Below are 72,089 nucleotides of genomic sequence, written 5' to 3'. Positions count from 1 at the left end.
ACAGCTAGCCGTGAAATTGAAAGCAAATATTTGCTTGGCTTAAAAAACGCTCAGACTGTAATAACTGCATAGTGCTGTAAGCTTCAAGAGCTTCTTGATCATTCACGGACACTGCCTCTCTGCTCGCAGAATATTTACTGAGCACAGGGTGAGGTGCTCGCCAATTGGCAATCAGTCACTCCCCTGGTTAAACCCAAAACATTTTCAAACACAATTATGCACGTGAATCAAGTTCTGATATACTGTATTTTTTGGGTTCCTGGTTCCCTGTAATACAGGCACTGCTTTTGTTTGTGGCAGTGGGCATGCCTCAAAGTCCAATCCCTCTTTCATTTAAGGTCCTGATTTGGGTTTCTTAAAACCATAATCAAAATCTTGACACTTCCTATGCCAGGAATACTCCAAGCATTAGATGGCTTGGGGGGGGAGTTGTGGGACTGGATTTTCCTGTCTCAACCAGGAAGAGAGGAGATGAGTCTGTGACTGATCTTGGCTACTTTTTTCTGTCACAAATCTGCCACTTGGCATCCAGATTTTCCCAACTCTCAACTTTGCACTAAGCACAGATCTAAGTGCAAAAAACAGTAAGTTCAAAACCCAAGGAAAATTGCAGAACAGTGCTATTTACCTGGAATGCAGGAATAAACACAGTTTTATAACCCAGAGAGCTGTGTAGCTCCTGCAGGGCTGTGATCGCTGCTGCAGGGAGCTGGAATGAGCTACCATGCTCCCTCCAGGTCAGCATATCGAGCATCCTGCCTGAGTCTTACCCAAGGTTAGCATCACCAGCCCAGTCCCCGGTGTTACGAGGCAGCCCCCACCAGGTCTGACCGTACTGACAGCACTGACCCTGTGCCCCTGCTCTGTTCCCAAGCACCCCAGTGCTGCTCGTGCAGCGTGCCCCCACTGAGACTGCCAGGGGCCAAGGGACGGTCCCTCTCTGGGGAAGGGAAACAGCGGTGACATGGGACTCTTGAGTGCTCAGTCTGGGAGGGGGACATGAAGAAGTGGGATTAAAAATCTCTTGTCCAAACTCTTGCAGTGGGAAGTCAGGTCCCAGACAAGTTGTTGTAGACAACTCTCATGAGTTAAAAATTCTAGCTCAAGCTTCAGGGAAGCAAAGCATCCTGTGCACCACCTGCCCATTTCTGCCTTTGCAATGGCCCTTCTGTGAACAGATCTGAGCTCAAGGCTTGGGGTGATGTTGTTCCTAGCCAAAATGTATGCTCCAGTCAGGCTGGGAGGAAATGAGATGGCTCTGCAACCACAGCCTAGTAGAGAGGCATGCTCCTGCACAGACTGCTCCTTGTCCCTGGTCCCTTGTAACTTCTGAGAAGTTATTTACAGCATTACATCCTGGACTCCCCATAATGGACCAAATTTTAGAAAGTGCTTCAGCACAGCATTTGCTTTATGTATCTCCCTGCCTTCGTTGTCTTCAGGAAGCTTCTGGGCAGCCCTAACACTGACTGAGATTGCCTAAGAGGCCACTTCTCACAGCTCCCCTGCACATGCATAGAGGGGTGATGGACTCTGCAAAACTGGCACCACAACTCTTTCTGAAAACAGCAATTTTGGACTACAGTCTTCTAGAGGAGCATCCACAACCTGAACCAAGTAGCATTTGTGATGAACATGAATATTTCAGAACACATTTGCAAAATGCAGTTATGCCTTCCTTTTACATCTGCATTAAGCCATGATGGTAATACTAAAAACACATTGGGCTTTGTACACTAGTCCATAACAATATTTCCAATGTGATTTCAGAATCTGAATGCACAAAATTTGCAGGATCAGGCTATGGCTTTCTTCCAAGGCAAGGCATTAAGAAGACAGCAATTTCAAATGAACATTTTGGACTAGGTATACTCAGCAAACTACAGTCAAGCTCCTGTATGAAATACAGGTTCTAAACCCATTCTCAGAATTTTTAAAAAAATGTATTTATTATAAGAGCTATAGTAGCATCAGCTAATACAGATTATACATCACATATCTCTACATTTTAGCTATAAAACAGTAATGTAAATTTTTATATCCTCCATATTGTAATATATCTTTTGTCTTCTGGTTACTCAGAGCTTTATACATCAGATCTACTAGCAAAGCATTTGTTGCACTCTGATCTTCTAAGAGCTTCTGCTACTATCAGTTTCCTCAGGATATAATTTTTAAATGAGTCTGAAATTTAATTACACTGTACCTCTGACACCGTCTTGTTAAAATGTTACTGTTACCTGTTTTCTTCAACTTCTGACTAAGCAACATGAAACAGATGGTGAAACAGGAGGGACCTGTGGATGAGTGAAAGCAGTGGGAATCAAAACTACAGAATCCCTTTTCCAGTGTGAAGAGTACACTGCCAATGCTTGAGTTGTGTATGTTCCACTGATAATGATCATCTTGTTTCTGTAAGAGGGTAAATATTTAGTTGTATGCATTGCTAAGTGAACAGCATCTTCTGCTAGCACACATTTGTCAGGAAAGGCTGCAGGACAAGGCAGGTAGCCTTCACTCAGATGTTCAACTTCTGGTCACACCAACTGTCCCAGGAAGGACACTAAGGGATGTAAGCCCAGACAGGAGAGGGATTTGAGCCCACAGTGTTGAAATACATTTTAGGTGGGCAAATATACATCTGCTGGAAGACAATAAAACAGATACTGGTAAGGAGCAGGTTTGGTTTTCCATCTCCAAAGATGTCAGGAGCTGGTATGAAGGCAGTCCTACCTCAGGAGAGGTAGATATCAGTAATTAAGGCAGACACGTGAAGTCTTCTCTCTTGCAACACTGTGCTTCTATCATTACTATGACTATGTAGAATGGTACAAAGAGTGGAGAACTGTTCTGGGAAAAAAAAAGTTGCAGGTGCTGTATCCAGATGGAGACTAACCAGTCTCATTTTGTACCCAAAACCTACAGGACTTGCATGGAAGATCCTTTAATCCAAAAGAAATTAGACAAAAGGTCTCTTGCTTGTAGCATCCTCTCGAGCTCATTAAAGAAAAGGGTATCTAGTCTTGAACCAGCTGGTCTTGCTGTAACACTTGATGGGAATCCAAATAAATAATGTATTTGCCTTTTTTCCCCCAAGTTTTCAATTTGCAATGGGACTAATAATACTTGCTCCTTGTAGCAAAATACTAAGAGATTCTGAGATGAAAAAAAACCTGTAAGTTCAAAGTACTTAATGTAATCAATAATTCTGCAATATGATAGACCCCTCACTTCAATCAAGTGCATTTAAAAAAAACCCTATGTGCTCTAAAGATAATTTCCCAAACACTATCCTTGAAATCAGAGGATGCAGATATAGAGTACTTAACTAGATTGCAGGAACGCATGCCATTTCTAGTCCTGTAATTAGGCAACAGAGCAGATCTAATCACTTCATTACTGTAATGACAGCTGCTACATGAAGCCCAAAACCAGAGAGAGAAATAGGTTACTACACAGCTACCTCAGAATGTGTTTAAGCATGACTGCTAATAGAGCTGCATACTTTGACATTTTTTCCTGCTATTTACCTTTTCTCCTCATCTGCAGCTTGAGATCAACAGCCTGTCTGTGAGGTGCAACTGGTGTTGACCCTGCCACACGGGAGGCTCAGGGGAAGCAGCCACACACCAGCAGGGCTTGAAACTTCCTTGTCTTGAGCAGATCAGGAGGTCTAGCTATATTTATAACGTGAAATTCCACTGTGTTTAATCTATTAGTTAAATCTATCTATCTATCTATCTATCTATCTATCTATCTATCTAATATTTTTAATCTATCTTCTTGAACAGAGGTTAATTCCATTATTGGGCTCTGCACTAGCAGGCCAGTCATAGATTAAATTAATTGTATTTAGTATAATTTAATACAATACATAAATAAGCATTTTTAGGATAATTTAATTTGCAACAGTTATCAATTATCTCATGTTTCTAGACACATGCCATTCTCAGTAGCTGTGCTGTATATGCTGAGACTAAGAGTTAAAATTTGCCAGGACAATTTCTGACAACATGACATCACAGGTATTATGCCTCAAATTGCTAAGCAAGCCCTTGAGTTACTCTATACAAATGGAATGCAAACCCCATTCTTTTCTGGGGAAAAGAAAAGAGGATCTCATCTTTATGTTGTAACAGAACTCAACACCCTGGTCACCACAAAGTCTGAATTTACTCCTTTCAAAAAGATCAAAGTTTTATGGTCTACTCAGACTATATAAAATGGTTTATAGTGCTGTCATCTGACGTCAAGAAGCAGCACCTTAAAGGCAAGTAAATAAAAGAGCATGTTGTTACACCTACTTTTAAAATGTGTTTCAATGAAACTTTTACTATCACTGCAGGCATCCATCATATTTGTAAATCTCTTTTATATTAGCCACTGCTATTTCCTTAGCCTCATGCAAGAAGTTTGAAAACTTTGCATCCTAGTAAAACACTTGTTCTGACCAAAGAAAAAGAGTTAGAGCAGATGATCAGGAGTTAAGGAGAAAAAGCACAACTACCTGGTTCGTTGCATGAATTCCTGAATCTAAAGAGGAAGTGTAGAGGACAACTCCTATTAAGCCAGGATTACTCAACACCAGTGGTATACCATACTTTGGCCAGGAAACTAACAAGTGATAACATCTCATGGTCACAGCATTACAGACATGCATGCAAGATTTCGCAGCCTGGGAAAACTGATTGTCTCAACATGCAGAGTTGGAGGCAGCGGAACACATGTTTAAACACAGTTGATGCTATCAGTGTTCATGAAATCTGTGACAAGTGTGGGCAGTTCTTTTCAGCGTATCATGCAAGACCAGTCATGTACAGATCATACATTATGCATTGTAGTCAGTGATGTTCTCCCTTGCTCACTCAGCTGCTAGGCAAAATATCCTCCTCTGCTAATGTCACAGACTCAGTGTCAGGACTCTGCTAGCCAGAAGACCAGAAGACTTTTAACATGGTGATAGATATCCCCGAAACCTTTGCTTTTGTTTGCTAGCAAATCCTGGCATGGCAGGCTAGAGAACCCATAGATATTTGTTGAAACACTTACTTTATTTCCAAGAATAAATTTGCACTGTGCAGTCAATAGCTTGCTGTTCCACCCTGGAAGACTTCACCCACTTCATCAAGCCCCATGGTGTGTTTGGGCTTGAACTACACCCAGCCCAAGTGGGTACCAGTATTTTGTTTGTCCTTGCAGCACATCTCCAAGACTTTTTGAGCCCACAGTCTCTGTGAAGCCTTGGTGGGAAAGGGATCTCCCTGTCTAATTATTTCATTTAAGAGGACCAGTACTGCCCCCTCCTGTGAGCAGGATCATGGCTAAGACACTGTGTTATCAAACCTAAGCTTGTTTGCTGACTCTCTGCAGCAAATGAACACAATTTCCTCTTTCAAAAAAAAAAAAACTAAAAAAACCACAGTGAACAAAAGAAAAAAAGTCACAAAATTCAACGTGAATTTTAGTTCAATTTGATTTAGATCCAGTACTCGTGCAAAAATAGCCATTCCTTACACCCTTTGCTTCATCACTATTCTTGAACAGCAGGCAGAGACTTCAAAGATGTTCGAGGTCACTTTCCGGCAGCAAGCACCTTCTCTGAAAAACATTGGATTTTCTCCTTCTTCTGGCTGTACACTTCTGATCTGTCCTCTTTTATTCTCCTCTGTTTCACACAAGCACTAACACATAAGTTCAAGCACGCCAGTGACGGATGTACTAAAATAAAGGTGAAGAGAACTCTGTAAGCACCTCCAGCTCCGCCTGTCAGGCCCATCACATCAGCCATGAATTTCTCTGCCCCAGGCACCTCCAACTCCAGCAAGTCCATTCCCCTGGGCTGTAGCCATATATTTGCCCCAGGGAAAAATAGTTGAACGGATAATCATACAAAAGCAATGATGCTCTGACGTCAGCTTTCTTTCAGGTGCAAGAATTTTGTCTGGAATGTCTAGTAGGCTCTGCTGCAATTTGGAAGCAGAAGACAACAAAGAAGACAAACAAGCCCCACTTTCAACAACATGCATGCCAAATCAAAAGCATTCTGAAACTTCATGAAGAAAATTGTTCACACGTGCAATAATTTAGTCAACCAAAGAAGTATTTGGTGTCTTTTGATTTAAGTTCACTTTTATTAAGTAGATACATTTTTGTTGCATACCAGAAGTTTCCATTAGTAAGTATAAGTTAGTCAATAAGCATACATTTTTGAAGGACAGTACTGAAGGGAATTTTCCAGACTCTGAAAGAACATTGCACTTCAGAGGGTAGTTCTGAAAATGAACATGGCTGTTGATTCATATTAGGAAGGCAAAATATAATCTAAAGGATATTTGGAAGCTGCAAGTCTGAACAAAAGCAGGATGATAATGGTGATACCACAAACAGAGAAAGGCTCAGGGTTATTTCAGAGGAAAGAAAAGAGGATCCATTTTGACTAGATAAAAGCACATTGAATGGCATCCAAGTAGAGATTTGAGATGGATGCCCATTTCATACCAGTTTAAGATGGGCAACAGAAAGAACAACATTACAGTAAATTCCTGAATCTTTGTGGTATATCTCTAAACCAGAAATAGGAATGAGATAATGAGTGAAAAGAATAAAGAGAAACACACAGGAGAAGTGAATAGGGTCAATAAGGAGTCACTGTCATGAAAACCTGTTGAAAAAAAGCTTACAAGAAACCATAAAACTAGAACGAGAAGATGCTGGCCACAAGCAGCAAAGTTTCACAGAATATCAAAGAAAACAGAATCAAGAGCAATAAAAAAATCAGAGAGATATTGAGAGGGAGAGTGGATAAATTTGAAATACTAAAGATGCAAAGTAAAACAGCTTCCATTTTTGAGAAGTGCTATCATTTTGTGGAGCTGTGTTAAGACATATTAAAAAAGATCTTTTTCAAAATTCCATGAAAAATAATTACTTCCATTCTAAGGATGCACATGACAAGGTAAGAATCAAATAGCTTGCCTTTACAACTATAAAAGGAAAGGAGGTAGCAGAACACATCAAATCAATGATCATTCACCTGATAGCCTGATACATGTTTTGTTTTAAAGAAACAGTTTCCTCTTATTCCCTACAGCAACACCACCTGATCTCATACACTATATAATACACATTTTTATTTGATAATCTGGGAAGTGTTTGATTTCCAGTTTACAATATGTAAGTCTAATTGAGTCAGAGTGAATTGCAACTATCTGCTTCTTTGCTTTCAGGCATGGTACCTTGCACTGAGGGCTGGGTGGTGAGTGAAGCCTCTGACTTGGAATCCCAGTCCCAAATATTTTGTCAATTTTAAATTTCTCTGTCACTGCATATGATTCTGATGTGAGAGGTTTAACCATATGAGTAAGGTTTAAAGATCTGCCCTTGCCTTAATGCCCTTGTTCATCTAGTTCTTCTTCAGGCTTCACTCTCAATACTGGGATGATATGGCAGGGTACAATAGGTGTTAATTTAATTATTGTTTTCACAGTGTTTCACATTCAGAGAACTCTGGGGTCCCCAGCACAGGAGACACATGGGGCTGTTAGAGCAGTAGGGCCATGATGATGATCGTAGGTATGAAGCACCTCTCCTATGAGAAAAGGCTGAAAGACTTGGTGTCGTTCAGCCTGGGGTAAAGAAGTCTCCAAGGAGGCCTTATTGTGGTCTTGCAGTACCTAAAGGGGCCGATAAGAAAGAGAGTGACAAACTTTTTAGCAGGGCCTGTTGCAATAGGACAAGGGGTGATGCTTCTAAACTGAAGGAGGGTCAATTTAAATTAGATATAAGGAAAACAAGGGTGGTGAAACACTGGAAGAGGTTGCCCAGAGAGGTGGTGGATGCTCCGTCCCTGAACACATTCGAAGTCAGGCTGGGTGGGGCTCTGAACAACTTGATGTAGTTGAGGATTTCCCTGTTCATTGCCGGGGTTGGACTAGATGACCTTTAAAGGTCCTTCCAACCCAAACTGTTCTTTGATTCTGTGAACTGCCCTACTGAAAAAAAAGAAAGAAAGAAAGAAAAAAAAAAAAAACGCGGTGAAAGCACCAAAACAGGAATCCAATTTGTATATGCAAAGTCAGTAATTTGAAAACCACAGTTCTTCATGTGTGTCATCTCCCTTTTTGGCCTGACATTTAGCAGACCCGGTAGTGGAAATTCCAGAGCAAGCACCTCAAGAAGCTTCTGAAAGAGTTGCCATAAAAGCTTCCCAGAAGCCATTACCCTCCATGGGTGGCCAGGCAAACTGTGCCCAAACCCACAGGCTCCATCACCCTTTCATTCTCTGCCTTGTGATGTCCCATGCAAGTCATGTGTTCTGCGGGGGGGAGGGGGAGCCAAGGACAGATGCAATACCATCTTGATTCACGTTAGCTCTTGAAAAGTTTTTTCCAAGCCAAAAAGCTCATACAATGGTTTCTAGATATTAGTATGGAAATAACAAGCTATAGCAAATCATACATCTGTTGAATTCCCCATTCATTTTGAGGAAGATGTCTTGCCCATGCAGGAAATGCTCTGACCTCTTGCACAGGTGGCAGCATTTTCAGCATAAACATTTTGCACGACAAAACAGGAAATAATAATGCCAAGACAATAATTCCAGATCTTTCATAGGCATTTCAAGCCACAAAAATCCAGCCTGACTGCCAGAAGGGGCTCTGCTGCGGCCAACCATGGCATGAAAAAAGAGAGAAAAATTACTGTCCGTTGTAAAAAGAGTAAAAAAATTAGTTGGGCTTTAAAAAAAAAAAAATAAAAAAAAAAGAAGAAGAAAGGAAGGTGCAGAACATCCATGCGGCCGGGGAGCTGGGCGTGTCGGGGGGCCCGCGGGTCCCCTGCCCGGACACGTGTGAGCACCTGGCGGCGCGGCCCCGCTCCAGCCCAGCGCGGCAGCGCGCCCGGCGCGCTCCCGCCAGCCCGCCTACAACCATATGCACACACCCGCGGCGGGAGGAGGAAGGGAGGTAGGGGAACGATCTCGGTGCTTTTGCTTCTCCAGTTTAATCCCCCCCACCCCTCGCCCACTTTTCTTCTTATTTTTATTTTTTTAAATTAAATTTTATTTTATTTTTACCCCTGTAATTATTCGTCGGGGTTCTCCAGGCGGATCCCGGCGGAAAAGGTGGATCGTTTCTCAGAGGGTCCCCGCGGCTCCTGGGGAAGGTAGGCAGCAGCAGCTGATGCAGCCGGAGGCTCCCCGCGCCCCCTTTGTCTCCGCGCAGCGCGGGCCGGAGCCCGAGCCCCGAGCCCGCCCGCGCTTTGTCCCCGCCGTCTGCGCAACCTTCCCCCATCCCCCGCAAAACGTGTCTGCTCGTCCCCGGTGCTGCCCAGTGCAAACCCTAAAAATGCAGGCAGCGAGCCGGGCGGGGCTGGGGGAGCCCGGCGGGGCGGAGGGGACGTGGGGACGGACGGGGCGGCCATGCGGCATCAGCCGCGCCGGAGGCGGGGGGCGATGATGCCCTCGCCGACTGCTGAGGCGGGCGTGGAAAAAACCCACAAACAAACAAACAAACAAAACCCGCAGAAATAAAAACCTGGCAGTCTGCGGCTACGGGTTTTCGCTGGCAGCGAAAGAAATAAATAGTAATAACAAATGAGCTTGCCCCTTAAGACGGCCGGGTCGCGGGTGCCGCAGCCCCCGCAGCGTGCGCGGCCGCCGCGTAGCCGTGCCCGGGTAACATTCCTGCCTTTCCCTTAAACCCAGCAGTGCCATGGGGTCGGCCCAAGTTTTACGGTATTCGGAAAATGCAGGCTGGGCCCACGGCGCGCAGGCGTGTGCGTGGTGCCCGTAAATACATAGTAACAGCTGGGGTGGTCGCTTTTAGCGAGAACAAAAAGAGGCCCGAGTGAATGCCCGGGGGTGCGCTGGCTCACGTGTGTGTACGCCCGGCTCGCTTTCGTGGCAGGGGGCTCGGTCCATTGTTTTGCGGAGTTCGTAATGCAACCTGTGGCTAGGATGTATCTGTTTCCTTGTGAGAGAGAGGAGATGTGTATTGTAAAACGTGCTTTGTTTATGTGACATTGGAAGGACTGAAATAAACCCTGGACCTGGCAGCTGGTTTTATGGAAGGCAAAGCTACTGTTTCCTTGTGCCACCAGCTGAACTCACCTCCTGTCCGTAGGCTGTTCAGAGTCCCAGACTGATGTGGAGCATTTCTACCAATCTCTTGTCCAAATTATAAATAGGCACCTATACTGTGCTTCATTCACCTTCAGGTTTGTTTGGCTTTTACTTGTGCTTGAAAGGCAAAATAACATAGAACGGACATTGTTCTGAAAGTAAAGTGTAAGAAAAAGATACATGTTAGTTGATAAAATGTATTGCAGGAATAAAAAGCAAAACAAAGCAAAGCAAAAATTCCCTGCATTCTGAATTTAACCTTCATAGATCGGAAGCAAAAACAGCTACAGGGGGAGAAAGAAACAACATCCTCATCTAAATTTTACTTCATTTGCTACCAAAACACCAACTTTGTTTAAAAAGCCTCTAAAAGGAAATTCCATCTGTTGCTGAAGCATATAGGTACCAATAGGTGCCCTTTCCAGGCTAGGAGCCCCTGCCGAAAGGGCACTGATATCTGCTTTGCAAAACCTGCGTGAGATCTCCGAACTGCCATATTGCTGGTAAGCAGAGGCCTGCTGAGGCTCGGTGGAAATTCACTGACTAAAATGGGATCTGCTTCACTGTCATACTGAATGACTCCTATTTGACTTTGCCTTTTCGGAAGGTTGGGTTTTTTTTCTTTTTAAGAGGCACCATAGAGAGAGCACTTCACTGAAGCACACTGCAGCATCCTCTGTCTTGTCACTTGAGACTATTTATGCTGTAGCTGGACTAACTGGGCTCTCCAGGCTGGGAGAGGATGGGAGACAGTTGTTGGCAGTGAGCACCGAGCTGCACATACCCGTGTGAAGAGGATTATCCCCTGAGTTTGAGGCTTTCTGCAGACTGCTGTAAAATGTGGAGGAACAATTGTCCTTCGTGCCCAAATCCTGCTTTTTACAAGGGTTTTAAAGGATGGAAGGGGAAGCAGTGCTCTCTCAGCCTTCCTGCTTGCAGGCTGCTCATTCTGGGTCTCTGTCCTACATTTTGTCTGTGTTTGCTGTTTTGGGAGCTTGTTCTCAGCAGTGTAAGAGTGGTGACCAAGGAGAAATGGGACTCTCGCCTGTGCTCTTCTCTCTCTTTTTAGCATCTTGCTCGTTTCTGTTGGGATCTGCCTAGCAAGTAACATGATAATAACCATCACTTAAAAGTTTGTATTGTGAAGGCAAGTGGGTGTTGTGGAAATATTTAAATATTTTAAGCCTGAATTCAGTTTTCTTTCTGATGGATAGTTACTGCTGTGACCTTAATCCAATCCAAGAAGTTTGAGCAGCTGCTCTTGGGAAAAATGGCAGCTTTTTCATGTTTTGCAGATAACTTTTACAATATTTGCCCAAGCTTATCCAGTAAATATTGCTTTGAGTCTCTTACAATCAAGAAAACTGGGGCAGAAGAAAAGTGAGTGGCACATGAACCTATACAAAAGATTCTTCCTTCTGTAGTACAAAAGTTTATTTAAATGGGAATTTCAGAGCTGCTGTTTAACCCTTAGAAATACATCTGGATAGCATATTTCATTCCAGTGATCTGTAAAGCCCGACTCATACAGCATTTCCACTTTCTGTGGAAGTCAAGACTGCATTATTTGTGGCGGTGTGTTGTGGGATCTCTTCTGAAAACCAAGACTGTTGAGAGGATTTCACAAAGAAATATAATTAGGAAAAAATGTGACTATATTCCTCTGCCAAATGCCTTTCCTAAATTGACTGGGAAGGGCTCAAAACAAAAATGTACTTAAAACCATTTTCCTTTATGGCTCGTCCTTAAGTGTTTTTGCCTAAAGTAATGAATCACTTGGTGAATCAGACTGGGATTTTTATGGTTTCTTATTTGCCTGCCTTTGATCAGCTGGGTAGCCTGTCGAGACTTAATTTGGGACTGTCTTCCCTTTCTTTGTGGCAGCATGGAAGGGCAGTGTGGAGAGTGATGGGGCAGAGCAGGAACACTTTCCTGTTGCAGCGCAAGGTCGTGCACTACCAAGAGAAATGTTGACAATCCCCATTTGTTCTCATCACTTGTGTTTTATAGTACCCTTTTCTGAGCTTCCTTCCCAAGACTTCTGGCACTTATTTTCCCACCCCCGATCTTATCCTTTAACTGTTGACATCCTGCATGCTCTGGGGGCTGTGAGCAAGAGGAGTCTGGGGATGAGAGGTGGTGTCCTGCAGGCACCAAGCAAATGACTGCAGCAGCTCCAAGGCCTTCTGGCCGCCACGCTGCCCCATCCTGGCACCCTTGGCAATGGGCAGGACAGGCGTGGGCCAGCACCTTGTTGGTTCTCTGTGGTGCCTGGGGCCAGCTGGGACACCACTGAGGCCAGGATGAACCTGCTTCCTTCCACTGCTCCTGTGGCTGCAGCCTGCTGCAGAGGGGCAGAGCTCAGGAGCTGGAGGCAATGACATTTCAAGCACTGCAGATGTTTGCTCAGTGGATGTGAGTCAGTCTAATTTCCAAGCTCTTTGTTATCTCAGTGCCTCTTTTCTAATCTCTCCATTTTGTCCTTTCTGTAAATCAGGAGTAAGTCTGGAGCTTTATGTCCCTCGTGTCAGGTGTCACCAATGCAGAACCAAAAGGAGATAGTTGCTTCCCTGCCTCCCAGTGTGATACTGTTACGTATAAAGCCTATTCTTGCTTTTTGTCATTTAAGTGAATAGTCCATATGCAGAGTTTCTGTCTCCATGTTTCATTATTTATAATCAAAGGTGTCTTACTGGTCATATTACTCTTCTCTTGAAGAACTTTCAAAAGTATGAGCAAAGAACATATCACATCTCAGGCTTTGCAGGAATAAAAACAGCTTGTGCGAAACTCAAGTGCAGGGTTCTGATGACTTGTAACCAACCAAGAGGAGTTCTTGGCAAAAGTCCCTTTGAGAAGAAAGTTGAGTCACATTTTGTCTTTTGAGCAAATTACCTTGAATTCCATAGTTAAAAGTGCTTACTTAGTGTGTCTTAGGTATTTACCAGCTCCAACACCGTTTGACCCTGGGAAGCGCTCGGTGAATGAAGTGCTCAGTGAAAGGGCACATTGCAAAAACCGTACCCAGAGATGGACTAGATGTTGTCCAGCTTGACAACTTACCCAAATGTCTCTCACATATGCTGGGTCAGCTTTTGAGCAGCCATGTTTCTTAAGATGACACTTTTGGAACTGCATCATTTACAGGGTAGGAGAAAAAAATGGCATGTGAATTAAGGCATTATAATCACTACCAAGAATGATGATGTTCTTTCTAGAAACACAACTTCCAGTGAAGTGTTTTCTGAGATTTTACCTCTTCTGTGTGTGGCCTAGAAGAAATAGATTGTCTGTACTCTTTTTTTTTTTTTCAAACATAAAGTTCTTGATCTCATTTCTGCTCTTGTGGAATTTTAACAGGAAGCTCCACAAAACTGGAGTTGCAGGGATTTTTTTTTAATGTTTCACAAGTCAACCGAGAAAATGACCACAGTTCTTGGAATGTGTTTTAATGGCTTGTGAAGGTCTCGGTGTCCTTGAAAATAATCAACTCATTTTATCTTCTTGTGTCATCTCATAGTCTTCCTGAAGTTGTGACCAGCTGTAATCTTTACCATACGCTGCAAGGTGCACCTAACAAATAAATTATCTGTAATGGCTTTTACAAGACCTATCATGGATGTTTGAAGAGAAAGATAAGCTGCTAGGCCAAAGCAGTGCTTTTTCCACTAAACAGAGGAGCTGGATCAGCTAGGAAACACAGATCCTTAGGGTTCATTTTGAAGAGTTATTAGCTCTTTGCTGGTTTTCTCTTGGGGTGATGTCTTCTTCAAGAAGGAGTGCTTGCCCATCTGAGTTGAGCAAAAGAGCAAGTAGAGCCAAGTAAGAGCAGATTTCCAATTTGTCCTTTATGATTTACTAGGTGTGTGTCTGAAAAGAGAACTTTGATGGCAGGTCTCTGGAAATTTTCGAGAGGTTTAAGGCTGGACAGAGTAGTAGGCACAGTGACTGAGGTGACTGGGATTTCTGCAGTCACTATTCACGTGAATATTTACTCTTTCAATGTGAATTAGGAATAAAGCTCAGCCTAAGAATTCTTGCCAACATAACATTTTTATTTGCATTTCTTTTAAGACATTTCTTGAATGAAAAAGCTGTAAAAGTAAAAAAAAAAACTACCCTGCTGCTTCCAGTATAGCTCAGTATCAACATATGGTGAATTTTTATTAGTTGAAGCACTTTTGTTGTTTTTTTTTTTTCTCACAGCACTAGTGGCACGTACACCTGAGGTGGCAACTTGCATAGCTCAGCTGTCCCAGCATTGAATCTCGTTTTGGGAGCAAAGATGTTGGAATTGCAGGGAACAACTCAGTGTGACTGCAGACCCCTCCCATGGTTCATGGGGGTTGTCCTCCAGCAGCACCAGCCTCCCCTGTAGAGGTCAAGTGACAGGCCTGCAGTGGACACTTGACTTGTAGGGAATTAAGCTGGGATTTTAGATTTTATTTACACTGTGATTTGTCACATAGGTGAACTTGAAGTTTAGAGTAGGTGCTTTGGGGATGAAATTCATGTGGCCACCTATACTCTGTTGACTGTGCAGAGTACCCAGAGTAATTAACAGTGACAAAGGTTTTTCTCTGTTTATCTCTAAAGTTATCATTGCAAAAATTTTGTGATTTGCATAATGTTTTATTCCAGGTATCACACTTGCAATCACCCTTTGTCTCTGAATCTTCTAGCACTTCACAAACTGAGTGTTAGTGTCGCCATTATCATCTTAATTTTATAGGCGGAGATGCAGAGGACATGTTGGTTTTGCTTTGCCAAAGATCTGTGATGAGTTCATGCCATGACAACAAAAACTTCAGTTCCCAGCCCCACCACTCTCCCTTCACCCACCTCATGTTTTGACACTGAGATCAGGTTTTCTCATACTTGGAAGTGCTGTGCATGATTTAATTCAAGATTTTTTGTTTGTTTGTTTCAGTGTTTTGTTTTAGTGGTTTTTTTTAGTAAATTACTTACCCTAGCAAGAGCCTCATGCATATTCAGAGATGTGACCACTGTCATGATGCTTCAGGAGCAGCTGGTCTGACTGAAACACAGAATCTGCTGATTGTAGTGCTTCAGCTTGCTCTAAGATTTTGCTCTCTCTTATAGAATCATGGAAGGGTTTAGGTTGGAAAACACCTTCAAGATCATCTCGTTCCAACCCTTCTGCCATAGGCAAGGACACCTTCCCCTACGCCAGGTTGTACAGAGCCCTATCCAACCTGATCTTGAACAGTTCCAGAGATGGGGCAGCCACAACTTCTCTGGGCAACTGGTTTCAGTGCCTCACCACCCTCACAGTAAAGAATTTCTTCCTAATATCTAGCTTAAGCCTGTCCTCTTTCAGCTTAAAGCCATTCCCCCTTGTCTTATCACTGCACGCTCTTGTGAAAAGTCTTCATTCAATTAGTTTTCTGTAGAAGCAGGGTTTTGGTTGAAATAGACGAAGCTTGTCACTTTTGTGCTGCAAAGATTCCTTGGGAATAAAGCAGGGAGCTGTGTTCCTGCCAGTCAGGTCCTGTAGTGCTTCAGTGGCGGAGGGGCAGAGGGTGATGCTGGAGCCACACGTCAGTGAGCTGTGCAGCCGGCTCTCCTGTACGCTGCTTACCTCACACCACTGCTAACTTCAGCCCCTGCTTTTGAAACACTTAAGGGGGAATTTCTTTAGCACAGGCAGTTCTGAAAATCCTCCTGGGCATCATGATGCAAAATGGTGCCCAAAGGAAAAGCTTCTCTGCTTGAATCTCAGATGAACCTTTACACGGGTTTTAAAATGCCAGGAGACACAGATCCTGGTACAGAGGTTGTCAGGTCTCTTAAGAAATTGTTTATTTTAGGAACTCATAGTCACAAGAAGCATCACAATTCAGTGCCATCTCAGCAGTCACCATCTCCTGTGTCTTTCTCCTTTTATAAAAAGATTGTACTTCTTTTCCAAAATAGGTAGACTATTTTATCCCTGCGGCCTCCAGGAAGACTGTTCCAGAATGCTAAAACCACCCTCTGCATGCCAGTCTGCATTTATTTATCAGCAACCTAAATCAATTTTTTTTAATATTGTATTGTGCCAACATTTTAATACCTGAGCAGTTTTCTCCTGGTATCTGTAGCGGAAATCTCTTTTGCAGAGGAGTTGAAAAGTACCCAGCTCGCACGCCCCAAACTCTACCCTTGCACCAGGCAGTGTTTGCCACCATAATTGCATGTGTAGCTGCTCCTTCAGTTGAAGAGAAGGGATCCTGCCCTGCTCTGCTGTTAGCCTCGAGGCTAGCCTTTAACCTTGGCACCTGAGGGTTGCACAGGGTGGGCTCTTGAGGAATTGTTAAGAGCACGTGTAAACTTAAATATGGCATTTCTGAGAAAGTATTTACAGGGAAAATAGTGCTCGTTTGCAAAACCGTCTTCTGCATGGTGGGGATGTGGTATAAAACAGAAGTATTGGCTTCTGTAAACTTAATTTGAAACAGGCAGATGTCATAACTGAACAAGTGAACTACATCTTCCTGTCTCGCCCTGCAAAAGCTTGGGGATGCTCATGCCTCTTTGGTTGCATGCAAGCAGTTTGATGGCTTTGAGGTAGCCCTGGGAATTTAAAAATATTCCCAAATTAATCTGATATCTGAGGGCTCACCATGTACTCCAGGCTGAATTGTTGTTTGGCAACACTGCAGGAAATTCATTCACAAAATGGAAATGGAGAGAGTTGTGGTGCAGGAGCTTGTTTGTGACTAACATACTGTTGCCTCACTACCACGCTGGAGTTGTAGCTCAGCCGAGAGTGGTAGGACTCCAGAAAATATTGGTCTTTCGGTTGATCTGCATTGCTGATGAGAAAGTATGTCACTGTAGCAGACTTCTCTGATCTGCCTTTGGTGTTACTCTCTGTGCTTTTATGGAAGACATCTATCAGAGGAGAGATCGCCTGATCTCTAGATAATAAATGCTTGACAAAAGGTATACATTCCTCTTTCTTTCTGTGATACATGAGCTTAGGGATTTAGGTTTTTTCTGTTCCTCTCCTTGTTCATAACAAGTTTGAGCATCCAAACACTTAAACAAAGCATCCACTGCATCTCTGCTTTCCCAAAAATCTTTAACAGGTTGGAATGCATGTGTTAGTAGAACAAAGTACTGGGATAAGTCTGTCCCTCTTTCTATCCCACTTAGCATCAGCATGGATATGTATTTTATATTTTTAAGTAAGACTCGAGAACACACAGAAGACAAACACCAGATATTGAATTAGGACTTAGGCAAGCAAATAAGTTTTATTCCTTAATTTGTAGGAGGTTAATCTTTTTCCTGATACAAACAGGCTTGGCTTGCCCGCAAGTTAAAAAAAAAAACAAAACACGAAACTGTCTTCAGCAAGTGATTGCAGGACAGGGTAAATTTATAAGGTTAGTGAGGTTGATCTCATTAAGACATACAAGGTTACTACTGTTCTGCAGTGTATTTAGGTCATAACCTGAGGTCCATCTGACAGTACAAAATTGGTTGGTATGGATGTCTGTCCTGTGCTGGTTTCACTGATTTCTCCTGGTGATATTTCCTGCTGTTGGTGGTATACATCTTGGAATTTTTTTGTTTTATTTAGGTTCCCGACACTGTGGCTGCAGTTTATCCACGAGATACCAACCAAACACTAGTATTTGAAGAACCACTTGGATAGGCACAGTTCCTCACCCAGCATGCATTTCAAAGCTGGATTAGAACTGACTGAATTGCAGAATATGACTGTCCCTGAAGATGATAACATCAGCAATGATTCAAATGATTTCACAGAGGTGGAAAATGGCCAGATAAATAGGTGAGTACTTTTCCACTGACGTTGCCTCTGCTAAGAAACACGTTGTTTAAAAACAGAATTCTAATTTTCAGTATATGTCTTGAATTATTCATTACCAAGTCATGCTCCATTTGAAGATGTAATTTGAATTTCATACGTAACATCTGTTGGGCATAGGCTGCAATAGCAGATAAAGCAAATAGAGTACCAATTTATTCATAATTTTGAATATTTCAAATTAGTCTAATAAAATTCACAAACATATAATGCAGCAATAAGAGAAAATTTTTAGATGTCTGCTTGCACACAGTGAAGAAGTGATAACAATATGGCATAATTTTGGGGAAGTCTGTTACTTGACTTTTGATCTCTCATATAACAGTTTTAACTTGTCTGGTCACCTCCATGTATCCAAGCTTCTGGGGAGTTACAGCTGGTGTGGTTGGCAGCAAATGTAGTTCCTGTCTGTATTTGCAATTTGGCAAGATAAACTGGGCAGCGGTTTGCTCTCTTGGGGCAGAGGTGGCAAGAAGATGGTAAAAGAATCTTACACCTAACTCAGATCAAGTTTATAAAATGCATCAATATTGGTGAAAATTATTAGTTACAATTATTATCGATACAATTATTAGGCTGTTGGCTTTTCCTATAAGCTTACAGACATTTCTGAAGAGCTGCCTTTTCCACCAGAGAGCAGTTCTCCAGCCCTTCCTGCCAGCCTCCAACAGGTGCTGAGCCGTCCAGTTTACAGCAAAGACCTGCTGACAGACCCTGTTTGTATTTTGTGAGCTGTTTTGATCAAACTTCCTGTTCAAATATTGCAAACCAAGGTGGAGCACAGGGCTAGTCAGTGCCTGCATAGGGATCCAGCCCTGCCGGGAAGCCTGTGCCAGCACATCATTCTGCTCCCTTCTGCGGGGCTGCCTCCACCTATTTTATGATCTTTAAAATGTTTTTCTGTTGCCTTGTCTTCCTGTTGGCAGCATCCTCTCCAGCTACATGAGAATCTCACTGTCTAGTGTTAAAACAAAATTCAGAGCTGTTTTTTTCCCAGGTGAGGTTAGAGTGAGTTTTGGGACTCGCGACTGCGGGGGTGGACAAGGATCTTGGTGACATTTGTGGGAATAAGCACCCAGCGTTGCCCACACCATTCAGTTAGCAAAACAAGCCAGCCATACCGTGGGACAGAGCAGGGCACCCGAGCTGGTGGCGGGGGGGCAGCAGAGTGGCAGCCTGTCCCCGCCACCAGCCCCTAGGGAAGTCCTGGGGCCGTCACCAGCAGGGCGGGTTGTGCTGGGGTTGTGCTGTGACCGCAGCGCAGCTGCGCTGATGAAGATTAGAGCTGGTCAGGAATTTTCTGATGCAACTGCTTTGATGGAAAGTGCCAAAACTAAACACAAACCACTTCTGTTAAAAAAAAAAAAAAGGCTAGAGAAAGGCAAAAATCCCTCCAACTTTGCCAAAACAAAAGAGTTCCAGTATGAACCTGCTTGCTTTCCTGCTGGTTCATGTTCTAAGGAGAGGAGCTTAGGGGCTGACAGTTGTAAATGCACTCCCTGGAGCCTGTTGAGGATTTATATCCTTGAGACAAGGAGTGGCTACACCGGGCTGGCTGTGCCTCCCCAGCACTTTGGCTGATGCCATCAGTAACTGTTATGGGGAAAAACCCTGCTGGCGCTTCATTGTCAGTGAATGTTTATGGAGGGTGGGGAAGGAGCGTGCTGTATGTGCCTGGTCCTCTGTGGTCACAATGTGCTTTGTGGAGTTAGGGCATAGTAAGCATGGCAAGATCTGGGTTGGACCCAGACTGCCTGCAAAAGGAAGAAGAAAAGTGGAGTGAAGAAAGAGGGTCAGAAACTCAGAGGCAGAATTTCTGATTGCTCTTCTGACTTTTAGGGCAGATTAACATATTCCACAATTTTCTGTTCCTGTCTGGAGAGTTTGCTTCCTCTGCAGGAGGAGCTATCATTTGGCTATAGGATATAGCCTACTATGGTTCTCTTAGCCCCATGCCCGGGCACTCATGGGACAGTTATTGTGTCACATGCATTACTATTTTGCCTTGTATATCCCAGTTTGTTCATGTTCCCCTCCATGTCCAAACCAAGAGTTTCAAGGCAGTTCACGCTGACCACAGCTCCCAGCACAGCAGCACATGTGCACCAGTGCAGCCCTGCCAGCATGTCCTGGGGCTGAGCTGTCACTGAGTCACCCACAACCACTGCCCTGGGCAAGCGCCTCCCCGCCATCACGTGTGACGAGCAGGCGGGCATATCCTGCTCTGCACCCGTGCTGAACGCATCCTGAAAGGATGTGTTTAGTCCCTTTCTACAACTATTTTGGCAAACAACTTTTTTCCATGGAGTAAGAGGTTAACAGGCATAGGGAAAAACACACTTTGTGCTGCCTGGCACATGATGTGAGGCCTTGTAAAATGCCCAGGTCCATCAAAATCAGTGGGACTTTTTCAGTTGATTTCACTTGAGCTTTAGATTAGATCTGTAATTTTCAACTAACTTAACCTTTCTGTTGTTTCAACTTGTTTGATTTTGCTCTCTGTATTTAATTTTAATTTTTTTCCTCTCAGGACGTAGCTTTTCGATGTAGAGCAACTTTTTAAGGGTCTTTTGGAGATAGTACACCAGGCACAAGCTGATTCCAAATCTGTCTGTAAAGTCCAAATATTTCTTGATCTTGGGAAAGAATCCTGTATGTTCCTTTCACTTTCCAGCCTTTTCTGGGCCTAATATATAGTTATATGTAGGGAGGGGTGCTGATTTGAAGATGCTGTGCTAAGAGGGGTTTTTCTTTGTATGCAGATATTGAATGAGAATGTCTTCTGAAAATGTCAATTCAGAGATTTGCATGAAACCCAGACATGCATTTTGTGACTTTTAACTATGTCTCCTGGCTATAAAACTTTGTCATCTCTGCACATAATTGTAAATTGGTATTTAGATAACTTGATCCTTAACTATAACTGTGACAATCCTCTCAGGAACCTGATGTCTGAATGCCTGTCCTGGTTTATAGCTGCTAGTAAGTTATCAGAATCCCTTGTTCAGTTAACAAAGTTGTTAGGAGGTGTGCTAAGATCTGGTCCAAGTTTCATAGCTTAAGTCAGATCCAGGTTTCCTCTGCATTTCTTGTTCATGCCTGCCCTGGAAATCTTTGCCACTGCTCAAGTTGGCATGCAGTTTAGGAAGCTGCCTAAGGATAAAGTTCTGCCATCTTGGCAAAACTAGCTTCCCTAACAAATGATTAAGGCATTGTAAAATACCATTTTAATTTTATTATGTTTAAATGCATTTGAGATGGCTAAATGGTTTTTGGCTAACTGCTTAGCCAAAGCAGTTAGCTTAGGGATATCACCTTAATCAAACATTTCTCATTGAAGTCCTTAAATAAATTAAATTTGGAAACCGTAGTTAAACATCATCTTTTTAAACCACTTTATCAATAAGGCTAAGTTTCTACTTTGCACTAAATCAAACCAGGAAAATAATTAGATTAAGATATTCTTTCCAGGCCAGCTGTGAGGCTTCATGCATCACAAGGATGAGCTCATTATATCTTGGCCAGGATATTTCATTAATGTATCTGAAAAGTTTTGTATAGTTTGTTCATATTCAGCTGTGATACCAGGAACAAAAAAGGAAAGCAGAAATATATAAAAACAGGTTATGTCTTTCATAAGTTGGGTAGAGCATTTGAAATGAAGACAACAAACAGTGCAAATGGATTTCATGCTTGTCAGGGAGTCTCAAGGCTTTGATGGCACAGACAGTTCTACAGTGCATTGCCACAGCACCTCTCACAGTGGCCTCTGATCCTTGGGAGGGCTGGGAGAGGCCAGCATAAACAGGCGTTTCACTCAAATTGTGTCATATTCATAAAGGTCAAAAATACAACATTCTGTGACAATGAATGGCTTGTTTTCTAAGCACATCTAATGAGCAGAGCAGATGCATGGCACAGTTTAACTAGAAATTCCAGTATTCCAACATACGTTTCCTTTCATATGCTTTAGGAGAAAAAAACCCACCCAAAATAATAATAATAATAAAATGTTTATAAAAAGCAATATCTTGATAAAATTTGTTTTTGCTGAATTCATTGGATTACCTTTCATGCTACTTCTTTAAAATTTTATTTCATTTAAGATCAGTAATATTTTTTCCATGTATGGAAAACTTGTCTGTCGTATGGTATGGCTGCACCAAGCATTGTCCCAAGGCAGACCTCTCCTCTGGATTTGCAGGTTAACTTGCCTGCAACAGCAAATGTAGCACAGGCAGAACCCACATCCCCCTGTACTGCATCGCTGCTAAGCTGTCTGGGCAAGCTGTCCTGGGGCTGGGAGGCAGGGACTGGGAAGTCCCCCATAAGATATCTGCCCTCAGTGCTAGGTACCTGATGGTTTGGGATCCAGTACCCGCATTCCCGTGTCTGGCTTTGCCCTCCTGTACACATCACACTGCATAAATGGAGAAAAGTGCAGTGTGGCATGGGAAACGCAGGGTGGATGAGGAGCCTAGCTGGGCAGCAAACCCACTGCATTTGTATTCTGGAACTAACTCAGAAGAAAGGACTTTGGATCAATTTATCAAATCAGACTAGTTCTCTCAAAGTCCCATCCAGAAGGAAATAACATGTTTGTTTGCCATGCTATGCAGAAGCTGTTTATTCTGTCAGAAGTATTCTGATAGAGAGTCCTGTGGTCACTTTTATATTCACGTAATGTTACTCAGGTATTGTCTTTATCGTCTATTCATTTTTAACAATCATTTTCATGGAATTTTAATACCAGAAGGCAGTAATAATAGCATCTACAAATTTGTTATTTTTTTTAATTATTAAGGGGGAACTGGCTGCAGGGGGATGAGCAGAACTGGGGGGAGCAGACTAGTGACTTCTATCATAACTCTTGACAAAATCTAAAATGACACATGATCTCCATAAATGACAGAAGAAGGCAAAGTCCACAGATGTTCCCAGCAGCAGTTACAAATCCAAAAGAGACAAAACTTTTCTCTGTGCTCCTGCCTGTACAAATTGCCTGCAGGGTGTTTCGAGAGAGAGCTGGAATGTCTTTTTCAAATCATTCACACTCTGCTGCCTGTGTTCAAGAGATGGGCTTTAAACAGACATGAAAGAGAAAAAGCACATGCTCTGAATCAGGTTGAGATTTTATTCCATGAGGATGAAATACCTACAAGGTGAGCTTTGGAAAGCTAATTTCGAATCAGTCTGTCTTAGAAGTGGTTGCTTTTCACTTCATAAAACGGTGGGGGAGGTTCAGCCACCTATTCCAACTGTGTTAGGACTGGTAAATCTGATATCATGTCTATATTTTGCAGCAAATTAATTGCTGAAGTTAGTATTTAAAATATACAGGACAAGCCTATAGTTCTTTTTTCTTGATATAAAAGAAATCAAAGCAGACCAATGGGCAGGAGTCAAAATTGCAAAAGAAAACGCAGCTAAAATTCTACTTACATTTTGCCATCTATGCCTGCATAAAAACAAAATGCTGAAGACACAAGGCCGGGTGTATCAGCTGTGGAAGCCAAGTCACAGCTGCATTGTAGCTGCATGATTTTGGTATAGTCTTAGAAGCTATGCTGGCATATATATCACTAGTAATTAGAACACAGCTGGGGCAATAGGGAAATTTGCTCTAGTTCTGTCTTTACAAGTTCATGGATTTATTAACAACACGAATACTGCTGGATGTACTGGGATGATGCAAAGTCTTGAGTCACAGTTTGAACTATACATCCCTGGCCAGTAGATGTTTCCTACTGTGGGAGAGGACCAGTAGTGCTGATCTTTGTGTTTGGTGTTGTTTGTCTGTTTCAATTTAAGAAGAGCCAGCTTAATGTAGCTACAGCTAAAATGGGCTCTGACACTTGGTGACAGCCCCTGGTTAGGTATGTGACGTGTACAATGGCTGAGGCATTAGTCAGTGCAGACTAAGAACCATCTGTGGATTAGCAAAGAGGCCAGGGACTTAATTGTGCATAAACCTTCAAAAGATGAAGAGCTGAAAGAATGCTTTATACAAACTAAAATGTTTGCTGAAGAGAAGATCTGTGAGAAAATAACAGCTCATCCAAATCCAAAGTGTTGTAAATCTCAAGGATGCCAACACTGCCACAGGGGGACAGCAAGTTCCTAAATGTGGATACATCAAGGACAAAGAACAAATAAAGGGTAAAGAGAAATAAAAGCTGTTTATTCTGTGTTTCCCTGCACAAAAGTGTTAATTTTGCAGTATGATGCATTCAGCATTGAATTTTGAAAGACACTTACATGAAGACCCAGTAGCCCAGCACAGTGTACCAGTGGAGCAAGTTGCCTGGTTCAAGATTGTCCAGCCAGCACTGGCGTGTGTGTCACATCTTTCTCCTCTTAACTCCAGCCATACTAACCCTGTGTGGCAACTTAAGGTTTTAGTGGCAATGTAGGGTTTTGCAATGCCACCTCACAGTGAGGGGACAGGTGAAATCTTTTAGGGATCCTTGGCAGAATGTTGATGGCAGTAATTCATAGTTACAATTAAAGATTTATTTTTTATCAGGGTGTTATGATTAGCATAGCACAGAATTTATGATCAAAATGGCACAGGATTTAAACAATCAGAATCAAAGCAGTATAATCTGTAAGTAGCATAATACAGAATTTATAGTACAATTTGACTTACAATTTCTAGTCACCTGGATCCTCAGCAGATGGGGTCAGATCTTAATCTATGGTTTGTTTTATCAGTATTCAGTCATAATCTCAACTCAAAAGTCATGTAAAAGATTATAAAATGCTCCCATAATCCTTGGAGGATGCGGAGGACAGGAGGTTTCCTCTGGCCAGTGGCAGCTGCAGTCCCAAGTTCTCCACTTAGGACTTGAAACTGCTTGATTTTATAGTTGGTGCCTAGGATGCTGTTATGCTTTCCTCTTCTCTGGAGGGGTGGTCACCACTGCCTCATGGGCTGTGTGCCTGGGGCCTTCCAGCCTGGCAAGGCAGGAAGTAATTGAGCTGGTGCCCAGGAGTCTTGAGGTCGATAGGGAGGGGAAGAAGAAGAAATCTGTTTGGTTTTTTGTTGTACTTGCTTCACAGGACCTTCAGAGCCTGATAACGAGGGAAAGTGCAACCCCCTCAGCTACAGAGAATGGCTGCTTGGCTTGTACAGTGGTGTTAGTTATGCTCACCCTACATACAGGGGCTGGGAGCAGGGGCATCACATATGCCTCTGCAGCGCCCTGGAGAAGTATCTCCTCTTAGCTTCTGTGCAAACAAATTATTTTTCCATCCACAAAATTTATTCTGCTTCATTCCTAAATAGCCTAAAAGACCATTTTGTATATACATATATTTTGTATATATGTGCATTTATTCTGATCTTGTGCTGATGTTACCTTTGTTGATGCCCAGTGTACGCTTCCTCAGTGAGGCGTAATCTGGCTCATTGAACAGTTATGAGTTTGACCACTTTTCACATACAGTTTTTATACATTGTGTATTTTTTAGTCACATGCAGCTTGTGGAATGAATGTGTTCATATTTTCTAAGAACTTGCTGGAAATAAATCCTCTGACTTCTTTCAGCAAGTTTATTTCGGATCGAGAAAGCAGAAGAAGTCTCACAAACAGCCACCTTGAGAAGAAGAAATGTGATGAATATGTAAGTCTCTCTCACTGTTCTGTTCCCTGTCAAGATGAACTGCATGTTGTGTATATGAAAGGCCTTTTTAGACATTGTCTTCAAAAGTGCTGGGCACACACAGCTACAACTGAATTCAGTTTCCAGCAGGAACTGCCTGGGATCAGCGCTTAAATGAAACCCCAAAACAAAACCCCCAAGAATATTGGGAGGCAAGGGAATCCCTCTGGCATATGTTGGGCAGGAAGTTGTGGTGGTTTATTTTGGCTTTACCATATATAAATTACACATCCAGGATGTTTCTCAGGTGTAGTGGAAGATGGGGTTTCAAACTGAAAGTGCAATATGAGCTGTGTGTTGGCTGTACCATTTCGGTCAGTTTACAAAATCTATCGGGCAGCGTAGCTGTGACAGAGTTCAGCGACGCTTTCTCTTCTTTCAAACACTTTTTATTAAGTCGTTTCCATAGCAGTAGTTATTTATGTCTGATACAACACAAAACTTCTGCTTCTGTTTGAAGCAGAGGTGCATTTCCCTGCTCTGTTCCAAGCTGTTGCTGACACGTCTGTCTATTTCTCCAGATCCCAGGAACTACTTCACTGGGAATGTCCGTCTTCAACCTTAGCAATGCCATTATGGGCAGTGGGATTTTGGGTCTTGCTTTTGCTTTGGCCAACACAGGAATTCTCCTTTTTCTGTAAGTATTCATGTGGTGAGTAGCTGATCTCCATGGAATGTCACTGTGTTTAAAGAATGCATACACTGCCAGCAAGTGGAGGGATATGTAGTCCATGTATAATCAAGTACAGCGTTCAAGCCTGAAAATATTAGCTACAAGTTTCAGACATCTTTTTCAGTCAGTTTTTTTTTTTTTTTTGTGGAAAAAGCCACTACTTGTAGTGCTAGAGAAAATTAAGTCCATGTTATTTGCCACAGATGTAGACAGGGAGTTTTCCTGTGCTCTGCAACTACATAGACATCAGAAATATTCAGTAGTAATAGTTACAGTGGGTTAGTACCTAGTTTTCACTTGTGTCACAGGATCTCCAGAGCTTTCTTCAAAGCATGCTGTAATAAACACTCTTTTTAAAACAAGAATATTTATATTCCTTTATATGTTACATATAATGTTTTCATCTCACTCCTACAGTTTCTTCAGTGAGAGTCCTTGAAAGCGAACATAAACACAGCCAAGATTTTAGTGTAGAAAAGAATTGAGGTAGACTACCTAACTCTAGGGAAAAAAAAAAGAGGCTTTTTATAAAGGAGAATTTAAAATTTAGAAATGAAACAGTGCCATTGAATGACTAAGTGTTATTCTGGATCTCAGTATGAGATGTTTCATTTTGAAAAGTGATCGTTAAGAAATCAGTTGGGAATTGTGTGCAGATTTCAATGATAAATGTTCATTGAGGGAAGAAATACAATAATTTACAATATTTGAGAACTATTCAACATAGTTGTTGAGTTTACAGATTGCTTTAAAGACATGTCATCTCTCGAATGTCAAATCTAAAATATAGAACTTTTGTCATTTCTTGGAATTTTGGGAAATACACAATTTGAACCCTGTATAAAGCAGAGTAGATGGCCAAAGTGGTACATATAGCCATCTGCTCTGGAGTTTTGTGCCAGGATAGCTAGATTCATGCTGCTAGCTTACAGTTTGCTGTGGTTGGTAAAATCTAGGAGCAATCAAAGGAGTTAGTGCATTTACTTTAAGAGAGTAAAACATCTCATTGTTGTGTTGTCACTAAGCTAGGCTGGGCTGTAATTTACATCTTTTGTTATCAGAGTGACAAGGTATTTTATTTTTGCTGCTTTTTTTTACCTAGTACTTTAACCTGTATGTAATATTCCACCCATGCTCCATCTCTGAGAGTACAAATTGATGGTTGCAATAACTGCTGTTGATGCCTTAGGCCTGTTTTTAGGTAGTCCTGAAAAGGCATCACTGTAAGGAGAGAAAAAGAAGTTACCTCTTCTATGATAATAGGCTCTCAGCAAAGGAGCATCCTCAATTTCTCCTTACTGCTTTAGGTTTTTATAATCCCATCTTCTCATTCTTTCAGCAATTTTTATGAGAGTTAAGTGGCATATGTTTGTTCCAAAGGATGTAAAAATGCAGTTTCTTTTAGGTGATGTAGATCAGACAGGTGATGTGAACACCAGAGGAACTTCTAGCAAGGTGTGTTGGTGGCTGAGTTCAACCTGAGTAGCGAGTGTGTAGATCTGTACCAATGCATTGTACAAAAACCTGCTAAACATGAATGTGGATGTCTCATTCTGTAAATTACAGCATTGCTCTCTATAAAATTAACTGCATATTTAAAAGTGGATAATAGTTTTTGTTAGCTTCATGATACCTTTAGATCTGTTGGCGTTGAGATAAAGCAGCCAGATGAATTCAAAGGAAGTAGGTTAGGAGGACCTAACTGAGCAGGGTAGTAGAGCTTCCCTCTTGGAAGCTTGGAGATGCAGGATCCTAATGTGGTGTCTGTAGTTAGTCTTGAAAGTTGAACTGCTTTAAATGTTCTGCTCTCATGCCATAATCTCAGCATTAAACCTCAACCCTTAGTGATAGATTTTTTTCTTACACTGTAATTCTGTTAATTTTCCCCATAAATGTATAGTTCTGCAGTCATGGTCACAGGTAGATAATCTCTGTGTTGCAGGTGATTCGAGTCCTGACAATACTTTCACTACTTTTTGCACATGAGAAAGATCTTAAATGCACTGCTTTTGAGTAGCACAGTTCTGGAAATGTTCTAGGTTTCTTTATCCAGTATTGACATGCACCATCCCTGAAAATTCTGCAGATGCAGAAAAATTAAGGGAGCGTTTTCAGCACTAACAAAGCAGACTCAGCCTGATTTCCAATCTCACAACTTTTGGGCTCCTGCATTGTGAAGTGTGCACTGCCATGAACCTCTGAATCAATTCAGATCAAATATCCTAAGTGTAAGATGTGCAAAATAAACATGAGATTGACACATCTTGCTTGCTTGACAGTGCCATAAAAAAGCATTATACATTCTACGCAAAATTACTGAGGGTAGGAACTCAGAGGAACTTATTATAGTTATTGATACCAGTCAATATTGATATCAATCAATCAGTAACCCACTGTTATTCATAACTACAGCCCAGACCAAAAGAAAGCATCATTTCCAGTATGCAGAAGGAGAGCAAACCTTGCTTTAGAAAGATATCACATTAAGTTTGGGAAGTTAGAGATTAACTGGACTGCCTGGGGATGGCACGAGCAGTTGTTGCAGGTTTCATCCTGGAGAGCCAAGACCAAAGTGATGGATCATGTTGCAGAGAAATGTGGGCTGGCCAAGCACAAGGTGTTTTCTATCTGCATTTAACCCAGCACTGCACATGATCTGAAAAAACCTTGTTGAGACAGAAGGGCTTGTTAGATGGGGAATAGTATGAGACCACAGGTGAAGTTTCCCACTGCAGCCCTGTCTGCTGGGTGTGTCTGGAAGGGGTCAGGAAGCAGCAGTGTAACTCCTGCAGTGTTTTAGGGCAGGCTGGTAGACCAGCCCGCAGGAAGGCTATACGAGAGCAAACCCTGTGCTCTTCTATCCTCTCGACCTTTTGAGGGTTCAGAACTACTCAGTGAAATAATTCTTGTGACTGCATAAGCCTCACAGATCTGGCCCCAAAGCCTGGGACTTCACAGAGGGGAGGGACAGCACAGGTTTCAGTTTACCTGGTGAATGTGGCATCTGGGAGAAGACAGCAGTGGCATCACAGAAGCACTTTGTTCTTCCCAACATTGTATCAGTCCCCTGGCCTAAACTGTTTATTCTTTTGGGGGAAGGTAACTTTTGCATCTGCTGTTGGCTTCTGTAGCTACCAGCACTTCTTTGAAAGCAGACAAAATAAGAAGTAGAGGAGTGCTTTTGGGAGAGTAGCCCAAGCTCCCCTGCTTCTGTTTTGAATTTGTGCAGAGCAAGTGGCATGGATGTTTTCATTCCTTTCCAAAGGGTGATTCTGGCACGAATATTCCTGTCCATACCACAGTCCTAAGACAAACAAGTTTTTCATACAGTGCTAATGAAAATGCCAAGTGTCTGTAGGAACCCTCTGGGGAGCTAAGGACAGGAGATCAGATAAATACCTGGCTGCTTGGGAGTGTTATTTTTACCAGTGCAAAGGCTCCATGAGCTCAGTGCCTGAAAAACAGAAGCTTTTAATATTAAGACAGTCTGGATGCTGGCGTGCAAAGTTGTAGCCATTTGGGGCTGGGAGTGAGTCAGCCCCAGCAGCTGAGCACTGGGGCTGAGCACTGTGTCTGTAGGCAGACGGGGAGGAACGGCTCGGCAGGGAACACAGGCAGCAGCACGGCTTAGCAAATCCATAAAAGATGGACCAGAGTGACCTCAGCCAGTACAGTTTTCCTTCCCTTCTCCACCATCTCAAGGAGAAACACCCTTAGGGCTGTACAAAGAGTGTGTTGTTATTGTCAACCATCATTCTTTGCTGGCAAAAGGACAGTTCCTCCTATTACCTCTTTATGTTTCTCCCTGCTCCTCTGGTCCCAAGAAACTAGTCGGTCATTATTTGGCACTAAAGTATTTCCAGTCTAATAAAAAAGTGGGGGGAAGGAGGCTTCTCATTCTGTTCTTTCTATGTATTCCTATGAAAAAGATGTGTCACTGCCTATCTATGGCAGCAGTTTGTTTTCTCTTGAATTTTAGCCTTGTTTTTCTTGGTGTCCGGAGGGTAGTTGTCATAATAAAGGGAGGAATTGCCAACAGATTGTCTGAATGCTCTTTGCACACATCATGAAAACATCATCAGGTCTTTGTGTGTCAGAGTGTTGGAGAGGAAGGCACACATGGTGCTTGAATTAAAGACATTGAGCAATGAGAAAATGTGCTTTTATGCACTTGGCCCCCAGCACTGACTAATTATCATTTGTGCCTCCAAGTTTGCTACACAAACAGTTTGGTCATTACTTCCTGCGATTCTTCTGTGTGAAGTTAAATTATGGATCGTGTCAGACCAGCACTGACATCAGTGAGGGAACATGAATCCCTACCTGGACAAAATACAAACCTTTGGTTACAGCCTTTATTCCCAAGAGAAGCCAATCAAGCCTTAATTCCCCACATCTTCCTCCTCCTTGGCACTGTGACACACATAAAAAGCTATTTGGGCACCCCTTTGATAGCATATGAAACATGTCCTGTGAAGAGATGCTTTCATTTGGTATGGAAGTCCTTAAATACAGGACTCTCCTTTTTTTGGCTCTGCTTCCAGAAAAAAAATAGCTGTAAAATGGAATTTGAGTGACATATCTGGCTTGTAGTTGCTCTGATAAATCTTCATTCCTGTCTGATATAATGTTATTCTTGTTTTTTTCAATATGGAGAGGTGTGACTCACTAAGAGGCTGTGCTCTGCAGCTCTGCTAAGTTTTATTTGGTTGTATCCCTCTACTTGCAGAATTTCCTACCGCCATTGTGGAACTTCAAGCAGGATGTGAATCACGTGTGTTTTAGGGCTTTTTGCATTGTCAGAAGAATAAAACATTATCTCATAATCAATAGGAACATGACCTGACATGAAATACTGCAATGTCAGACCTCATCTCATATGGTAACTTTATCTTCCATTCTTTTTAGGCTGCTTTTGGTTTCAGTCACGCTGCTGTCTATTTATTCAATACATCTCCTGTTGGTGTGTTCAAAGGAAACAGGTAATTTAAGATGTTATACCATTCAGTAGAATGTAAAAATTAAGAGGTGACAAGTGTTTAAATGAGGCCAGGTGCTTTGTGTAAGATGTGTAAAATGGAGTTTCTATCACTTTGCTGATGTGATAGGAAGGCCTGACACACTTTGGGTCAGAAGCCTAAAATTAACAAGAATTTGAAGAATTTATGGCATGGCAATGGAGAACAGCATCACTGTAAAGAGAAAAACTTATGACAAAGAATGAATTCTGCTGCCCAGAAATGTTATCTTTAATGAGCTAGAAGGAACAGCTCATATAGTTTCTTTGCATTACAAATCAAATTGGAAATGAAATATAATGAATCTTTGCCTATAGTGAAGCTTACCTGGAAATAGTTTGTCCTCAGTGGTTAGTGTGAAACTCCTGATAATCTTTGTGGTGAGTTTTCTTAGAATAAAATAGAGGTTCCTTCACAGAGAGAAGAATAACTGTAACACAGATATACTATCTAAATATAGAAATTAGAAGTTGCCTGCATTATTATGTCAAATGACAATGTGTTCTGAAGTCCAAGAGCCACTTTCCTTGTTAACAATGTCTAAAGCCATATTTTAAAAAATAATCTGTGCACAAGAATGCTGTAATATTTAAATATGCAATTTGGATACACATGACTACTGTTACAGCACAAATGATGTCAGCAACTGCCTATTTAAACTAGGTACAGGTTCCTCAATGCCGATACATTTGTGCCTCATTACTTCCCAAAATCTAAGTCCTGTTTTCTATGTTGCTGGTACATTTAAACTCAAACTTACTTTTTACATGAACTTCAAAGCAGAAATGTCAGCAGTAAAGTGATATAGAGAAAACCAGATAATGAGATACATTTTAAAAATCATCTGCCCAGCATAACATCTGAAATGTTTTTCTTTCTGTTCCTGTGTATCTCACCATCTTCACAATGCCCAGTCTTTTTATCAGCCTACATCACAGCCGAGTAAAAAAAGCCATTTACTATAAATACACACCAATTAATGGAGGAATTTCACAAGCTTGACAGATATTTGAAAATAAATTTTAGTTATATTTTACACCTTTGCCTGCTTTACCAAAAACATACAACACTGAGAATTCACAAGTTAAGGCTTTGTCATTAGAAGCCATAAATGATCCTCTAAACCAGTGGCTGTCCTCATTTGATCATTCAGTCAAGGCAAGCAGAACTGCAGATTGGCAGTAGTGTGTGTCCAGGCTGCCAGGGTTGACTTGTGGGTCCTCCTATGCCGGGCTTTTTCTAGAGAGGAGCTTTCCTACATTACTCTCATTGCAGGTGCAAAACTTAATATGGTGGGATGAGGATAAACTTTACATGTCACTTGGGCTATAGACAGACTCATTAAATGGGTGTAATACTCTCATTAAGAGCTTCCATTTCAGAAGTGACTGGTAGTCAACAATAACATTTATAGAAGTCAAGAAAACATTCCTATATAATTTTCAGCCCTAGAAATTACAAGAGAGTTCCCTATTTACTTGCAAAGGGCAGGTTTGGCTGCATAGATTGGTGCTTGGCTGGAAAGGAATCATAAGTGCTTCGACTCAACAGCTTTCAGTAGGGTGTTTGTTACCTTTCTCTTCCTCTCATGCAGGCTGCATGGTGTATGAAAAGCTTGGTGAGCAGGTCTTTGGTACCCCAGGAAAAATGATTGTCTTTGGATCTACATCTCTTCAGAATGTTGGAGGTAAAGGAAATAAGGAGTATTGAAAAACAAAGCCCAGGAATTTCACAATAATTTTACAGCTACAAACAAATCAGGTTCCTTCTCTCCATGACATCCAGGGATCTTCATGTTCCTCAGCATTGTTGTGGTTATCATTTTGCATGCAGCTCTTTAAACTTACTGCATTGCTGAGTGATAAGTAATTTACAGTCAGTCATAGTTTAGGGGGTCTTCTATCATCAGACACTGATGTGGGAAAAGGTTAAGGATGCTTCTTGGTACTTATTCCACAAATTGTTTTACCCATTTTCTAAAATTATCTTCTTCTTCTTCTTCTTCCAGCAATGTTGAGCTATCTCTTCATAGTCAAAAATGAGCTACCTTCTGCCATAAAGTTTCTAATGGGAAAAGAAGAAACTTTTTTGTAAGTTGAATTAGTTCTGGTACTTAGACTGTAGAATTTAACATCGTATAGTAAAGTTTGAGCATATGTTTACAAAAGCTATGCAGTATTGATACCCTTTAGGTTTATCAAAGTAGATTTTCACAGGAATGTCTCAGGGGGTTAATAAAAGACAAGACAAATTTGGGAAGGAGAAGATGGATAGGAAATGAAGGCTTTAGTTGCCCTATTTGCACACCAGCTTTTCATGAAGAAATATATACTCTTATCATAGAATCTGGTATTTTACAGTGTTAGGCAGCACTTGAAATATATGAAACAATGCAAGTTAAAGATACTATGTGTTTCCCTGGATTTTCAGCCTCTTACATGAGTTTGCCCCTGAAACAATGTTCACAGAGTGAAATTCTTTGATACTAGCATATGACAACTGCAGAATACAATACTAAAAGTTTTGCCCTTTATCACTCTTTGGCATTTACCAGCTACTTTAGCAGAGGGGTGTCATTTTTTTATAGTAGTAAATACCCCTTGCACTGGATCATATGGTGCGCTCTAGTGTAGGAGAAGACGGTAGAGATTCCATTCTTCAGGCTTTCCTACTATACTGGACCAAGCAATGGAAATAGGTCATACAGATCACCACTAACACTGCCCCTTCTCCTCTTTCTTTCTTTCTTTACAGTAGGATGCACAGCACTTGGGTAGAGGAGATGCAGACTTGGGCTAGCTGGTATATGCCAGCCTCCTGGAGCCTGGTTTGCTGCTCCAGTCACATGCCTGGGTGGTTTGGTCCCCAGCCCCACTGTGTGCTCTGGCCCTCTGCACAATCTTTTGTCATCCTGGCAGGGTGGCTTGTGTCAGGTTACAGAGATGGTGGTTCTGCCTCCATGGTAGGCTAATGGTAGTGACTGTGGAAATCTGCCCTACCTGAGCCAGAGCAGTGCCACAGATACTTGATGAGTCTACAAAGCCAAGATGTGGTCCCTTCTCTCCTTTTGGAGGAGCTTGTAGGGTAAGAAGACCAAAGATAGTTCCCTAAGTATAGCAGTGAAAGAGGGTGACTGAGTAAGGAAAACCAGAAAATGTTTGAGATGTGTTCATGCTATGTATTTTTTAATGTTTTATACAGGGAATGGTACGTGGATGGGCGGATTCTTGTTGTCGCAGTGACATTCTGTATAATCCTCCCTTTATGTCTCCTGAAGAACTTAGGTAAGATGAAAATGCCATCATGAGTACCAAAAAAGGAACCCAGACATCATGCCACTCATGGCTAAACTGACAATTCAACTATAATAAGGAAAGTATGCTCTCATTGTTATCTAAGGAGCCTCCCTGATCCAGAAATAATCTGTGTCCTGAGCATTTTGAAACAAGTAGGCCTAAATTATCACAGTGATTGAGCTCAGTATAAACCAGCTTTATCCATACAATTGTGGAAATCGATTTTAAAAATTATAGTTAAGAGGGTCTTCATTTCGTAAGATAATTTAGTTTTATGTGTGATCCATAAAAACAAATGGTGAGATTGCAAAAAATGTTACTTTTCTATCAGCATCAACATTTTTACTCATGAGGTTTATTGGAAGTATTGGACTTTGAACTAAGAAATGTACAAAGAATTGCATTTTCAGATGTGTTTGAATCCATACCTACTGAGATGCCAGGTACATGGTGGATTTTTTTAAAACCATGCTGGTGACAACATTTGGCACCAAAGTCCATTTGGGATCTTCCTTTTGTGACAAAAACCCAAATTCAGCTGACATGACTCACGGAGCCTCGGTCACATTCAAATTGTAATTGCACAGTTTCAGGTTTTTTTCAATTATCATAGCCTCTTTTAAAAGTAAAGTTATTTAAACTGTGGTAAAGGTGACCCTGAGAAAGTCACAGCAGTTCAGAGCAAGGCTTAGGCTTGCCCAAAAGCTAGAAGACTTGAAAGACTCTGGGAGATTCCCACACCAGCAGGATATGCTTTTGTCTTGCCCAGACATATTAATACATATTAAATGTTTAATACACTTGAACTTCTCATGAAGAAGCAAAAAGCAGTAAAAACCAAGATAAGACTAATAAAATTATTCTGTATGAGACTTCCTCTTAATTTCTTTCAGGATACCTTGGCTATACCAGTGGATTTTCATTAAGCTGCATGGTATTTTTCCTGGTAGTGGTAAGTTCAGCTCACTTTCTTTGTTGGATGAGTCATTTAAAATCATAGAATTGTTAAGGCTGGAATAGACCTTTAAGACCATCAAGTCCAACTACCAGCCCAGCACCTTGTTCACCATTAAACTACATCCTCAAGTTAAACATCCACTTGTGTGTTTTTTGAGCACTTCTAGGGATAGTGACTCCACCAATTCCCTGGGCAGTCTTTCCAATGCTTTACAAACATTTCTATGAAAAAAATTTCCTCATGTCCAATTTGAAGGCCCCCTGGTGCAACTTAAAGTCATTTCCTCTAGTCCTGTCACTTGTTACCTGGAAGAAGAGGCTGAGCTCCATCTGGCTACAGTCTCCTATCAGGAAGTTATAGAGAGTGATAAGGTCCCTGCTCAGCCTCTTTTTCTCCAGGCTAAGCATCTCCAGCTTCCTCAGCAGCTCCTCTTATGACTCACTCTAGGCCCTCTACCAGCTCTGTTGCCCTTCTCTGGATATGCTCCAGCACCTCAATGTCCTTCTTGTAGTCAGGGGCCCAGAACTGGACACAGCACTTGAGGTGTGGCCTCATCAGTGCTGAGTACAGAGAAATGATCACTTCCCTAGTCCTGCTGCCCACTCTCTTGCTGATACTGACCAGGATGCCCACAATTACACTGATATTTTAATTTTATTTTGTTTTTTATTATTATTTTAGCAATTAGCTATCTTCTGCTCTTATTCTAGGTTATTTACAAGAAGTTTCAGATTCCCTGTGATGGACAAGGGCTAAATGCAACATTATCTATCCTATCAAATAGCTCAGAACATACGTGTAAGCCAAAGTATGTTATCTTTAATTCCAAGGTATGTTTCTTTTTATAATACTTATTTTTAATTCACATAATATATGCACCTACACCCAGTGTTCTTATTCTGATCAGCACCACAAAGGGCCTGATTGTCCATGGTTCCATGTGTGATCCAGTGGTAAATGCACAACGGGTCTCCTTGCCCAGTCTTACAGAGGTGCCGTGGTGAATGTGCCTCCTTGCAGTCTTGTCCTGCCCTGGTAGTAGATATGTTAAGGCTGTGAGCCCAGTCTACCACTGGACAATAACTGCTTTCTTTGGGGGATTTTTCCTTTCCACTGCTGCTTACGATCCGTGCTGCAACTCTCTCTTTGGGCTGTTGCTCAGTAGAAGCTGAGAAGGCCACACCTGCATCCAAAGCCCATAATCTCTGTCCTTCTGTACACAAACCACTTCTTTGTAACAGGGCACATGTTTCTGTAGCCATGCAGTGAACTGGATTGTGAAAAGAATATGGTTGAAAGATAATCCAGCAAAAATTTGGTTGCCTTTCAGATGGATTCTTCCCTCCATCACAACACAGCTGCAGAAAAAGTTGGTCTAAGAGAATGTAAGAGGGCAGTTGTCTGTTACTGTGGGAGCAGGAGGATGGCTCCTGTCAGCTGTGCTGGGATGCAGTGCTCCCAGTGAAACAGCACCTTATCCACCAGGGCGTCATCCTTAGGGCCTTAATCACATTCAGAGGGAATGAACATTTATAGCAGAGGTGTGCAAAAATTGTATTTTTTTAAAATTTAACCTGCAAGCTTCAGTTGAAGAAACCAAACTAAGAACTTCTCTTTGGTTGGGGGTACCCATCACCCCAGACCATGATGGACCAAGAATTAGTTAACTTGTGCCATGGCCGCTTAGGTGTAGGTATATTTCAGAAAGCATCGAAGGCCAGTCTTCTGCAGTGAGTGTCAGCATTTGTCTCAGAGCCAATGGAGGCACCTCAGAAGGATTGGTCCATCTGAATTAGGCACACTGAAGCTGAACTCCAGAGGTTTTCCCTCAGGGCCAACAATTTGCCAGTCATTTTAGCATCTTCAGTTTGTGAGAGGAGAGACAGGACAGTTTAACAGAACAGAAGGATATCCGAAGTTGGCAGAGGTCCGGAGGTCACCTAGTTGAACCCCTGTGTTGAGGCAGGGCCACCCAGCACTGTGTCCAGGCAACTTCTGAATATCCCTACAGATGGAGCCACCACAGCAGCACTGTGCTCTGAGTGAGGGAAAGGTGGCAAAGGCCTGGGCAAGGAAGGACCTCTGGAGAGCAACCAGGGCATTTACTGAATCTGTCAGGCCTGGGGTGCACCCTAGGATGTCTTGTGTGGGAAGGGGATGCCTGTGACCAGCACAAGCAGATCTCAGAGGGCAGGACAGAGCTGCATGTAGAATGGACTTATGTTGTCCTTAGAGGAGGACCTATAATTGCCTGCGACCTCTGCTCATCCCTGTTCCCTCAGGATAATGGAAGTGCCTGAGCACCAATGCCATTTTTGAAGTTTGGCTGAGGACTGAAACTCGCTTGAGTTTCAGAAGGGAGAAGTGGCTGAGGTCCCACTTGGAGGCCTCCTGCATTTTCTGGTTACATAATGGTCTTTCTCTTTCCCCAAAAAAAAGCATGCTTCCTCCACAGCCCTCCTAGTCCTTTTGTTGGCCTGGGAAATTAAGGGATTCAGTCTGGTACTTTGAAATATCCATTTATTTGTAAATTCTGCATTCCTGTTCTCTTTTCTTACAGTCTGGATACGGGCTTCCTCTTCAGGACTTCAGCCTTAGCACCATGGGTGCGCACCCCTCTCCATGCCAAGGCAGGGTAGCGTAGCGGTGACACACCATACGTCCCTTTTACGCGTGACACTGTGCTAGCAATGCTGGCAGTAGCTGGGCAGGCAAACCCATCCCAATGGGCAAAGCCAGCAGCAGTGTGGCATGCAGCTCTGTGCTCCGTGAGCGCAGTCAGTGCTGCACTCACACCACCAACGCAGACTTTGTCTCCTGCTGAAAGCACGCTGTTTTCCACATTTCATTAAACACATGCTAATTGACAGGTCTTCTGCCTTCTCAGAAAGGCTCTCAATGTTCAGTTGAAGAGTCCAGTGAGTTGGGAGCCGAGGTAGTTGAACATGGAACATTTCTTCACACCACTGGGGAAATTGCTTCCTCTTAACTTATTTTCTGAAATTCTCTCTGAACAGACCGTGTATGCTTTGCCTACCATTGCTTTTGCGTTTGTGTGCCACCCGTCAGTCCTCCCGATTTACAGTGAACTTAAAGAGTAAGCCTTTCTTTTTATTTTTTTATAGTGTGTTGTTTTGAACCGTTTTACATGGAAAATGTTAGCACAGAGGTGCTCTGAATCATTCGTGCCACTCAGAGGTGTGCTTTAGTAACACTCAACAAGTGTCAGCTAGGAAATCAGGCTTCCCAGGCGTGCTGTGCCCCTGGGGCAGGGGCCAGGGAGGTGGAGAATAATGCAATACTTGGGAGTTTTCCCTGGAAGTACACAGCAGCCTGGGGAGAGCCAAGTTCTGGAGGTTGATATTTTGTTAGGAGAGGCATGTGTTCTGCTAACAGCATTTGTTCCACAGCATTAGTGCAACTAAAAATCTGCTGCAGTACCAGGAAAATTAAAGTGCTTTCAGCCTTACTGATATTAAAAGACCTTTGTTGGTACTGCTGTCACTGACACCCCCAGCTGGTATGGGCTGTGTGGGCCCTGCTGTGACACTGCTGACAGCCCTGGGCAGCTACAGTGGGGTCCTGGGCCATGGGGAAGCCCCAGGGGAGAGGTCAGGGTCAGTCAGACCCATGAATGCCCTCAGCCCTCAGACACTTTCTGGGTGCTTTAAATTTCAAGTGACTTGAGCAGGTTTCCATGTACCTATTAGGGCATCCTTGTGTGGGTTTAAAAGTCCAAGTTTAAGTACTAGAGTGTGAATATTTCAGAATAAATATATAAAGATTGAATGTTTACACAACCTATTTTACAGGTCAGCATAAATCCAGTATTTTCTATCCATGGGGACACAAATATTTCTCTCCAGTTATTCTTGGGGTTTTTTTCTCTCTAAGTAATTTTATGCCTCCTTCATTTTGACCATTTAATTTAATTACCAAAGTGTTTCAAGGTCATCCTCTCTCCACACGGTTTCATTGTGTAAGCAGGTACAGACATGGAGCAGACCCACAGGTCACAGCCACTATTTTTTCACTTAAGCCCCAATTAGGGTCCTTTTCCCCAATCCTTTTCTTCCTTGTGCAGCTGTCAGTGAGTTTCTGTTTTAAATGAAAATGCCTTTATAAGTCTCCCCAGAATTACTATGCTTATGCAAACACCTAATACATTTTGAAACAGCTGTGGAAAAATCCAGCCCAACCATTCTTATGTGTTCTTTTCTTGTTCTTTCTCCAGCCGTTCACAGAAAAAAATGCAGTTGGTTTCAAATATCTCATTTTTTGCCATGTTTCTGATGTACTTTATGACTGCCATATTTGGCTATTTGACTTTCTACGGTAAGTATACGGTTCTTTACTGATCAGAGTAGAAAGAGGATACATGTAAAATCAATAGTGTATCCCAGCTGGGAAGTCCCATCACTTATATTAAAATACTCTTCCAAATAATTTTCCTTAAAGTTCTCATATTGAAGGTATAAATCCTTTCCTCCTTTTCCCCTCTGGATGAAAAGCACAAATAAAAGTATTATTTGCAAAAGGCATTTTCAAAATATGAGGGAGAGATTTGTTTTACATAATTGGGGATTAGTTCGGCCCCACTAAGATTTTGTTCTGAGGTCCTCACCTGAATGATGTGTGCATTGGTAATGGCTGAAGTATGCATATTTGCAAAAATTGAGACAGATTTGAGAGCAGGTCCTAGGAAATGAGTAACAAATCAGCCATCACAGCTTTTTCACTTTCTTAGTAACACTTTCATCATAGAGACAACAGACCAAATGTTTTCCCTGTGTCCCTAGAGCTGACCTCTTTAGGTCTTGGTTAAACAAACTGGTAGTGAAGGTGGGGAAGCTTTGAGCATTGTCCCAACTCAGTCACCAAAGGATCATTATCTCAGTGTGTGAGACTCCTACCCTGTCTTTTTCTATGCATATCAATTCAGTTGACAAACAAATTATGTTGTATCGCTAAGGGATACAATATGTATGCCCTGAAGGCACAATTGTTAAGTAAAGTAGGATAAAATATGAATGTTGCCTTGGAACTCCCAGGAATGTTGTCCATGAAACTCTCATGTTCCAGTATCACGAGAATAATGTCTTTTTCCATGGACTGTTAAGGGGTTACAAGACAGGTGACAAAGCTGATGTTTGCCTTTTAACTCAGAGTCACCCATCAAGTCTTCATCAGCCTATTCCAAGTGGCATTTTTGTTACAACCTACTCATTCATTATACTGTCCCTTGTGAGCCACCAATTGCAAGGGAAAAAAATAAGTAAATATGAAATGTAGCATTTTTTTCAAAGGTGTACGTATCTCATATTTGCTTTCTCAGACTCTCATTCTGATTATGAGGCCTTGAGTATACATGTGTTGAAGTAACTTGAGGTCATCTGTTCTAATTTTCCCAATAAACCCACAAATAGGCTGCAAGTGACAACAGCATCAGCCGTTCTCATCCAGCTGCTCCCATCTAACACATTTTCGTAGAGATGCATCAAATTAGCAGCCCCAGGGAGCAAGTGGGTGTAAATCAGCATGGACCCCTTCGCTTTGGCAGGGAGGAGATTCTGATGTGATTGCCCCAGGGATCTGAGGAGGCAGATCTGTGGCGCTCCTCTCTGGGAATCTCCCACATCCCTCAAGGACGAGGGTCTGGAGTCCATGGAGGAGGTAGGGGCTGCGTCCTTCTGGCCCTCCTGAGGGGGAATGGCGGAGGAATCCCTGGGGTGTCTTGTGTGCCTCTCCCCACATTAGGCATCCCTGCTCTCCAGCACTCAGAGCCCACAGGTGGAAGCTGTGGAGAGCTCTGCAGGGGCTTCTGCAGTGTCAGTGCAGTGACAGGCTGCAAAAAAGACACTGAGGGAATATAGAATTCCTCCATAAAATTCATTCCTTCTTCCCCTTGACACCAAAATTGTTCATATGTTCACTTACATATGTTCACTTACAGTGTTCTAACCCTCTTCTCTACCCTTACCTGGCTAAGAACAGTATTTTTATTGTGACCATTTCTTCTTTACACCAATAGTACTTGTCTGTTTGCTGTGTTCTCAAAAGTGTTGCAGTGATGACTATATTTACATTGCAGAATTACAGAAAAGAGGTGTTTTTCTTCCCCTAAAAGGTCACAGTGTGGTTGGGCTCTGTGGTGTATCTAGCTGAAAGGAAAACAGACCTTCAACTGTAAGCCTTGCCCTTCACTTCCTACCTGGCTGCAGCCCGTGAGCGGTACAGAAGTTGCAGTCTGTGCTTGCAGGAGCAGAGTAAGCTCTGTGTTGCAGAAGCTGTGCATGTGCCAGGCTTGAAAGCCCCACTCCTGATCTCCAGGGAGGTGGGAGAGCGTCTTCTTTCTCCTGCTGGGGATTCAGGCACTGCCTAGGTGGTGTTGACCTGTGGTCTCTACCCAGAAGGGCACCCTGGGGGGAGTGTAGGCATTTTGGCACAGGACAGATCCCTCTGCCTCCAGGAATACATGAGGTTTTACCAAGTGCCAAAGATGGTAAATTAGACATGGCCACTGGGTTTTCTTTAAGAGCTGTTAGGTTTTACCACCACCTTTCTAAGATAGCAGGCAGAAACAAAACATGGGTGTAAAAAGGGGATGCAAGTGTGTTTGATGGCATGCTTAATAGCCACCCCTTTAGATTATTGCTCTTGGATATTTAAAAATTACATAGCAAACACGTATGTCTCTCAGCAACTTGGTTTTCCTGCTGGTTTGTACACGCAGAGCTTCTCTGCACTATTTATCACTGCTTCAAGGAAACATTTTGGCAGGAGGTTGTATTAAAATATTGCCAGCACCTCCCCGTTAAGCACCCCCTGTGATTTGTCTTGGCTGCTGGGGCTGCTGGCCAGTGTGGAGCTGAGCTGCAGGCTCTGCTGGCAGCCCTCAGAGGAGCTGCTGAAGGATTTGAGTGCAAATGTCATAGCGTCCTGCTGAGAGCTGACCCAAGATAGGTTTTGCTCTCCGTTCAGAACAGGGGCACTGCTTTTTGCTGGAAGTTTATTTGCTGTTTAGACTAATTTAGCTCAAGACCTTGGAGTTTATATTAAGTTCAGCCATTGCAGTGCATGTGTTTATTTTTATATAATTTTAAACTTAAAAAAGTCCACAGAACCAATTAAAAATAGCTGATTTCACTACCTATTTTTGTATATATGTATATATGTAAGCAAGCTTTCATGTATGTCTCACTGTTGTCTTTTCTACAGTGAAAATTACCTTAGACTTAGGCATGTGCTGTCATGAATTAAGATTCATTCCGAAATCAGGCTCCAAAGGATTAATCTGGAATAATGGGATCATTGGGATTTGTTCAAAGCACTGTTTTAACTCAAGGATGTTTCATTCCATATTCTTTTGTTTACAGATAAATCACTTGTTGTTCAAGAAGGCTGTTGTTAAGCAATGATTTTTGTGAAGTAATTGCCTTTTTGCGAGAACACTTACCTTACTGTCTTTCCCATAGAGAATGTGCAGTCAGATCTGCTTCACAAATACCAGAGCAAAGATGACATCCTCATCCTGACCGTGCGCTTGGCTGTAATCATGGCTGTGATACTCACTGTGCCAGTGCTGTTTTTCACTGTAAGTAAAAAGGTCTGCATGGTTTGGAACTTGGTAACAGTTGTACACAGCACATTCCTTCAAACCACAGTCCAGTGGTGGCTGAGACTACAAAAAGAGCTTGAGCTTGGATTAGTCTTTTCTCTTGCCAGACTCCCACTAACTTATGGAGAAGTTATCTATGCAGTAAATAAATAAATCAATCACTTTTGGTCTTAAACCTATTTTAAATTGAATCTAGGGGGGAGAAGGGTCCTCTTTACATCACATCACTTTACTGGAGCAGGCTCAGAGATGAAGTTCCTTTTTAAGTGCAGAAGGATTCAAAAAGGCATGTTAAAAAGAGAGGAATATCCTATTGCGCATGCACATGTACCTACAGTTCTGAAATAATAAACTAAGGAGTATTTCAAAGGACATTACTTCAGGCAACCCAAAATTTCTGACAGGTCTATGCAGCACTTGTTGCATGAAGAACCAGTTAAAATATACATGGGAAGCTTTGAATTGGCTCATAGACTATTCTTGACAGAAAACCTCCTCTCTCTCTTTCTCTCTCTCTCCCCCCCTACAGGTGCGTTCATCATTATTCGAGATGGCCAGAAAAACAAAATTTGACTTATGCCGTCATGTTTTGGTTACTTTTGTTCTTTTGGTTATCATCAACCTGTTAGTCATTTTTATCCCATCCATGAAGGATATTTTTGGAGTTGTAGGTAGAGTATCCTGGTTTTGTACTACTAATAAAAAAACAGTTGCTAATCAGCAACATAATAACTAGCTGTTGCTGACAGTTAACAAAACTCACTCGTTTGAATTTTGCAGGGGTCACTTCTGCCAATATGCTGATTTTCATTCTTCCTTCATCGTTGTATTTAAAAATTACACAACAGGATGGATCAAAGTTAACTCAGAGGATTTGGGTATGCATTCTATTCCCATCAATTCAACACTTACCATCTCATCATTCTCTTTAATGTGCTAGGTGCAAAGCAGACCTAATCTGAACATATGTGTGAGCTCCTTTACATTACATTCCCTCTGTGCTTCAGTGAGCTGGCACTTGTGCTCTCCCTTCTCCTTTGCTTACCCTGGGAGTCCCCTGGTGAAGGGGCCATGCCATGCATCTTGTGTTTTGGGGAGACCCTTCTCTGTGGGATGAGGTACTTCCCTGGCTGGCAAGCAGCAGCAGCCATCAGTAGGCTGCAAGAAGCCCTCCAGCCCACTCCAACAAGCCTTTCAGCACAGCAAGCTCTCTCTGCTTCTGTGTGTTGATCCAGAAAGCATGCAAAGTGCTCCATTTGCAGTATTCCTCTTTAATGGACCTGAGTCAAACTTAGGGTGGTTCCACATGAAGCAGCCAGCTCAGCTGTTATGTTAGCCATTTGGCATGCATGAGCAGATAGGAATGGACCTTGGAAAGATTTCCTGTGAGCCCCAGAGAGTGCTGCAGCTGAAAAAATGCAACACTCCTGTGTATTCCCAGTCTAACAGGTCATGCACTGGAAGCATTGTACCGTCAGACCTCTTCTTTGAGCAGACAGGTAGAAAACATTTTTTCACTTTGGCTGCATCCACAGATCCCATGACAAAAGGGCTGAACTTTGATGAACACGCATACGATGGGAAGAATATACTGATTACTGTGAGGCTTTGGAAAGAGCAGAACTGATCAGTCCTAAAAACAGACTCACTTAATCCTCTTTAGGGATGATCAGTGTTTAAGAAGTGAATTGAAAGGAGAAAAAAAAATTAGTTTTGTGTTCAGCAAGTAATTATTAATGACGCTAATCTGTTTCATTATCTGTGGGTCTTGTCTTTACCAGAAGTGCTATCTCATTTTGGCTGTTAACTTTGTCACATCACCTTGTACATCTCCTTAAGAGAAGTTAATGTACTTGAATTAATTGTCTTTTCTTTTTATTCATTAATCTTCTCTCCTTTTTTTTGTTTCAGGCTTCTCTTTTCTTGGCACTGGGGGTATTGTTTTCCCTAGTGAGCATTCCCTTGGTCATCTATGACTGGGTACAATCCGGAGGCAGTGGTGAAGGCCACTGAAGTTCACTTTCTTCTCAAAAGAAGATACCCCTGTTTGCTACGCACCAAAATTGCAACCATCCGTTCTGTTGTCTATTCCACCTTTTGTGAGTTTACTCAAATCAAATCCCAATAATGATTATCCAGTACTGAAAATACTGTCATCGAAGTATTTTCTTGCAGAAAACAGACCCATTCTTCCAACAGGCATATCACTCTCTGATCAGCAAAAAGTTTGTGTTAATTATCCATGAGATTATATAGAGCATCACTCATAGAAATTCATCACAATTAGTTTCCCCTCTTCCACTCATGAATTGCATTGTTCCATTATTATCCTTAGCCCTCTAGCCACAAGCTCTGCTCCTGTAGGGAGCAGCATTTGTTGCTATCAGTTCCAATTGGAGTGTTGTCCATTCACATCCTTCCCCCCTCTTTTAGCCAAAACTCTGCTCTCTAATTGTATGCATCTGGTTTGTTGGTTTGTTTGTTTGTTCTGTTGCTGTTTCAGGCACCATTTTCCTCACTGGGTTAAGTGTAGCATTCTGGATACAGACATGAAAAGCACTATGAAAGCGTTAGCTGAGCGCTGTGTAAGCATAGGTCCTAAATCTGGTGCTTCTCTCTGATGTTTTTTGGGGTGAAGTAGCCCCAGGGTTTGGCCCATTCATGGCTTTGGGAACAGACTGTGTCTGTGTGTCTGTGTGTGTGTGTCTTTATGATGTGGAGCAGGGAGCAGAAGAAAGACAGCCACCACCACCAGCCACTATTCCTCTGGCATACTTGAGTTGGAGGTTGACCAGAACTTGACCCCCAGCCATGAATACTAGAGACATTTGGAAATTTCCATAAGTCTGCATTTTTTTCAGCATTAAACTGTTTAGTAATGCCCCATTGCTCTCAAAAACAAAAAAATTCCAAGCTCCAGTTTTATGAAAACCTATGCCTTTAATCATAACACATCCCTTTTCCATACCTTGTAGGGACTGGCTCCTCTCTTGTGTCTTACCCTCCTCCCACTGAAGTCAGTGGAGTCTTTGACAGCAGTGGGAGCAGGATTTGACTCACTCTGCCAAACTACTAGATTTTTAATGGAAATTGAAATCTGCAACATTTCTTCAAATGAACAGAAATACTTTTTATATTTGAAAGATTTAGTTTACATTTTTCATTAGTTCTCCATAACAATTAGAAGATATTCAATTACTAGTAGCAGAAACACTGTAACTTGCAGCAGTTGTCCACAGAATAAGCATTTGCCTAATGCCTTATAGCTGGTGTAGAGAACCACTTGTAGAGACTCAAAAGCTAAGCAGGTGATCACTCACCATCCTGAGCAGACATCTTCTATTAGTGCACTGCCAGCAGTGTAAATGTGTTCACTTTGTGTCATCACCGTGTCAGCTAAAAAGTGTCAGAATATGAATGTGGCTCTCACAGAAAGAACTGATGGCTAAAGGAAGCCCCACTTCATGCCCAAGGGCTGTGATGCCCTTGGTATGCTCAAACCATACCTGTCAGTATGCAGTGACCCTGTTGTTCTCAGTAGCTGGTTCATTGAAAACTCCCTTTGTAACTGTGGAAGCAGACCATCATCAGCTGTGAGGAACCTGTCGTTGCAACTTCTCCTCCTAAAGTTAGGGACTGAGAATTTGGGGTCTTGGGAGTTCTGTGAGCTACTGAATTGCCTCAGTTGCCATTGCCTTATCCTACATGGCTTGAAGCCACTGAGAGTTAAGATCACAGAACATATTTCAGGACTCTGAAAGTTGCCTTCTAAAGATAATATCCAGAGACGTTAGTCTGGGGCCTTCCTAAGAATTTGGGCATTGAGATACTGATGGTTCATGCTGCAGAAACTAAGCCTACTAAGCCCAGACTTCCAGATCTGTACCTTAGCACAGGCAGTGAGGTGCTTGCCTCTGAGAGTACTTCACTGTGATCCAGAAATAAGGCAGAGTGGATTCCACAGGCTGCCCAAGTACCTGGAGTAGCCCAGTAGCAAGAACAAAACTGGAAACCTCCCAGCAAGGTCTCTGGTGCGTCGTCCTTCTCCCAAGCACCCCCTAGCCCAGCCTTTAACATACAAACAAACCACTGAGCTACCTGGGACCCCTGCACTAATGTCCCTTGTACTTTCCTGTGGCTGGTGTCAGACCTTTGCCTGTGATGGTGCAGGTCACCGGTTCTCTCTGCGCTGTCCCCTTATGGTACTGATCCCTGCTCTTATTCACAGAGAGGTCCATACCATAGCCTTCAAGACCAGGTGTTAGGCAAGCTCTGGGGAGCCTGTGCTTTGTTCTTACCTCTTTGAACCTCCAGGCATCTTCTCAGCTGGGGATGTAAATTTGTGGTTTTCCTTTTGCAGGGCACTGCAGCAGAAGCCCAGCATCTCACTCCATTCTCTGATTCAGCTTGCTGAGGTTGCATTTCAAGTTTTTAGGTCCCTTATAATCTCTCTGGATCTTATCCTAAAATCCTAACTCAGACCTGAGAATGCTGTACAGTGTTATCCTGAAGATGTTACCAGGCTCTCCTGCTTTCCTCCCCCTTTATCTTTATTCTACTACTGATTAATGAGCAGCACAGCTCTGTGCATTGGGGGTTGTGAGAGATAAGATCCTGGGAATGATTTTCAAGTATCCAGGTATGAGCTAGAGGTCTGATCTGCTGCACAGGATTCCAGCAAGGTCACATGTGAGAGCCTCCTCCTACTTCCTTCTCCCCCCAAATAGTCTGTAGTCTGCTGTTTGAAATATGAACCATTGAGTTTTGGCACCCGACTTCCTTCAACTTGAAGGGCTGTTGGGTCACTGATTGTTCATCTTCTGAAATCTCCTCCATCACTATTACTCTCTCTCTCCTCTTTGCTATTCTGCCCTCTCCTTTTCCCCAGTTTATTTGTATACTGGGGTTTTACTGAATAAATAGGGAGAATGAGCTGAGTGTGCATAGAAGTGAAATTACCCAAGGTACTGAGCCACCAAAGCATGTCTTATATACTGAAAAATAGATACCCAAAATATTAAGTCTTTAAACAGACTCTGTTTCTGGGTCTCTTAAAAAGGAAAAAAAGAAAAAAAAAAAGAGAGGGAATTTTGCTTAGACTGATTTACTGGCATCATATTTATAGATATTTATGGAAAGGAATCATGTGTTTATTGATGTCTGTGGTAATGAACGTGAAATAACGTGCTTTTTGTTTTCTCATCAGGTTTATACATTCTTAACAGAATGCAATAGACCCTGCTGTAACTGTCAACATCAGTGATGGATGACAATATTTGTATGAGGTTATCTGTAAAATGTACTGCTGTAATTCAGTTCATTTGGAATAGTGAACCTGTAGCCACGATTGTACAAGTCCCACATATTAGTTAGAAATTAAGAGCACAGTGAAATGCTGTAGAAGTTTCTCTGTTGTAAAATTAATAGGATCCAGAATACCATATCTACTTAGTAGGTGATAGCATGCTTTCTTTTCATAGAGAATTTATCACTATTGTGAGCACTGCGAGTGTCATCGACTGGATGCAAAATTGCTCCTAATAACTGCAAAAAAACCTTTAAAATTCTCATGTGTGTAGTAACAGCAATTGAGTGGTGAGGGACAAGGAAGGACTAATTAGAAGCAGGGATTAATAATAAGATTGTAAGAGTTGATCCTACACTTAAAAGAGAGCCTTGCTGCCTCTCCTAGTCCACAGCACATTGCAAAGAAAATAGTTATGAGCTTAAAGCAACCATAATACAGCTGCCCTTCTCTGTCCAATGGAAAACATGCCCAGGTAGTAAAACACAGTAAATTGTTATTTGGGAGCGGTATCTCGGGGCAGTGACCTCTCTGGGTGATGCTTGCTCCTGGTCAGAGGCCCAATGCCAAATCTGTGCACCAGCACAGACCTTTTGTAGAGCTGACACAGACCTAGTGGTGCCTGGCACATGTGCAAGCCTCGGGCACAACAGCTGGTGTCATCCTGTGAGGTCAGGGATGGGGATGTTCATCCACTCCGAGGGCTGCTCTTCTGAACCACGTATGAACCCAAAGCCTGTGCTCCACCTGTAACAGGTCACACATGCAAGTGTGGGTTGGATGATGTGTGGGTTTTGTCTGTACATCTGCCTTACAATGCATAAGCGCAACACAGCTCTCTGATATTGAGTATTAAACAGTAATAATTGTTAGGTATGTCTAGCTCATCTCTAAATTTATACATTTCTTTGCTTGAACCTTACATTAAGGCTAAAGAGCACCTTGGTCAAAACAAAACTTTTCATGTGGTGGTGTCCCACCTCCAGCCCTACTGCCCCACTCCAGTGCCTGTAGGAGAAAAGCACCACAGAATGTACTCAGCTCCATCAGCAGCTCCATGAGATGGCTTTATCAGCTGGCGCCACAGTGCTTTTGTAGACAAATCCCCAGAGCCCTTGGCGTCAGAAAATCCTTATTTCCTATAACGTACAGCGAGCAAAGAATGTTTTATTTGTATCTAATGTAAGGATTTCTGTAACAAACTGTGAAAAAAAAAGATAATAACTTAATAAAAGGTACAGGGCTGGAAAGTCTAGAATTCACAAATTGTACACATACCTATGTTTCTGAAGACAAATCTATGCAGTTGTGTTGTATTGTAGGAAATTTCATTTTTATGTACATACATATTGTAAATAAATAGGATGCTGTATATTTTTGCAGTTGTTTATCCCCTATGAATAGAAGTGTCAAGATAGGCTCTGCATATTAAGAATAATTTTAATAGAAATACAAATACTTTAGCTTCTTAGCAAAATGTATGTATGTCCTTTTCTTTCTCCCAAGAGTTCACAAGTTAAATCCTAAACTTGAAATTATAATTACATCCCTAAAATAAAAAGATAAATAAAAGGTCCAGTTAAATTGCTGGGATTAATTCCAGTGCATGACTCCCTGTTTTCTCAACAGCAAGTTTGTCAGTCTTCCTGTTGGGTAAAATACCTCCCTTGTTAAAGGGCCCCTTTGGTACCCAGATACTGCTTACCTCCTCAGATGGGGTCAGTCGGTAGTAAAGTGCTGAAAAGGCTTTACAGAAGAAGCCATGGCAAGCTTCAGATAGCAATTTGACCTAGCATTATGCCATGTTGTATCCAGGCATGTATTTACCCAACTAGTACAAACAAAATTCAGGGCAGAGCTTCTGCATTTCCATTTTCAGCCATCAGAAATGCCAGTAGTTCAGAAAAAAAGAAGTACGACAAGCTAGGGGTCGACAGCAACCAGAGCAATTGGTGCCATTTCCAGCCCCTTCCCTTCCTTCAGAGTTCTGTGGCTGCTCCACCTCAGACCCTGCTGCTCTCATGCAACCAAAACACTGGCACCTGAGGCTGCCAAGAGCTTCCCTGGCCAGGAACATGCTTGCATTTGCCACCCTGTGAACAGGCAGAGGTCTTTGGGTAGCTGCATGACCAGGGGTGAGGGAGGGGAGGGCTGGGTATGTCCCGAGACTGCATCCATCAGAGGCCTTGCATAGACTTTCTCACTAGTAAAGCATAGAAGTGTTTTTTGAGGAGTGCTGAAAAATGGAGGCTAAGAAATGCATCTAAAAATAATTGTGGGTTTTTTTCCATGTTTACTTTATGGGCTTGGATGAAAATGAAACTTGAAATAACATTTGCTTTTATCATGAGCACAAATTTGAGAGAAAAAAAACCCTGTATTTAATCAGTTCTACAGAGCTTTTCAAATTAATACCAGTGTATGTTTTGTTTTCAATGTTATAGCCAACAAAATATAAACTGTAAAGGTATTTTTCCACTAGACTTGAACTTTACATTGTTTATAGAAACCTGTTTTTAGTGTCCCAACATATGCTAAGGCTCACACAGATCCAGTATAAACAATGTTGTTTGAATGATGTATGCTTGATACAAGCTGTCTCTAATGGATTTTTGAAGTGAGTCATCAGTAATATTTTGCTCCTGTTAACATCACCTGTTAACTTTGTGCTGCTCATATCTAAATAAACAACACAGTTTTTTCAGTTCCTCTGTGTAAATAAAATGTATCAAGTTCTATGATCTCTCTGTTACCTTTTAGTTTTTAAACATTAAAATTGTGATCTAAATTAATGTTAGGCCATACTCATTCTTCCTAAGGGATGATGGTGTATCATTTTAATGGCTTGAAGAGCAAATGCTCTCTTGCTCCTTATCCAAGTATTTTCACTGAATTTAGGGTATGCAGCTCTTGCAAAGCCAACTATATTAGATTTGGTGCAGTACATAGAGCAAAGCATCAACAAATGGCTACGGAACATTAAGGTGAAGTTTCTGATACAGTTTTACAGAGACCTGAAGGTGGGGCAGATGGTCAAAGCTTTAAAGGGTCTGGAAAGTGCTAACTTTTTTGCCTTTGACCACTAATTTTACTAGTGTTCAGATTATAGTGGCCATCTACAAAAAGGCTTCTTGGCTAGAGTCCAAACAACTGAAGAGTTTATTTGACTGCATGGGATGAGTACAGCTCCCCAGGCTCCTCTGCAGAAGTGATGGGATGATTTGTGTATCAGAGGATCTTTGGAAGCCATTGTCTGGTCCCCAAGCCCAGAACATATCTTAAAGCCATAAACCTGGGAGCACAGAGCTTCTGCACTAGACTGGTCTAGTAGTCTCTTCTGTTTGGCAGGCATTTGCACACACTTCTCTACCCAGCCTAACTTAATCTTCTCATAGCCATATCTTAAGACAGGAATATAGTTTATGGACCAAAGGAAAAAAGCTCTTTTTTTTTTTCATTACTTGCAGAGACTACCACAAATATTTGTTGCCTTCTGCAGTGCAGTCTGACAGCTTCACCTCAAGTTCACCTAAAACCACACAGCCAAAGTTATAAAGACCAATCTCCTTTCCAGCCACATGCTTCTACTTTTGGCTTGTATCCCAAAGTCAAACAGATCTCTTGACTACATCTGACTAGTCCCTGTTTGGGAGTGGGGAAAAAAAATAAAATTACTACTTCCGAGGGCAAGCAATGATTTTATCTGAAGGAAGACACTTCCCCCATATGGTTCAGCTGGGGTCTTAGTTTGACTTAAATTCATGTGAAATTGCATTTAGTCTTCAAGCTGAAGCCCAAATTCAAGCCACTGTTAGGATGTCATTCTCTATTACACTAAAGACTGGGAGTAAGAGCTCATGCCAACTTTAGGAAGTGTGGAGAAAGTGGAGATGGAACAAGCACAAGTGATATGTCCCTTTCTAAGATTTTTCTAACCACAAACTGATCATGGGCTTTGTTTCCTGCAAGGAAGCTTTCTTCCTTGTTCTCAGCCCCATGCAGGAGAACAGCACCCTCTTCTTTGCAGTCAGTTGTGTTAAGGATCTCTGGCTGAAATACTGACTTCCTAACACAGATGCCAGTGTGATTAGACAGAAGTTTTCAAGCAACCCAGCATCTGTGTTTTGCAAATACGGAAGTACCATCCATTACTCTTTTAGCCTACAGTTATGGAAAATGGAGACTTAAGGCTGTCAGTGTTACTAAATATCATGGCACTGGCAAGGAATGGTGCTGCTGGCTTAGTGTGCCTCAACCTTGTCATGGTTCACTGCCTGAAAAATATAAGGTTATTGGTATTCTTAGAAAATGGTGTTGGCCAGCCAAGGCTTAGACAATATAGCTGGGAAAGTAAACCATGATGGCTGGGGTGGCACAGGCCAGCCCTTTCTGAGAGTCAGTCTGCAGATAAAGCCGCATTGGGAGTTCCCTGAGCTATGGGCCCACTGAAGCTGCTGTCCTGGAAAAGTGGAGAAAAGTGTATCATCAACATGAGTTAGAATGCACCCTGGAGACAAGAACCACATCCCCTCCGTAAAAAGGCTACCTGACTTAAAATGTTATCGCCTTTCCTCAGAGGTAACCAGAACCCCTTCCCCCTGACAGCCACATTTTCTTGGTTTAAGACAATTTAAAGAAGTGGACACTCTAAAATGAGTTACCTCCCCTTAGTTCCAACCAATCCCTTTCCACCAATGAACTAATACCAGTAGATACAAGTGGAAAACATAAGTTTACTAACAAGTGAAACAGCATCAGGCAAAAAATAGCAGTGGATAATCTCTAAATGCAAAATTGCTAAATCTCACAAACTCCACAGGAGCAAAGAGACACCCAAATTGGCAGGGTAATGCCCCCTTTGAAGACAGCAGCCCCCACTGCCAACTGCATATAGGAAGACAAAGGGAAAATGGTATCGGACTGGAACTTTTTAAAGGGATTGATGCCTCCTGACTGTCCCACAGTTGTGGTTCTGGCTGTGCTGCTGGGCTGTAAACGGGCAGTAATGATTTTCTGGACACAGATGGATATGAAATACAACTGCATTTTGGGTTACCTAGGACACATGTATCCTTGGGAGAATGTTTGCCCACTCGGCAGCAAACCTTAAGCACTGTTCTCTTGCCAGTTGTGGAAAGCTGATAAAATTTACTTAGTTTTTGGTGGAGATCATCACTTCAGACTGAACTCTTCAAATGTACCAAGTATTGACCATGCCCATGATATGCACCCATGTGGTCTTCCTTCCTGGACATTTCTTGGAACCCATGCTCAGGTAAGTTCCCAAAAATTATTCTTTCCAAACCCCACTGTTTTCCAGGCAGTGCTCACTTAAAGCTTTGCAACAGCTTGTTGCTGCCTGCTATAGACCTGCCCCACAGCCCAGGCAAACCTGCCAGCTCCCTTCACCTTGCTTAGGAGGGGTTTGCTAAACCATTCCCCTTGCACAGCACTGGATGGCAACAACCTTTGAACAGAGGTGTTTGACAGTGATTACAGAGGTGAAAACCAAGTCAAATGTGGGAGCATCTGCAGCTACCATTTTTCCTCTTCAGGCTCATGTCATGAGCTCATCCAGGTAAGCAGCCGATGGGGATGAAAGAGGAGGTTCTGTGGCCCAGGTGTCTCCCTGGCTACCAGTTCCTGCCCATCAAAGCTGGATGTGCAGTCTGTCACAGAGATGGGGCGAGCGTGGTGCTCAGCAGCACCACTGCAGGAGCCAAGTGCATTGAGAATAAAAAAACTGTTGTTCTACCACAGGTAATTATAAGGGAACGTAGCAGAGTTAGGCATCAAGGTATTGGAAAGTGTTACAATAACAAGGAAACTCATGAAGAGGGTGGAGAAATTTTTACAATGTGGGATCAGGTTAATGACCTGTACAATGGCTGCAGCAAAAATAGCAGCATACAGATGCTACATTCACAGAACACAATTCTTCAAACCGTAACCAAAGCATGTAATTTACCAGGATGTTAAAAAAAAAAAAGAGAAAGAAAAAGAAAATAAAATTATATGTTCACTGACAAAGCCAGTTCTTGCTGTCTCTGAAGTCTTCTCAGACTTAGTGCAGGCAGCAGTTTCCTATAGCACTTCTTACATAATAGCTGGATTTCCTATTAATTTTCAGATACTGTTTGTAGATATCAGACAAGTACCAGATGCTGGAGAAACAACTTCCCTGACATAACAATTATGTATCTCTTGCTATTAGATCATCACAAAATGAAAGGAAAGCAGGCGACAGTCTGCCATTCCTGCATCCAGTGGCACTTAAACAATGAGCACAGTTTCTGTTACTATTGCTGGCAGCCCTCCAGCAGCACTCTGAAAATGCAGCGTGGCCTCATGTAAACTTATAAACAATCTTGTAAAGCAACAGGCACAGGAACATGCAAGTCTCTGTTTAAATTTTACTTGAGTAGAGAACTAATTGGCATCTTTCTGTGCAGAACAAGCAGGGTCAACTTCTCTGTTTCCAGAGTCCCTGTAGTTAATGGAATAAACTCTATTAATGCGGGTACTAGGAGATGCAGAAATTGTTTTCTCAAAGAGTTCTGGTTGTGAAACAATTAAACTCAGTTGACAAAAAAAGACAAAATAAATGAGTCCTAGTTGTGTTGATGGCTTCAAAACACATTCCTCATCACTACAAAAGCAGATATGTCATCCTTATAAGGGATGCTGATGTCCTAAAGTAACATGTGATTACTGGCTGTACTATTCAGACCAGTCTCACCCAGAGAGGGGATGATACTCTCATCCCTGCTCTGGGACAAAGAATAAAGAATGGCCTGAAATCTTTTGCACAAAGCTGCCAATGCCCACCAAGATGCAGAATGCTCTCTAAGGACTGGGAAATGTGCTCAGATAAATGCATGCAATCTAATTATCTTCCTTCATGTAGTGTTCTGGCATGTCCCTGCCTGCTTCAAATTACACCAAGGCAAATTTAGCTCTTGGTAGGACTCATGCTCTGGACAGCTGGGAGGAGAAAGCTTGTCCCTGTGGATCACTAGAGTATGAGTTTAGATATACCATGCTAAGTAGGTGTACCAGAGCAAAAGATGTATCCCATGCAGTCTGCAAACTCCACACAGGCAGCTAAAACACTGAGCAAGTGAGGCTCCACCTCAGCACATCAGGCAAACACATCACCAACACCTTAACCTCTCTAGGGACAATTTTACTATCCTAAAAGAGCACAGTAATAAATCAGTTCATTCAAGTAAGAATATTTCTATATTTATATTATAACCTTCGATTAAGCACGAGAGACCACTAGTTCTGTTTACTGCAGAAATAAACAATACTTCCTCTCAACCAACTGAATACCACTCTGAGGGCTCAAAACAGTTGTCTAAAACTGGAAAGCATTTTTTTGGGGGAATTTTTTATTTTATTCACATCTGGACAAACAGTCCAGATACCAATAAACAAAATAGGTCAAAACTAATAGCTAAAAAAGAAGTCTTGCAACACACTCTTTACCTACACACTTACCCTTGAGGAAAAAGCGTGGTGAGTATAGTTGAGACAGGAAAACAACACCCACAAAGAGCAGGATGTATCAAAGCCAGCTCTGAGAGGTACTTTTCATAATGAGACAGACAGGAAGAGGGCATTTACCCTCAAGAAGAACATACACTGTTTTCAACCCCACACCTTTGTAGGTGCTGCATCAGTGGACCTCCAGCAAAGGCAGCATTTTCCCAACACAAGGTAACACCCCTGCTGCCTTGCAGGAAGTATGACCTTTGGGATGTTCTATGGCTCGAAGTCACAAAAGAGAATTCATGTGTCCTTGCTATGGATCACGTCAGCGAATTTTCAATCCCAGAGGCCTTCCAGGAAGATCTCGGTGAGTCCAAGACAGAAAGCCCACAGTCCAGTTACAAGGGGCCAAACTAGCTATATTAACACCCATACACAAATGCTCTGCATTTTTTAAAGAATTAATTAATGTCTCACAAGAATTTCAAGTGCCAAATTTTATGAGCAAAGAAATCTAGCCACAAACATCTTGAGTTGGTACAGAGCTTATTTCACAAAGGTTACTAGCAAGAACTACTAAATGGTAGGCACCAGACTAATTTACTAATTAGACACACAGAGCTATTCCCAGGCACTATTTCCACAGACTTTCCAAGGTTCACACCCTGCTGTGAAATAGTTGAAGTCCACTGTGATCATTGGAATTAGCCTTAGATGTATATAACCTCATAAAATGTCTTAGGCTTCTGAAGAACTGCCTTAATGCATTTCTACTAATGTATATGAATTGCTTCGAGAAGTTGGAGGGGATAAGAGAAATGCTAGATAAGCTTTAAGCCATTGTATCTTTTAGTGCTGATAAAGGATTTATATTGTATTTGTTTCAGTCTTGATAAGAAATGAAAACGTATCTAAACAGACTCTGTAAATGATTCAGAGGGTCAATAAAAACACAGGAAAACAGGCAGCACTACTAAGGAAAATATTTTTAGGAATAAAAATTCACTGGAATTGTATGAGCTCTGGGTCTCTTAGGACAATATTACTTCAAATCTCCACTGAGAATAAAAAAAATTAAAGGTAAGTGCAATCGTGGTAATAGAGCTCAGTGAAACGCCATCTAATGCACAAGGCCCCAGCTGTGAGGAAGTAGCCAACATGGCTAGTGATAACTACTGAGAATTGCACAACTAGGCACCAAAATCTTCTCTGTTCTTGTGGAAAAGATTATTTTGCATACACAGTCATATTTTTAAGTCTGTCCTTAGCTATTGCTGCTATTTTTCCTCATCTCCACAGTCAGCAAAGCAAAACCATCACTGCCTATAGGATTTGTCATCACAGGCTACACATGAAGACTAATCCCTAACACAAATTTGTCATTCTTATCCAAGTCAGAAGGCAAATTAGCACAGACACCAGCAGTTTAGCATTTCACCACTTTGCAGCAATACTGTTGTGTTCTCGGCTCCAGGGAAACTGGGTCATCAAAAGTATTTCCTCCTTCACCATTGTTTTACATCTGAACGCACAGAAACCGAAATGTTATTCCCATGTCCAAGCTTCTGATGACCCATGAAACAAATCCACCTCACCTAACCAAGTTAATGAAGGGCAAACACAAGCCTCGCTGGGAATCACTTTTCAAACCACTAGGGCTGAGATAATACAGTCACATTTTGATTCAACATCTGGAAAAAAAAATAGCCATACCACTGCTGTAGTATGGGCATGTCATTTAGCAGCCCAGTGGATGTTGCTTGTAGCAACCTTAATTTCTCTGCAAGACTCTGCATGCCTCCTGCTTTTTCTGTTTCAAGTCAGAAGATAGTGCTTTTAGAGGGACCATCTTTTATGTCCACTGATTTACGGCCAAAGAAGTTTGGTAAACTCTGTAAAGAGATGCTCCAGCAAGCTGCACCTCACCTGGGAAACATACAAGGGGAGCAAGAAGAAAAGGTTGCACATTATTAACTTTACTACTGGTTGAAGTAAGGAAAGATTGATAGAGGGCCAGAAAGCTTTGTGTGAAAATATAGGTCTCTTATGTGAGCCATGAGCCTTGTCCATTTTTAGTAATGTACTGCTCTCTTATCTCAGCATTTTATGCTGCTGGTTCTCCTGACAGTCTCCAGCTCCCCCCAGTACACAGTCAAGATGGTGAAGTCTTTGCTCATTGTACTCTGAAAAGAGGCACAAAATGTACTGCAAAGGAAGCAGGTGTCCCCAAGAGACTCAACATCTCAGAGCTGGCCAGGCAAGGAGATGTTGGCCCAAAGGCTTTTTTGACTGTGGTACTGTGTTTGACAGCCTTGAGGAAGGCTGGGGAAGAGGATAAGGTAAATCAGTTTATTTATAATTCCCTTCTTAATGCTTCTGTCTTTTTCTTTCTGACTCAGTCTCTGCCCCATAGCTGGAATTCCCATGTCAAAACATGATCAATTTTAATGAATTTTAGTAATTTTTATCCTTATGTTATTTGTAATATTGTTATATTATTAGGATAACTATAATAACTCAGAAAACACACATTGTTTAAATTCTTTAAATGTTCACTCTGTTTGCCTTTTTAAAGAAAATTATATTTTTCTTGAGTTTTTACAAAGATCTCAAGTATTTTCAAGTGTCTACCCTCTCCCCCTTGCCCAGGCAGTGTAACCACATTTGGATTTTCGTGGGGGCAGTTCAGACCTGAGACTTCCTTTCCTCATGCACAGAGGTGATCCTCACTCTCTACCTGCCTGCTCTCAGAGGTTGACCAGGAAGGGCAGAGACAGCTTCTTGGCCCCTAAATGAGTTTACAAACCATGGGAGAGCAAAAGCAACTCACTCCCATGTGCCAGACAGGCTCACTGAACTGTTCCCAAACTCATGGGATTGGTGCTAGAACTGCTGTCCTGCCTGTCATTCCTTTCTTGCCATAACAAATCCATAGTTTTCAGTCACTGTCCCTGTGCTTTTGAGGGACTGCCAGCAGCCTAGCTCCTGCAACACTCAACGGTGCAAAGCATGGGACAACATGCTCACACCCACAACAAACTATGCTGCTCTTTTGCTGGTACTGAGCCACCCTCTCCCTGTGGAGCCAGCAACCAATTTAAAGGTTCACATTTCTGCACCATAACCCAAGTGACACCAGTGATGCTCCCACTTGGCACCTGTACTTATGGTATCCCAAAATTATGATAGCAATAACATAAACCAGATCTCTGCAGCTTTCACAGCTCCTTTCTAATAACTGAGAACCAACACAAATATTACTCTGACATCATCCAACCAAATTCATAATAAGTTTTGGACCTTCATGGAAAATATTTTAACAAATTAGGTCTACATCAGTTTTCTTACTGTTTTGCAGAAATAGCCTTGTTCAAAACATTTTAATTTTAGCACAGTCAATTAGTGATACTCAGTTTCATAGACCTACCAAATCAAAGTAACTTATATTGAGGTTCACTGGGTAGGCATATGCAAGAGAAACCATAGAGGATTGTTAGTCCCAGGCATGTAGAAGGTAGCCAATATGGCTTTCCTGGTACATTGCTGGAGCAAATGACAACACCAAATTGATAATAGGTAGAAGACCAGCAAATCTGCAAACATCAAGAAGGTGTCAGCTCTCTACAGTTGTCTTAACTGCCTCCTGCAGTTTGTAATAACATCACTTGCACATGGAAGCAGATGGTTTGCTACATATCAATTTACTATGCCTCTCTGTCAATGATTTTTTTTCAGCTCCGTCTGTGCATTTTTATTCAAAAGGAGACCATATGGTCCCTCTGAAGTAGTTTATAAATAATTGTATATTTACAGTAGCAATTGAAACCAGAGTCACATGCTTACCTTCAGGAAAGCAGCTGAAAGTAGCTGGGTACTATAGGATTTGGAATAATTTTCTCAGTACACCACAGAAATATGCAATGAATAATTAAATAAAAATTGATTTCACATGGCCTTCCTGATTGCATTTGTTCTGCTACTGCTGCAAAACATAAGGTTCCTAATCAGAATTGGTCGAAGAGAGATGGGGTCATGTGCTGTCTGACAGTATTGCTTCCATCCATCATTTGCAGGCTGGAGTAACAATCCTGTGTCCCTGCTTTGTCAAGGGCTGGATTCAGCTCTCAGTGAAGGAGGGCCTAGGAAAAATGGTTCTGTGTCCCTAGGAGACCTGACTTCACTTCATCTTTGAGGCCTGCAGGGGCTGGTTTGAACACCCATTTCAGCCTTTCCCCAGCAGGGCAGTTCTCGTTGGAGGACAGCCAACATTTAGCCAGCACCACTTCCTCAGACACTCTGAGGATTAAAGTTTCTTGTGAATGACTGCCACACTAGTGCTTCTTCTGCTCACCCTTCCCCTTCCTCCCTGTGGGCTTCTTCAGCCAAACCCTACTTCAATCCCAACAAAGAGCAAATTATCCAAGGAAAAAACCCAACTGTCTGAAGAAACACAACCAAAGTTACTCATATAACTAGGTAACTGAAGTGACTGAATTAGGGCCAGCCTTGCCTCCCCCTGCCCTCCTGCCCTATATATTTTCATCACTGTCCTTGTCTTAGCACAAAAGAATGAAAAACAAACCTGCACCTCCCCAGTACCAAGGGAGGGTGTATAAAGTCAGATGTCCCAGATACTCTGTTTTCCCACTGGGAATAAAATGCCAGAAGAGTTCATCTGCTGCTTAGATCAATAAATAAGAGAATATTTTTAAGTGCCTTACATTGATATTATTGGCCAAGATATGCGAGTGAGAGTGCTATTCTGGAAGGTTCAATATCTCTTTGTAAATCCTGCCTACTTACTTGAGGGCTTAACTGGGGACACTGGAATAAACATGGCCCCTGACCCCCTAATCCGACACCTTCAGCCTGAGATCAGAGTTACTCTAAAATGGAAAATCCTGTACTCCAATTCCTACCTCATTTGCCACCACATCCCCATACCCCCCCCAGCACAGTGCATTTGTGTGCTTAAGAATTAATACTGGATAAAAATGAATATAAAACTGATTCCACTGAGGTGGCAACATTATAATTCTCTTTACTTTCCATTTTCTGTGTCTTGCAGTGCTGATGGGTAATGAGATTTGCTTTTCATCATGATCCTCTGGGTTGATGCTTAAGAAGAGCATTGCAAGCTGTGATTTACCAGTCTAGGAGGCAAGATTAGGTGGGTTATATAAGCAAGACAGCAAAAACAATCATGAATGAAATCTAGACTCATTCCAGTGTTGTGTTGAACCCTGCCCTCTTGCCTTCAGCTTGAGAAGAAAAATTGCAGAGATCTGTACAATGATTTGAGTGGTGGCTTTGAAGCACTGTCCCTTCTACTCCTCTGCATCTTGGCTGTTCATACTGCCAGATGCTGACAGCATCTTCTGCCTTGGTTATCCAGCATATCCACCAGAACTGCATGCAGTAATATGTGCTGATGTGTTTCCCTCATGCAAGTACAAAACAAAAGTAGTATAACATATACTTGCAGCCCCAGCTGATCAAATCTGCTCTTCATTCAGTTATTAGTAAATATGGACAGGAGTAAGGTGATGGTTTGCCCACAGAGAATATGGTGACCATGGGGACAAGAACTGCCAGCCCTAAGCTTGCCCAGGCAAAATGATGGGGATGGCACGTGGTGGGCAGTGGAGCAGACTTGGTTTGCAGGGTTACAGAACATCTCCTTCAGAGATGTCAGGTCTCTGTGGTACTTCAGTTTTTCGCCTTAAGAAAGCCTGGAATTGCTGGGTTTTTGTCACTTTGTGGTTCATTCACTGAGAGGGCAAGGAGGACTGCCCACCTGTATCCCCACCGCACCTGTCAACTGTCCTATGCTCCTGCACTTTGGCTAGGTCACTTTACAAAAGCATCTGCAGCAGCATGAACTGCTAAGTGGAAAGCCACTCACCTGCTGCTGTCTTCCATATTGCTGGATGGAACCTTTTAGCCCTCTTTCCTTATTTTAAGAGCAAAAAAGATGTTTTGGTTTTCACTGTTTTTCTTTCTAAGCTTGACAAGACTGTTCACAGTAACACAGTAAGGTACACATTAATGTGTTTCCATTAGCAGGATCTCTGACTCCACAAAGTTCTTTAGGCTCTTAATAATAAACACAAGCACCAGGTTTGCTCTGGACTTCCAAACTTAAATGTCTCTGAAGACATGGATCTAAGTGGCCATATCAGCAAACACATGAAACTAATTTTACACAGAGAGCTATCAAATGCATAATTTGGATCCTCTAATCAGCTAAAAAATAGAGATTGCTTTTTGCTAATGGCTTTCTGTCCTGTCTTGGAAAGACAGGTATGTGCTAGGGAAGAGCAGGGCCTTCCCTCAAAATGGAGCTAATAAACGCCTCCCTCTGAATTAGTGTAATTTTGGAATTAAGGGACTCTCAGGCAAAGATATGGGGATAGGAATAACAGTTCTTTACTAGTATACTAACAAGACAAACAAATCAACAGCTATGAAATGAACACCAAACAGAGCAGCAACCCAGTTCCAATCCTTTTTGGCCGCAGGTATCCTTCCCTGTGCTGCAGGTACCGCTGGTGGGCAGGGGCAGGTCCCGCCGGGAGCAGGAGGGCTGGGGGTGACGGCAGCGTTGTCCCAGGTAGGAAAGGGATGGAGGAGAGACTTTTGCTCACGTGTCGGTCTTGGTGCTCAGCAGGGCGCTTGGAGATAGCAGGCTGAAGGGATAAGGCAGCAGTGCGGGATCCAACAGCAGAAAACGTGACTCCTGGTGTTAGGATGGCAGGGATGGGACGGCGGCAGCAGCAGCAGCATCAGCAGCAGTGACCGTCCTCCTCTGACTCCACGGGCAAAGCGGAGCTGAGCAAGTGCCTCTCTCCTCTCCTCTCCTCTCCTCTCCTCTCCTCTCCTCTCCTCTCCTCTCCTCTCCTCTCCTCTCCTCTCCTCTCCTCTCCTCTCCTCTCCTCTCCTCTCCTCTCCTCTCCTCTCCTCTCCTCTCCTCTCCTCTCCTCTCCTCTCCTCTCCTCTCCTCTCCTCTCCTCTCCTCTCCTCTCCTCTCCTCTCCTCTCCTCTCCTCTCCTCTCCTCTCCTCTCCTCTCCTCTCCTCTCCTCTCGCTGCTTCTCATCTTTCGGCTTTCCCTCCCCACCTCCTTTTCCCCCTTTCCCCCGTCACTAGCTATCAGATTTCTTACAATGTCAATGGGGAAAATTTCACAGAGAGGAAAGGGGAAAAAAACAACCCCCAACACTTTCATTAATAATTATTTTGCTGTTACTGATAATAATAGTTTAAACTCTTTCCTTCCTGATAGGATCTCCTTAAAAGTCCCAATGCAATGCTTAATACAAATATAGTGTATCAGTTCTGTGCTTCTGCAAAAGCTCCAGATGGTAAAATTGACATTAAAATGAAAAATTTTTTTTTTCTCTAAACTAGTTCACTGTGATGAAAGAAGTAAATAAAAAAGCCAAAATTCCTAAGAAACCTGAATTTTTAAAGTGCTATTGTTTCATAAAGTCTACATCACTATCGGTTTAGCAATCCTACCTTTAAAGGGATAGACCCTAAATATACCAGTCCAGATAATACACTGATGCAAATAATAATTTCACCGATTTAATCTAAGCAGATTTAACTTTTGTTAAGTGACAACCAAATCCAATAGTTCTGTCTTCTATTCATAGCTTTACTCCAGAATTCCACATTGTCCCTGACACAATAAAATGACACCTTCCACAAAGGCAAGAAATCCATTGACTTCATATTCTAAACAAACCATTGTTAAAATAAATGGAAGTCTCTTAACTCTTAACAATAGTGAGTCAGATGGATCTGACCTCTGTGGGTGGAACTTTAATTATGCTCACTATGTTTAAGAAAGTACAGTATTGTAATAATATTATTCATTGCATTCCAAGAGTTCCATCAAAGGCTTGACAATCCCAGGAAATTATGCACATCCTCACTTACAGTACTGCTAAATTGCTAAATATATCCGGCCATATAAAACTTGATCCTGTGAAGTTTGGCACTACCACTTAATATGAACTAATAATATCTTTGGCTGTCCCTTTCCCTAAGCGAGTCGTTGTGTTCAGTGTGCTCAGATTTTAGTCCTTTCTAAAAAAGGATAACCAGAATAAAACTCCAGCAAAACCCAATTATATCAATGAAGTGCCTGTGATGAGCGGAAGGATGAAGGTGAATAAGTGGTTATTCGGGGGGGGGGGAAAGGCCAGGGATGGGTAATGTATAGAAGTTAGGAGGGCTGCTGGAGGGAGGGAGATTGCAACGTGACACAAAAGTGGCGTCTCCAACCAGTCTGTGGTTTCTGAGCTGGTAACCAGCTCAGTTATGAGTCAGAACTGCCCAGCACCAGACTGCCCTCCTGCAGAGGTGCCATGGTGCCACCTACAGCTTCTTCTGCCTGGCTGCTGGAGAAACTCTTTATCTCCTTCAAATGCTGTGGTTAACTGATACTTAATATAACAATTAATTTTGAACTAATTTCATTGCAGTGAACAGAAAAGTTGTCTGAAAGGAGTTGCTGCAGTAATCCTTGTTTTGTTTTGTTTTGCTTTGTTTCGATTCTACTGCTCAATTAAACCTCTCAGTCACAGCCAGCAATGTCCACAGAAACTGCAGCCTTATTCCAAGTCATAGGTTGTGTTTTAGATCCTGATGAAAGACTGTTTCTTGGCGGAAATTAATCACAACATTCAATATATAGAAAAATTAAACTTTTCCCCTTATGTTTTCATTGCAGCAGTTAGGTGTGTAGGTGTGTAGCTGGAGTCCTGTGCTCGCTGGCATTCAATCTCACTATTGAGCTTTGCTGAAGAGCTTGCTAAACCTCCTCCCTGCTGACAACTGCTTTTTCTCTGTGTGCTTGCTCCCTCTTTGAAAGCCTACTGATCATATGTCTGGAACCTAACAAGTAGGAAACCTGCCAGCTCTGTGAGGCAGCACCTCTCCTCCCAAGCCAGGAGCATCTCCTGGGATGTTTTGACCTCCATCTCCTCAAACTCAGCTCCCCCATGCGGCTGGTTGTGTTAACGGGCATCTTCTGCGGCTTCAGGAGTACAGCAGCTGCTTGCTGCCTGCTTTACAGGAGCTGCCCCAGGAAGGTTCTCTGATGGAGTTTTCCAACTGCTCATCCTGATGCTCAGTGGAGGAAGAGGTCCTATCCAAAAAGGACTTTGCATCATTTCCCATACAGTTATCTATCTAGGTAATTGTAGTTTGAGAAAATATGGACAACTGTAGCTAGCATATGCAGTTTTTGTTTCTATTTAAAATTTTCAAAAATTATTAGTCCAGATTCAAACAAAAATTCACATTTTCCCTCTAAAACTTAGAAATCTGCTTTACAAAAACTAACACAGAAATCCCCACAAACTACTGCCACAGGAAGTGTTCCCAGGAGCTGGGGGGAAGAAAGGGAGAGGGAGCATTTACAAGCTGGCTCACAGGCAATTTTTTTCTTGCCACATCCAAGTCCAGGGATCCAGCTTGTTCCAGGGTCACCTCATGAACAGACTCTCCAGAAAGCTTGCCGCATGGCTTTGAGCAGTGGTACAAGAAGGCTGTCCATCACTCCCACCAAAAAAAAGAAAAATCCAGAAGCCAGCAGCTGCCATTTGGCAATTTCATCTCAGCCTAATGGTTCCCCACCTATTCTGGAAATATTTTGGAAAGTGGGGGAAGCAGAATAATTGCTTTCATGGGCAGACTCCAGTGCTCTTCAGGGTACCACAACATCAACCTCCCATGTGAACTAATATTTTGACACAGTGATAGGGAAAATAGCATCAAGGAAACACTGAGTTTGCAGGCCTAGAGAACATTCAACATATACAACATTCTGGAGGGGTTGGCTGAACTGTGCTGGAGAGGTGCAGTCTCAGTACTGGACCTCAATTTTGTTAAAAAGGTACAAAATTTTATTTGAAGTATCTTTACCACTTGTTTTATAGACTTTAAAGCAGCTGGAAAGAAGTTGGCAGGCAAAAATAAATACACTTATACTATGCTTAGACTATTAGTGGACAGTGTACTCACTTGAAAATACAAAGTTTGCCACAGATCAGGTATAGACTCAGCCACAATTTTAATGCTGAACTGAGCAAGTGATTACTGAGTCCCCTTAGCAGTTCAGTGTTATTAATAGCTACAAAATATCTAATGTGCTCCCTCAGCAGAAATGTGGCTATTTTATTCACACTATAACACTTCCTTTTCACTAACCTGGGAAGATGACATTAATAGGAACTACTTAGCTCTTTTGGACATTCGTAGAACTATTCTATTTGATAGCGGGTGTTTTTTTGGTGTTTTTTGTTTGTTTGTTTTTTTGTTTTTTTTTTTTTTCATACTTGCTGAAAAGCAGCTTGATAGAAAAGGTCATTGGACACCCAGTTGAACATAAGCCAGTAAAGTGGCCTTGCTGCAGAGAAGGCAATTATTAGGCAAAGTATTGCCAGAAGGTTGAGGGATGTGATCCTTCACTGGGGAAGCTACACTTGGAGTGCTGTGTCCAGTTCTCCAGGCTCCTCACTACAAGACTGATATCGAGCTATTTGAGAGAGTCTAGCTAAGGACCACACAGACAAGGAAGGGACTGGAGCATCTCACACTGGAGGCAAGGCCAAGGAATCTAGGACTGTCCAGCCTGGAGAAGAGGAAGCTCAAGGGGGTCTCATCAGTGTGTACAAACACCTGCAGGGAAGGTGTAAAGAGGATGGAGCCAGGCTCTTTTCAATGGTGCCCAGAGGCAGAATCCATTACAACAGACACAACCTGAAACAACCTGACACAACCTTGGTTCTCTCTGAGTATCAGGGCACAAATTGCCATGGAGGCTGTTGTCTCCATCTGCGGAATATTCAAAAACCATCTAGACATGGTCCTGGGCAACTGGATTTAAGTGGCCCACCTTGCTTCAGTTCCTGAGCAAGGTGAGGTTGGACCAGATGACCTTTAGAAGTCCTTCCCAATCACAAGAACTCTGTGATTCTGTGAATCTGGAATCTGTCTGATAAACAAATAGATATATAACCATCCTGTATAAGCATATCACAAGGATATATCCAATGTTAAAAGAAGACACTGACCACAAAGGACAACATCTCACCAAGGAATTGTACGCAATGAGAGCATTTAAGCATTAACCTGCAGTCACTCCACCTAAACAGGTCTATGGTAGCAGCAAGGTGTGGGGGGAAGAACATAATTAAGATGTTCTTTCCTTCAATAATTGGACAATTGGGTTTGATAGCTCAGATCCCTTCTGATTTCTGACATCATATGATAGTTACAACCCAGTCCCTCTTTTTATCTGCTGGGTCTATTGAAAAGATGATGGCTTTTCCTTTCAGATACTACTCCAAAATTTGTCTTCCACCTCTGTGTCCCATGAGCCTTACTTGGGTGATGGGTTTATACCATGGCAGCCTCACTGTTTTGTGATGCAGAGCTGAGAGCAGCAGGGACAGGGACCCACAGCATACAGTGTGCCACACAGCTCTGGTGCAAATGACTGCAGTAGATGGAGTATCAGAAGGTGCTCAAGTCACAGAATTATTATTGGGAAGGTTACTCCCCTATTTTTAGTTGTATTTACAGGCATGCAAGTGCTTAGAGTTTTGGCTAAATTTTTATTTCAGCATTTTAAGTAAAAAGGACAAACAAATTTAAGGTGGAAAAAGCTTCACTGCAAAAAATCCTGGCTTAAGTGGTAAGAATATTTTTTAATGTAACCACAGAACAAAATAAATCAAAACAGCCTAGAAAAAATCCAGAGCATGGGATGATGGACTTAAGAAATAATTATATTTCTCCTTAATTTTATAACCTGTGGGTAATCTCAGCAATTCAACAAAACTTCTCAGAGCATAAAGCTAGCATCTCTTCTAGTCCCGCCTTGATGGTGGCTGCAAGGATGTGAGCACCATAACATTAACAACTCCTCCACCTAGCTGCCTTCTTCTATAATGTCATCCTGAGCAGCTGCAGACAAGCAGAGGCTTGTTAAAGTGTTATTTTGGGGTAAATGTCAAAAATAATTAATTTCAACACGATTTTGAACATACTGTTCTCAGAGTGCATTAAGTGGGGTGTACTTTTAGTAGAGTGGATCCTTAGTTCTTCTTTTGAGTAAAAAGATTGTTTAGTATGCACTAAAAATACTCCAGTGGTATTATACATGATTAAGGAACGTTCTTTTTTAGTGGTGCCCTTATTAGCAAGTGTGCTATGAACAAATGTGTTTATTAGATGGTGAACAGCACTTAGTTTGTATTGGACCATTAGCTAGCAACCTTTTGGCTGACTCTACAGGGTGATCAGCTGGGGATTACTGTCTAGGGACTCTAATAACATAGCCAGTTTGGGTGCAGTAAATCACGAATTATGCTGTCAAGATAAAGTATTTGATAATAATACAAAACGAAACAACTGTTTAGAAAAGCTGATGGTGGTGGTGTTGGCAACTGATGTTATTCATGTGAGCTATACAGCAAATAATCTGAAGCCTGAAATGATTTTTTTTAAAGTTATGGCCAAGTTTTGTTTTTATTTTAGTTACTTGGATTACTGCCTGTTATGCTTAGGATGTGACATTTTCTGAATGCATTTAAAGAAACACACACAACTCTAAAATTGGTTAATAGAAGAAATGGTGTGAAAGTCCTCCAAGAAACTTCCCCACCCCTGAGAGTCATTGCCTCAGAGCAATTCCCTTTTCCACCTGTGAGACACTGAAATACATTTCTGTTTTCTGCCTTCTGTGAAAAAGGGCCATGCAAGCATCAAAGGGAATCAACTTGGCTGAATCAGACTTAGTGAAGAGATGATATTAACTATCTCAGCATCAAAACACTTAAGTAAAATATTTTTTTTCTTATCACCATCTCACCAAAACATTACCAATGTGAACATGGATTGCATTCTGCCCTCCCTGGGTAGTTCATGACAAGCTTGACTGACTCATATGGGGCAATCAAAGAGGATATTTCTATCTCTGGTTATCTGCTTTTGCATTTTGTTGATGGATACCACCTCAGAACAGAGAGCACAAACAATGTTTCAAACTGCATGGCAGATTATTGTAAACCACCATCAGTTTTGGATTTATTTGTATTGTGTATGGTTAGTTTTTTTGTTTTTTTTCCAAAATGGAAACCTTTAGGAAAGGGACAGATTAGGCAGGAGGGGACGGTAATGTCTCTTGGTATGAAAAGACAGACATTTTCTGGAGACACTGTTCTGCATCACATTCTTTAACTTCCCTTGCACCACAACTTGATGGCATGATAGGTTGGATTTCAGAGACTGCTGTTCATCCTGCTACTGCCATTGCTAAACCACAAAGTTACGGATACAAATTTCCTCAACAGGAGGAGTGGCAAGTGCAGGAAACTTTGAGAAGTCTGGTGTATTCAAAATCTCAAGAAAGGGCAAAGGACATTGCAGGATTTAACATGCTGGACAGCTAAAAAAGAGATTTCAAAGCACCTTTGCACTATAGTAGTTAATCAATACTTTGGAGAAAGTAAACCTGTGCTAAAGCTTCAGCATTTTAAATGAAATATGAAGAGTTCTATAGTAGAAACAACAAAGGCCAAAGAGTGTTCTTAATCTCTCAAGGTTAAATAAGGAATTTCAGAAAAATCAATCTGTTCATATCTGCAATGTAACAAAATCAACTAATGGACATTTTGCCTCTGCTTAAAAAACAAAAATCTTGTAGATATTAATGTGAGTACAAAAATATTGATTCACATGAAACAAGGCTAATAGATTGCAATATTATGATGTTTTCCAGTATGTTTTTCAGATTGCATAAACTCTTGATAGATGTTTTCAGCCCTTGAGGAAAACAAAAATAAGAAAAAAGATAGGGAAGGAACACTGTTTCCCAAGTTTGTTGATGCCCGTGAGTGCTGGGACACAAAAAAGAGCAATTCCTCCATCTACAGAACACAGCTGCCTGGGGCTTGGCTGCTGGCTGGGGTTAAACCATGACACCAGATCATTCCCTCTCATCCTCTTCTCACTCTGTTTTACACAGTCTCAGAGCAAAACTTTTTCATCCAATGAGTTCTTGCCCATGTGTGCCTTTAATCTGAGTTTAACTTTGCTTTTATTTAGCTATCTCCTATAGTTCTTCTAAGATGAAGGGTGGTACTTACACCCAACACTTTAAAACATTATTTATGTCAACCTGTTGTTACACCAAGTTTGAGTGAAACCAGTAAGCCTGCTCATGGTGGTGATGAGAAACATTATGTAATATGGTTCAGCTTAAGTTCAATGGACTAAATTGGTTAGACATCCCACAGATTAGAACAAATAATTCGGGACAAGGAAAGAATACTGGCTATTTTTGCTAAGGAGTGCACTGTTGGATTTTTGTTAGAAATTGTAAGGTATGTACATACTAGTGTTAAAAGATCTGCAGATTTTTTGTCTTAAGACTGTGAATAAATGTGGTTGGTCACAGCACAGTACTAGGATGTAAAATGCTCTTGGAAACTCTAAGAATAATTAAAGAATGGTGTCTCCATGACAGGATAACACCTATCTCATTTCTTGCCAAGGAAATAATATGGCTATATACTATAAATTATAGCTAATTATCTCACATCCTGTTTCCTCAGAGCCCTAAACACAGGAAACCTTTTCTTCTTCCAGATATTCAATATTGCTGTTAATAGCATCTTTCATTTCTACAGTGGGATGTATTCCAGAGAATTCCAGTCTATCTCCATGGAGCACAGCCAAAGTAGGACCAAAATCTGGCACAAGAAGAAAAAAATTCCAGCCAAGACCATTACAAAATTCATCTGATTCTATACAAAAGGGTTGCTGCTACCAACAAAGAACTGAGAAAGTCTGATATTCTAGAGTTTTGTCCAAGATCTTCAGCTTCAGAGCAAGGACACACTTTATTTGAACAGGAAACTCCAAGGAACTGATGTGTGGATACTGAACACGGAAGCACTGGGAATCTGAAATGTTTTTTGTCAGATTTTATCTGATCTGAGATCCCATCCAGCTTTTGAACTTAGTTTTACCAAAGATTAGGGCAACAGGGACAATTGTATACACTTTACTAAATGGCGAATGTGACTGGTTCAAATGTGAATAGTAGAAACAGTAGCAACTGACCAGCATCTTTGAATGAATTAGAAGACCAAGAAAAAAAAAATCAAACAATCAAACAAAGATCCAAAGCAGAGGCTTAGAGCTTGATAGCTTTGTTTCCAATATGGCTATGGCTGCTAGCATTTGTGATTATATTATTGGGTTTGTCCTGTACAGGGCCAGGAGTTGGACTTTGATGTTCTTTGTGGGTCTCTTCCAACTCAGAATATTCTGTGATTCTGTGATTTATTAAGACAAATACAAGAAAAAAGATAAAGAAGAAGAAGAAAAAAGGAAACAGAAGAGTTGTCTATATTGTGAGTGACTATACTCTCAAAAAAATTTTTTTTTAGGTGTTAGACCAAACTTTTACATTCCCCTTGGCTAAAAAAAAAAATCTGAAATTCCTTACCAATCTGTGTTAACTCCATCATCCCACTTACTTTTATTTATAGACTATCATGCTGTATTTCTAAACAATGAAACTTGCAAGCAGACATATTGCATGTAAATAAAAAAACAGTCTCTCAAACAATTTTTAAAACAAGAAAAAAATGAAAAGCACTATCACTGAAATAATGTTCTCTATGCAGCCAAGTATTCAAGGTATCTTGACAAAGAAAACATACAACCTACTTACTTAGAGATAGATACAGATATATAGCAGAATTTCAAAATTAAAAATTCCCTAAAAAGAAATGAGAATGCTAATACCAAGGATAGAGAATTCAGAACACCACATTATTGGAACAATGAGCTAATCCACTTAGTTTATTTTCAGTTAGTCTTTTTTTTTCGTAATATATAAACACAAGACAAAGTTGAATTTCAAATTAAAACAATAAGAAAAATTTACTACTGGAAAGAGGGAGAGACAGAGACCCCAAAAAAACTCTCTGAAAAAATCATCAAGCTAATGATTTTTAATTACTCCAAAGTTAAGAAGACAATGTCCAACACTAATTTTTCAAGAAAAACTGCTGC

General features: G+C 41.9%; 1 protein-coding gene across 1 annotated transcript; it reads left to right on the top strand.

Annotated features, from left to right (window-relative positions):
- The first annotated feature begins 17,805 nt into the window (after positions 1-17,805).
- Positions 17,806-45,201, top strand: SLC38A1 (solute carrier family 38 member 1). Its single transcript, XM_062491157.1, has 15 exons — positions 17,806-17,924; positions 25,511-25,586; positions 26,147-26,262; positions 31,207-31,280; positions 32,911-33,003; positions 33,325-33,406; positions 34,518-34,600; positions 35,506-35,564; positions 36,281-36,400; positions 38,588-38,667; positions 39,805-39,905; positions 43,046-43,164; positions 43,718-43,859; positions 43,969-44,066; positions 45,100-45,201. The coding sequence occupies exons 1-15, from the start codon at positions 17,806-17,808 to the stop codon at positions 45,199-45,201; spliced, it is 1,464 nt and encodes a 487-aa protein (XP_062347141.1).
- The last annotated feature ends 26,888 nt before the right edge of the window (positions 45,202-72,089 follow it).

The sequence above is a fragment of the Cinclus cinclus genome, chromosome 4 (genome assembly GCF_963662255.1).
Source record: "Cinclus cinclus chromosome 4, bCinCin1.1, whole genome shotgun sequence".
Classification (NCBI taxonomy): Eukaryota; Metazoa; Chordata; class Aves; order Passeriformes; family Cinclidae; genus Cinclus; species Cinclus cinclus.
The sequence above is the reverse complement of the archived record's forward strand: the minus strand, read 5'-3'. Positions and strand labels throughout refer to the sequence as shown.

What these genes read in the sequence shown, in the direction of transcription:
- SLC38A1 (XM_062491157.1), top strand. Translation starts at nt 17,806, where the DNA reads ATGCATTTCAAAGCTGGATTAGAACTGACTGAATTGCAGAATATGACT. An exon ending in ATTTACAGTGAACTTAAAGA is followed by an intron (nt 38,668 to 39,804) that starts GTAAGCCTTTCT and finishes TTCTTTCTCCAG; the next exon opens with CCGTTCACAGAAAAAAATGC. An exon ending in AGTTAACTCAGAGGATTTGG is followed by an intron (nt 44,067 to 45,099) that starts GTATGCATTCTA and finishes TTTTTGTTTCAG; the next exon opens with GCTTCTCTTTTCTTGGCACT.